This window comes from Euprymna scolopes, chromosome 28 (genome assembly GCF_053919585.1).
Source record: "Euprymna scolopes isolate OS-2025 chromosome 28, ASM5391958v1, whole genome shotgun sequence".
In the NCBI taxonomy this organism is placed as follows: Eukaryota; Metazoa; Mollusca; class Cephalopoda; order Sepiida; family Sepiolidae; genus Euprymna; species Euprymna scolopes.
Window position 1 is genome coordinate 67,921,148 of NC_136509.1, and position 72,089 is coordinate 67,993,236.

The window sequence follows — 72,089 nt, forward strand, 5'->3', positions numbered from 1 at the left end:
TTATTATTATTATTATTATTATTATTAGTAGTAGTAGTAGTAGTAGTAGTAGTAGTAGTAGTATTTCTTCTCCAATTATTCATATTTTATATATGGCTTTCCTTCCAGACTTTCTTCTTCTTCTTCTTCTTCTTCTTCTTCTTCTTCTTCTTCTTCTTCTTCATTTCAATCATGAACGATCTTTCGCTCATTGTGACAAACACTAAGGCTCTTGCATCATTAATTCACACATTATCCCATAATGGTAATGATGAAGATTCCTGCATCGGCCTTGTCCTGGAAAACCGCATCCTAATTTTACTACCTTTCTTTCTTTTGTGCTACTAAATCTCCACTAAACGAATGTCGCCCTTTCATCTTTCTCTTGTTCTTCGTCGTTACCCTTTTCCTCATCTCATCATAAACAAACTCTTCCAAGATGGCTGACCCCCCACACACACACACATACACACTTTTTGTAATTTCCCCCACGATAACAACTGTCATCAACAATACATGGCATGGCGTCTCCCATCAAACCTGACTATAAAAAACTTCCGTCAATCAATTCCCACGTCTACTAAGTCATTAATTACTCATTTCCAGTCAAGAATAGTTGATTCGCTGGCCATCCTGGAAGTGGTCAGTCTAAAGGGGAGACAGGCATTGCCTTCAAGTGAGCCGGCAAAAGGAAGAAAACGGGTTTTATCAGGAGATACGCAACAGCAATGACCAAATTAGAGCCGCCAAAAAATGTGTTGCTTATTTTTATATGAAAAAAAAAACACATATTAATACGGTAACACAGAAAAAAAAATAGAAGGGCATTTCAGGACGCCGTTTTCTCTATTTACTTGCTTCCCAATGATGGGTGCAGTTATAAATAGGAGGGGTTTTTTTTTTTTTTAAGACATGAGTTGTTTTTAATAAGAGGAAAATTCAGCCCCCACCCCAAATTGAACATTCTAGGTTGGAACTGAAATAAACATCGTCTCAGACTAGATTGATTCTTCATTCACTGATCAAAACCAGAATAACCGAAGTATAGTATCAGAACAGATACTACACTTTGAGATATTTATTTGAACAAAATAATAAAATTTACATATGTGACAAATTCTGCACAAGGCCATCAAAAGTGTGGGATAAATGGGGGTCATTGGTCATGAATGATTAAAGATATCTATCCTAGGCTTAACAATACCACATTTCTTTAAGGAGCCATCCTACTTGCGATATTTATTAATTGGTTTGAAATTTTCATGTCATAAATATGGTTATATATACAGAAAATTATTGGAGTATAATGGGGAGTGAGAGAAAAAAAGCGAAAAATGTTTGTAAAACATTCCCTATGATTTATAAATAATAAACCGTCCACTGTTTTCTGATTTAGAACTGAAAACAAACAGATCAATCTCTAAATGGGAGTAGGGTCTAAGTGTAGGAAAAAAGAAAACATGGGACGGAGTTTGGAAATTGGATGGCGTCTTTTTAAAAAAGTGCAATTCGGGAAAAGCCAAGGAGAAAATATATTAAGAAACCTAAATTAATTCGTTCTTGTGATTAAATATATTTTTATTGGATCGAATTATCACAATTGCTTATTTTTTAATCAATTTTGGATTACTGCTATTTAATGCCATGTTTAAATTGGATTTTTAAAATATGCATCGATACAAGATTTTTCTGTGCATTACTGAAACTTTCTTAAACATTTAAGCATATATTGACTTTTTTGGTTGCAAATTTTCAAATTAATGCTTATAAATTATTAACGGTATATTATGTTGTAAATGAAATATATAAACACCAGGAAAACTTGGCGCGCACTTATCTGCGTTTCGACAATGTTAATCGTCTAGTAAGGTTTCAATATAATTTTTCGAATCCCTAAGGAGACGATTAAAATTAATTTACGTAGGTTTTTTTTCTGATGTTTGTACTATTTAAATTATAATAAATCTAAATATGTGTTGAGCACGTTTACAAATATATCAATTTTAGTTCGATACATTTTAAATAATTTAATTAACATATATATATATATATATATATATGTGTGTGTGTGTGTGTGTGTGTGTGTGTGTGTGTTAATTAAATTATGGAATAAATGAACCATTCTATATTTACCAATATATAGTTTTTGCGACTTCATTTTCCATTCTTATTGTTTATATATATATATATATATATATATATATATATATATATATATATATATATATATATATATATATACACACACAAGAAAACACAGAGGTAAAAGTCATTAATCCGTGGAGTTTCGAAGAAATACTTTCTTTCTCGTTAGAGGGCAGAAGTTAGCAAAATGTATAAAGAAATTTTGCTTGTAAAGTATTTAAGGAAACTAAGTATGAAAAGGATCATACTAACGTGATAATTAAATATAGAACAATGGAACAGATAGAGTGGGTTAAAAAGGAAAAATGGTTTCACGTGAGAGGGTGCTCCCTTACTTGTTGAGACCAAAATGCATTGAATCCAAGAAAGTGGCGAAAGCAGCTGCTAGAAAAGACTTGTCTTGCCTTGATAGGGTTCAAAATAGACTTCGTGGCCTGGTGGGAGATGTCCTTTTCTCTTCGCTGCAACCTCTGTCTCACAGAAGAGATGTTGCGAGTTTGTCTCTACTTTATCGTTATTTTCATGGAAAGTGTTCAACTGAGCTTCAATCTATGGTCCCCCCTCGCCAAACTTTCACAAGAAACACTAGACTAGCTGAAAACATTATCAATAATTTTCCCCACTCTTTATCTGTACCTAAACCTAAACATAGATTCCATGATCAAACTTCTTTCTTAGAACTGCACGCCTGTGGAATTGTCTTCCGTTTTCCTGCTTTCCAGCTTTCTATAATATGGTTGTCTTTAAGTCCAACGTGAACAAGTTTCTGATGAGCCGTTCCACTTAAGTTAACAAATTTACCGAACTTCCATTACTATCGATTACTATGACTACTGTACACTCTTTAACCTTTATCCTTATCGGCCTTGATAAGTGGTGACGTCTATGTAAAAAAAAAAAAAGTAAAATATCCATGTTTGTGGTAGTCCGAGTGCATGTTGTTGGAGTTTATAAATGGTCCAAAAAGTACATTTCTGTGTGAATAGGCACAGATGAAAAAGTCCAGTCTGTGAGTTTAGCCAAAGAGAAAGCGATTTGAAGAATAAGTAGAAATTGATTGCACGCCGTGGTCTGAATTAATTCAAGGGTGACGGAGGGTATTGACTCCAAATCAAGGTAGTTCAACGCTGTGGGATAAGAGAGGATGATGATCTGCTTGGTAATTACAACCTATCGTTGTAAAAATAGTAATTAGGAAGTGGGGGACGAGGTGAAACAGGTCAGTGGATACGTTCTGGTGGAATTATTGGCAGAGTTAATGAGATTGAATAAGTATTTTTTTATAAGTATTTTTTTTTTTAAATTCGCGGTTGTAATCTTATTGCGAGAAAGAATTTATGTGGAAAATTTGAGAGTTTTATTGAGAGTTTTAGTAAGTTGTAATAGTTGAGGAAAGAGTAAAGAATAATTAAAGGAAGAAGAAGGCGGTTGCTGCCCACGGACTCTGTCATAGTGCAACCAATAAAAATAAAACAAAAATAAAAAAAGAATTATGCTTGAACTACCTTATAAATGTATATATATATATATATATATATATATATATATATATATATATATATATATATATATATATATATATATATAAACACGCCCAAATGCCCACATGAATACAAGCATTAGAGCGCATACACATGTCAGAGCATATATGCCCAGATCTTCATATACACAGAAGAGAAATACATGTACATGCGCATAAGCATTCTAGTGGAGTCCGCGAGAGGGGGGGGCATAACCACTCGATCATTGGGGAGAAAAGGATAGGGAATTTAAAAATTAATGGGGCAACATAAAGTGCTGAGGAAGTGAAAGGAAGAAATCTGTAATTGATGGAAATGAGATTTTAAGAGGATTGTTTAAAGTTAATGTCAAATTGACCATATTTAAATTTAGTCTTATATCCACAAAAGGAGACTAGTTCGCTTTTAGAATTTATTATATTATTGTTTTTTTTTTTATAGTTTCAGATGTGCAGAGGTGACAAGACCAAGAGCCTGAAGTGTAAGACTTAACTTTTCTTTTTAGGATCGTTCATTTAATCGAAAAAGAAGTTTTATTAGGTTTAAGGTTTTTAATTAAAGTAGTTTCCTTGCTTATTATTAAGGTTTTGGTTGTTAAATGAAGAATTTTGGTTAAATATTATGGTCTTAATAAGGGTTGAGGTGGCGCCAATATAAGTGTGTATTTTATGAGATGCTCGGGGCCTATTATTGGTTTATTGATTTGTATTTGGGTTTGGGGTAGGGGATAGTTTAAATTTTGTTCATTGAGGTGAGTATGTGTTGGATTAATACGTGTAAGAATGTTGCTTGGAGGATTATCAGTGTTATTAGTGTTAGGATGTTTATAAGGTGAATCATTATCATTATTATTATTATTATTATTATTAGTAGTAGTAGTAGTAGTAGTAGTAGTAGTAGTAGTAGTAGTAGTAGTAGTAGTAATGTGATAGTTAATCAGCTGATTGTTTAGCTCGTTTATTGGATTAGTGATTCTATCAGATGGAAGATGGAGAGGGAGAGAAGATTTTGACAGAATATTAAAGTCTGTTTGGGGGGAATTACGGGTAGCTCTGTTATTGTGCAAGAATGTATAACATCCTTATGGATACAATCATTGTTCAGTGGGCAATTAAGCTTGTCATTACAATTGCAACTGTTTTTAGGCTTTATTGAGAAAGGGATTTTTGGGTCCGATTGATTTTTTATTGTTGGATGTTAAGACTTTTGTTCTAAATTATACATAGTTGAGTAGGACATCCTTATTGAGTTTTTCTTAAAGATATAATTATATCGATATGGGTACTTAAAGAATTTTGTACAATGTTTAAAAAAATCTTTAGGTATATTAATTTTAACATTTAAGCTAAATGGAGGATTAAGCCCGATGTTTTTCTTTCTCCTGATTGGATGGATTAGGAGTATTAGGATTATGGTGGTTGTGTCGTTCGTTGTTATTAATTGTTGTATATCTTGTAGTTGTAGGTGGTTTATTGCAGGTCATGTTGTGAGTGATCACGGATCTCACGCGGCCTACAGATGAAACAAGACGGTTATATTTAATTTTTTCTTTGTATCCAGAATTCCTTAGGGTAATGTTGGAGAAGGTGGCATTTTTGTTAAAGGTTTTTAGTTGGCAGAAAGAGTAGAAATTCTTCTCGAAACGCATGGTATTGTAGACTTTATAATTGAATTAGAGTAGTTAGAGGACTTATGAACGTATAAGAATGTAAGGTTGGGTTCATGTTATGGGCTATATGTTTCAGTGTTAAGGTTTAATGCAATGTCTAGAAAATTGGAATTTTTTTATAGGTTCGATAGTTATGGAGAGGCCGAAGTTATAAAAGAAATCATGTAATTTCTTAATGTATTATTAGATTTTCTTGTCTTGGCTTTCGTGCTAAATAGAGCGTCATCTTTATATAGGTCCCTTTGGATGTTTAAATTGGTATTGGAAAATAAGACAAGGGGGCGGCATGTTTCACCCTTGTAAACCTTTCTGCAACTGCATGGGATTGAGTATATGCAGTTCTTGGTCATGTTCTCCTCCATGCGAGGCTTCACTCGTACCAGGTGTCATCTGAGTGTTGACTCGCTTTTGAATACCGTCCTGATGTTGTAGGGGGCACATATTCTCTGAATCTTTTCGGAGATGCCCCGTATGTATGGTAGGCAGACCGTTGGAGGTTTTTGGGTTTCATTCTCCTCTCTTATACTATTAACACGTCTGGTGGATAGTATGCTATCGGGGTAGTTGTTACGACGGAGGGTATTCTTCAACCTGACCATTTCTTGGTGGTATGTAATAGTGTCGCTACTTATTGTCTCTACTCGATGTTGTAAGCAGCGTGCGATTCCATGTTTGATACTGTATGGGTGATGGGAGTTGAAGTTAAGGTATTGTCCGGTGAAGGTAGGCTTGCGATATACGGATGTCTTAAACCCATGCTCTGTGCGTGATATGAGTATATCAAGGAAGGCCAGTTGGTTATCTTTTTCTTTCTCCATTGTGAACTGTATCGATGGTCTTATTGAGTTCACCTGGTCTAGGAGAGCCCGGATGTCTTCCTGATGGGGCCAGAGTATGAAGGTGTCATCAATGTATCTTAGCCACATGGTCGGCTTTAAGGGAGCTGGACCTAAGGCCATGTCTTCGAAGTATTCCATGTACATGTTCGCCATCACTGGTGATAATGGCGAGCCCATAACTAGTCCCTCCTCTTGTCGATATAGGTCAGTACCCATTCTGAAGTAGGTTGTTTCTATGCAGAATGTCAGCATTTCCATTAAGTTTGGCAATGGTACACATGTGCGCTCTTCTATGGAGAGGTCCGCAGCTAGTTTGTCTTGAATTACTGCTAGTGCCTCACTAGTTGGGACTTTAGTGAACAGGCTAACCACATCTAGGCTTACCATTTGGTTTGTACTGATGAGTGCTCCCTTGATCAGTTCCGTGAAGTGGGCAGAATTCTTTACATGTGTTGCTGACTTGCCTGTGAATGGGTTTATTATATCCACAAGGTACCTGCTCAGTGGGTGGCATGCTGAACCTCGGCAGCTCACTATGGGTCTGAGTGGAATACCGTCTTTGTGTATCTTGGGGAGACCGTACATATGTGGTAGCTTACTGTGATGCTGGACCAGCTGTCTATATCTTATCGGAGCGATGTGTTCCTTGTTTTTGGTAAGGATTTGTAACAGCTTTCTTTCGGTTTTCAAAGTTGGGTCCTTCTTTATTTTACCATAGCTACCATCTGTGATTAGGCCTGCCATTTTTTCAGAGTACTCCGACATGTCCATCACCACGGTAGCATTGCCTTTGTCTGCTGGCAGAATTATTATACTGCTGTCACTCTGTAGGGTTCTTATAGCCAGCCTATCTTCCCGAGAGATGTTTGATTTAGGAGGTTTGGCTTTCTTGAGTACTTGTCTCACTTTCCATCTTATTTCATCACCTTGGGTTGATGGGATTCTCAAGGCTATATCTTCCATGTGTGTTATGATATCTAAGAATGGAACGCGTTTGGTTGTTGTTGCGAAGTTGAGACCTTTACTTAGTACTGCTTCCTCTGAGTGACTCAGTTGGCGGCTGCTGAGGTTGATGACCGCTTTCACAGGTGAGCGGTGTTTTGATATTACATTCCTCTGGTCTTTGAGCTTTGTGAGCTTCTTGATTTGGCGTTCTTTGACCTTCTCATATTCTTTTCTGTACGATTTATCCAGATCTGATTGGATTCTCACCCTTTCTTCCTCTTGAGTCACTTTGACAAGGAACCATGTTAAGGTGCCGAAGATTTTGTTCCTTAGTTTTTGTTTATTCCAGCGGGTGTGTTGGATCCTTTCTCGAACGAGGGCATGCCCTGCCCTTTCCACGACTCTACGTGCCTTCCTGGAATCCACTGTTGTTTGTAATGTCAACCCTGCTGGTATGAGTTTTAAGTCTCTACATCTGTACAAGAAGGTTAGATGGTTAGCGAGTCTTGCCAGTTTCACGTGACGCTTATCTAGGTGTCGCCATTCAATCCTAATGTCAGATCCATACCGATTGGATAGTAATTGTCTGTATTTTTGAGATGAGGTGTTTTCATTGATTGAGATTTTTGGACTGACTTCCTCATCTTGGTTGTTTGAGTCACAACGTTTCGGCCGTTTTGCCCTCCGGCCTTCATCAGGTGTTTTGTATCGAACTGGGGAACCGTTTGTTAGGAGTCTCAAACCCAACCCTTTATCATTATTACGGGGGTACTGTGTTCGGACTCCAGCTAGGCTCTGGGACATAGTTGCTGGTTCTCTGTTTTGAATGTTACTTTTGACTGCCTTTGTTCAGGATTGAACTCAGCACCTTTGGGTAACTGTAAACTTTGATACAATGGGCGAAACGTTGTAACTCAAACAACCAAGATGAGGAAGTCAGTCCGACAATCTCAATCAATAATTGATGATATTGAAAGATATGTTTTGTTTTTAAGGGAAATTAATTACGGAGTCAGAGTTTTGCCAGAGAGTGAGGTTAACTTTTTCTCTTTTGGAGGGGATGATTCTATCTAGGATTTTTTGCTTACAACGCCCAGACCTGAGCTAAATGGACATGTTAATCCAATGGAACGGTCGTCATGAAAGTTAGGTTTATGGTTCATGAGGGTGAATCTAAGGATGCCTGGAGTAATTATTTTAGTGAAGTTATGAATGTTCATTAGGGTAAGTTTTTGGCCTCCGCATTGATGGAATCTAATGTACTGGGGGAACTATTTTGAAAGATTTATTGAGTTCTTTATAGATTAGTTTTTTATATGTAGGGTGGTCTACTTTATAGTATTTTTTGGTTTTGTCAGCATGTTTATTTTTTGTAACTTTGCCGGCAAAATGATTAACTTGTGGTATTTATGTTTCTTAAATTACAATTTCTTTACTAAGTTTCAAACTCGTCATGGTGGGGACTCTAATAGGGGTGAGCAGTGGATTTTAATCCGTAGAATTGGGCAGCAGATCTTTCAATCTTCTATTGTTCTCTATGAGAGTTGACTTAGAGTTCACTTTTTTAAGTTCTGGGTGAAGTGTAGCATCAACTGAGACAGACGTTCTGGACTTGTTATTGATGTTCAAGTTATAGTGGTAAGCTTTACATCTTATATTTTTTAGGAAAGTATTTGCAGCTTGAATAAATTTATGGATGTATTCTTGTTGAGTAGGGATGGATATGTTTTTAGAAGACAGGGGAATGTGTTCCTTTTCGAACATATGTGGGTAAGATAAAAAAAATGCTCAACAAGGAGGGAGCTAAAAATTTAAAAGGTGGTAGTACAATTACGTTAAAGTGAACTAAAAAATGATATAGATATTAGGTTTCTGATATCCATAAAATAATTTTAACCAGTTGTAAACGCTCTATAAAACTCAAATATAAGTAGAAAAATTTAATAAAACAATTCAGCAAGAGTTAAACACATATTTATTATTCCGAAAGGAAAGACAAATAGATGTGAAAGTCCTTAATTATTGGACTTTCCAAGAAATACTTTCCTTCTCATCAGAGGGCAGAAGTTAGCAAAATATATAAAGAAATTTTGCTTGTAAAGTATTTAAGGAAACTAAGTATGAAAAGGATCATACTACCGTGGTAATTAAATATAGAACAATGAAACAGATAGAGTGGGGGAAAAAGGAAAAATGGTTTCACGTGAGAGAGTGCTCCCTTACTTGTTGAGACCAAAATGCATTGAATCCAAGAAAGTGGCGGAAGTAAAATATCCATGTTTGTGGTAGTGCGAGTGCATGTTGTTGGACTGAATTAATACATAGGTGAGGGAGGGAATTGATCCAAAATCAAGGCAGTTCAACGCTGTGGGGTAAGAGAGGATGATGATCTAGTAATCGTGAGAACCTATCGTTGTAAAAATAGTAATTAAGCAGTGAGGCTGTTGCGAAATGGAATAGGTCAGTGGATACGGTTTGATGGAATTATTAGCAGAATTAGCGAGGTTGAATCAAAAGTATTTTGAAAAAAAAAAAAAAATGGTGGCTTAAGTTTATTGCGAGAAAGAATTTGTGGAAGATTTAAAAGTTTTATTGAGAGTTTTAGAAGTTGAGGAAAGAGTAAGGAAGAATTAGAGAAGTATATATGTGTAGAAAATAATTATGTCAGCCCCTTTTAGAAAACTCATTTCTTATCATTGAGCACTTTCAGTTGAATTAAAAAGTCGGTACATTTAGCTCTTATGCATAGATCATCATATAATGATTAGATCACTCTGACTGACGTCAATAAAACATTTAATAGAATAAATGTTTAAAATTCAACGGCCTTTCTCGCGGTTAACGGTAGCCGAATGGATATGGTCCTTGCAGCCGGAGATGACTTCTGTCGCTGGGTTCGAATTTATCGACTGGTGTTAATCGTGAAGATTCTCAAAAGGATGAAACATTAATGTCTGTAGGTATTTTACTTATATATATATATATATATATATATATTCGAGTTTCAGTATTCTTAAGCAACAATACATTAATACGTTTTGGAATAGATGACTTCTTTACCTGTCTGCGCCAAAGACTCAGAGACACCTTGCTACGTAGCAGGGCATGATCTGATAGGTAACAGCTTGTATGGAAGGAGCGCGTTATTTTGAAGTCACGAAAATCACGTTTCTTAGTGATGACATAGTCAATCATATGCCAGCTATTTGAACGAGGGTGCATCCATGTGGTTTTGCGACAATTTTTCTGTTGAAAAACTGTGTTAGTGATGGTCATATTGAATTCTCTGCAGAGGGAGAGCAAATGAAGACCGTTTTCATTCATTTTACCAATGCCATGATGCCCCAGAACCCCTTTCCATGATTGGAAGTCAGAACCGACCCGAGCATTAAAGTCGCCCATCAAAATGAGTTTGTCCTTATGGCGAATACCACCGATTACTTCTCGTAGTTGTTAGTAGAATTCATCTCTCTCCTCATCCGGTCTGCTCATTGTTGGTGCATAGCATATTACAAGTGTAACCCGAGTTTCAAGTTCCAACTCAAGGGTCAAAGTCATAATGTGGTCCGATAGACCTTTGGGAAGAGATTTCAGTGATTTGGCTAGTTCTGATTTTACGGCAAATCCCACACCAGAGAGGCGAGACTCATCAGGCCCTCTACCCTTGGAGAAAAAGACATAGCCACCCTTTTCCTCCTTAAATTGAGAGACACCAGCAAGGCGTGTTTCACTGAGTGCCACAATATCGAGCTTATATTTCTTAAGTTCACGAGATATCAACGCTGTTTTACGTTCTGGTGCATTAGGATTGTCCTGGAGGGTGCGAATATTCCACAATCCAATATTAAATTTCTTACTTAATTTATAATTATTTCGACTGCACACTGGATACCCAGACAGCTGCAGTTCACTGTCAAGGTGAATGTGTATGAGCAATGTTTAGGGCTCCTTTTATCGCCCCTTCCCCATACATGGGTAAAGCAGTGCTATCCCTAAATAGGGCTGCTTTGCCACCAATGGAGGACACGAGCTGCGCAATTGCACACATATTTGCACAGAACGGCCATCACCCATTGGCCGCCACAGTAAAGACATTCGGCTAAGGACTTCCAGTGATACCCTTCACCTATCCCCGTCACCTTCAACCTTACGCCCATGGACTTTGTTGGTGCAGGACCATGTAAAACGTAGACCCCATCAAAGTTGTCAGAGAACCCACACATAGGCCTTGATTATAGTGGTGAAAGCCCATGTACAACTATCCACACTTTTTGGTGCTGCTTATAGCACTAAATCGGTGCAAAGATTTGCCACAGAGGAAGCGAACAACAGACCTCAGGTTTTATATCAGAGTTTCCCTCTCCTAGATACATGTCTTAACAAAGACTAAGGGTGCATCTCTCCTTGTGGTCAGGTATAATCCCACCAGTTTTCTGGATCACTCTTCGTCTGGACTCTACCCTTTGACCTGTCCGGCTTGGGTGGCCCTACCAGAAGTACATGACTCCCGCCGGCATAGCTCTAGGGGTCATAGAGACTCGCAAAATGCCTCACCATGGTAAGGTGGTGATCCACGGGGGACTTTCTGACAAGTTGGATGAAAATTTAGATGGTGTAGAAATAACTGACAATATAGAAGCGTCCTGGGAAGCGCTACGAAATATCACCCATTCCACTGCCCTGGAAGTGCTGGGCTTACCCATACGGAAGCACCAGGATTGGTTTGATGACCAGGATATAGAAGCCCAGGATCAAATTCAGAAAATGCATCAAGCTCACAAAGCATGGATTGACGACCAAAACTCTACTGAAAAAAGATTGGCATACAAAACCTGCAAAGGGAAAGTGCAGAGGACACTACAACAGATGAAGGAGAAATGGTGGACCGCACACGCAGAAGCTGTTCAGTCAGCATTCAACAGAAAGGACACAAAAGCCTTTTATGAAGGTATAAGGAAGGTTTTCGGTCCTCAAGAATCAGGAGTTTCGCTAATTTTAGCAGAAGACGGGACATTACTGACAGACAAGGACGGTATCTTGAGACGCTGGAAGGAACATTTTGAAACAGTGTTAAATTCTTCTTCGGTAACAGACGATGAGATTATAAACTTAATTGAGCAGGTTCCCGAGAGATCAGAACTATCCGTGTTACCAACTCTCCCAGAAGTCCTTGCAGCAGTTGAACAGATATCATTGGGTAAAGCACCAGGAAATGACGGTATACCACCGGAAGTCTACAGATATGGTGGCCATAAACTGGCCAGAAAGCTACATGCACTTTTCGTGTCCATTTGAACATCTGGAAAAGTCCCACAGGACTTTAAAGATGCATCAATTTACCATCTTTATAAAAATAAAGGCTTGAGGAATTCCTGTAACAATCATCGTGGCATATCTCTGCTCTCAATTGCTGGAAAAATCATGGCCAGACGAATAATCAACAGATTAATCAGACATCTTGTAAATGAGATATATCCCGAATTGCAGTGTGGTTTCCGCTCTCTTCGGGGTACAATAGATATGATCTTTTCTCTGCGACAGGTCTCTGAGAAAGTTCGAGAAAAGAACCAAGAGCTATACATAGTGTTCATTGATCTTACTAAAGCCTTTGACACTGTCAACCGAACTGCCCTATAGAAAATCCTTAAGAAAATTGGTATACCTGACAATATGCTCAAAGTTATAACATCCTTTCATGATGGCATGAAGGTTTCAGTGATGTCCAATGGGGACTCTTCTGAGCCTTTCAATGTGACCAATGGAACAAAACAAGGTTGTGTAATGGCTCCAGTACTATTCGCCCTTTACTTCTCTGTTATGCTGAAATATGCATTTGCAGATGTTGACACTGGCGTTCATTTCCAATTCCGTACAGATGGTGGGATTTTTAATCAACAACGCTTCAAAGCGAAAACACTTCTCCGAAGAACCATTATAAGAGATTTGCTGTTTGCAGATGATGCTGCCCTTGTCTCGACTTCTCGGGAGGAGGCTCAACATCTTGTAAATCGGTTTTCTACTGCATGTAAAGCCTTTGGCTTGACAATCAGTATAAAGAAAACGGAAGTCATCTACCAGCCACCACCTACACCAAAACAAGTACAGGGTGTTAAACAGAAACAAACCGTGCACAATTTTCCCCAGATGTCGATTCAGGTAGATGGGAAAAACCTGAAGTATGTTAACAAGTTTACATACTTGGGAAGTGTGGTTGATTCAAGTGCATCTGTTGACCATGAAGTTATCAACTGTATCTCCCGAGCAAGCAGCGCCTTTGGCAAGCTGCACACAAGATTATGGAATGTTCGGGGTTTAAGCTTGAAGACAAAAATTCATGTATAAAAGGATGTGGTACTGTCCACACTTTTGTATGCCTCAGAGACGTGGACCCCGTACTGAAAACAAATTTCGCAACTTGACGTTTTCCATAAGAGATGTCTACGTGACATTTGCGGTTTTACTTTGAAAGACAAAATATCAAATGCGAAATTATTCACACTTTGTAAAATCAGCAACATCGAAAGCTTCTTAATCCAGTCGCAGCTTCGATGGGCGGGTCGAATGGATGATGATAGGATACCGAAGCAACTCCTATATGGCCAATTAGACAGAGGCCGTCGAAACGTGGGACGACCATGGTTGCGTTACAAAGACAAAATAAAGTCTAATTTGCAGGTTCTAAATATTGAATATAACAACATTGAGCAAAAGACAGAAGGAAGTGGATAGAAATGTGTGACAGAAAAATCAAGGAGTTCTCGGCGTTTTGCATCGAAAAACTAAAAGAAGCGAGAGTCAAGTCAAAAAATAATACTGAGCAGTGTGGAGCTAAATTCTCGCATTTATATGTCTGTCACCACTGCGGTCGCCATTGCAAGTCTCTAGCAGGACTAAAGTGCCACATACGTCCAAGTGAATGTCGACACGCTGAGTTCTAGACCTTCAGGTCAATTGTCGGAGTCTCATACGTCGAAAATCGACGGAGAGTCCATTATATATATATATATATATATATATATATATATATATATATATATATATATATATATATATATATATATATATATATATATATATATATATATATATATATATATATATATATATATATATATACTAAAAGTACATACCTGGCATCTCTAGATACGGTATTTACTAGCAATTTGTTTTGCGTTTTTTTTTATTTTTTATTTTTTTTTTAACTATGACATGTTCTTTTTCTTAAATCTCATTTTAATTTTTCGAAGCAAAAAGTTTTCTATGGATAAAGATATAATTAACATCCTTTCTTAAAAATGGCGTCATAGCAAAAATAATCCTGACTCGGTACATTTTTTACGGACAGAATTAATTTGAATTACATTGCATTGTTCTTAACAAGCTACAACGACAGCCTGACATTCACCCCTCCCCCTCGCCAGCAAATAAAATACCAGATTTAAATATTTATTTTTGCCTTCGATGACAAACATCGGCAAAGGTGCCCTTTTTACTTCATTATATAGAAAGAAGAAGAAGAAGAAGAAGAAGAAGGAGAAGAAGAAGAAGAAGAAGAAGAAGAAGAAGAAGATATGTGTGTACGTGTGTACACTTGTGTTATGGTGTAAGCTACCCGCCACAGCGAGACACACCAAGACGCATTTCGATAGACAATCGTTCATTCCGAGCTGTTGCATAGCAAACTTATTTGCGGTGTGTAATTTTGTCTTGTGTTATGCCTTTCTTCTCGACCGCGAAACAATGGCGTCCCAACCGGAAATTCCAACCGGAAGCGACGCTTGCGAAACATTTTACTATTCATCTTTTTCAAATGTGACAAAAGAAGAATAAAATATAAGAATAGAGTCATGCCTGCTTAAACATGTTCGTTCAAATGCACCCTCACTACCGAAATAATCAGCAGATGTACAGCATATGGTCCGTATAGTTACCGCTTGCATCTCCTTTATATATATATATATATATATATATATATATATATATATATATATATATATATATATATATATATATATATATAACTACTTCATTTATTCACATAAATTTAATATACGAAAGTATAGATTTATGCGTAAACTTTAAGTATTTACTTCAAAAGTGCTCAATACGTAGGTAGAGCTAGTTAGTAATTTATAAAATATATATGGCGATTAAGCTACGCTGAATATTCTGCGTTTCATCCAACTATAGGATTCGTCAGGCTTAACCATACCATAAATAAAAATACTAATAACTAACAAGATAAATGCAATTGTAGACACCGCACACTTTGCCCAGTCCAAAATAAATGTCTAACAAAAAGCGTAGTTTATCAAGCAACAATATTTGCGAAAGAAAACCCGAATAACAAGAAATATTACATGTCCTTAGATTTCAAAACCCGATACTATGACCACAAAAGCACATTCAAAAATAAAAAACACCGTACAAAAACAACACTAGCGAATAAATACTGGGAACTCGAAAGAAAGCGGACATTCGCCGGTAGTCGAATGGAAAATAATGAGACAAGCTACCACATGCAGACATTTAGACGACCCATGTAAATCATGCCTCCATGAAAAATTTTCTATCCTGTACTTTAAAGAACCTCAAAAGCTATTAAACTGTAGGCGGGAAATAGCAAACAACTGTGTTCACAAAATAAAACTTACTCTAAGATAGCGATACAAAATAGCTCTAAAACTAACAATAACAATAGGAAACAAACAAATAAATAAAGTAAATAAACATAAATATACATAAACGATCACACACACATATATGTATATATATATGTATATATGTATATATATATGTGCATTATTGTGTACACATAGGTATATTTATATGTATAAAAAAAGGAGAACGGTCACCTAAAACCACTAACCTAGTTCTAAAACAGATCCTTTGTTTGATAAAATGCATGCCCATTGGCTGATAGGAAGGGGCGCGGTGGAGACTAGAAAGCCGATTGGCCAACTAGAAATCCTCAACATATATAAAAACAAGAAGCAACGACAGAATTCGCGCATAAGCCTGACGAATCCTATAGTTGGATGAAACGCAGAATATTCAGTGTAGCTTAATCGCCATATATATTTTATAAATTACTATATATATATATATATATATATATATATATATATATATATATATATATATATATAAAGAGAGAGATGTTATTTGTTTTTGCGATATGTTTGGAATGGATTCAATTATTTACGAAAGTGCGTTTTTACCTAAATGCGAGTTAACCAATTTGGTACCCCCATATAGGGATCGGCATATATATTGCTTTTAAATTATAATTCTCCACTGACACATGTTTCGTCATCTACAACTCACCAGAGTAGCTTAATCTAGCGATATTCGAAAAAAATTTTTTTATCTTGTTGAGTTTGTAAACAGTTGCCATATTAGTCGCTTTCCGGAACCTAAAGACTTCTAACCTCAAGACTTCTAAACTAAAGACTTCTAACCTAAAGACTTCTAAACTAAAGACTTCTAAACTAAAGACTTCTAAACTAAAGACTTCTAAACTAAAGACTTCTAACTTAAATACTTCTAACCTAAAGACTTCTAAACTAAAGACTTCTAACCTAAAGACTTCAGTGGAACCTGTGTCATTATATTTTTATTTTATTTTATTTTTGAATTTTCTTTTAGAACGTATGTTAAACACTTTTTAAACATTTTTCATTCCCCATTTTTCTCCACTTTAAGATTGTTTTATTTTTATATATATATTTTCTATTTTTATTTATTTATATATATATTTTCTATTTTTATCTATTTATATATATATATTTTTTTTATTTATTTATATATGTATTTCCGTATCTCCTGTTTACTGTTTCTGTCCCTTCTCTTTTTTCTCCACTTTCTCTTCTAAATTCCTAATTTTTTCCTTTCTTCTTTAATTGTTGGCTATTCTTTAGTCTTCCCCATTATTTCATAGTGGCTAATAAATATTGTACTAATACCTACATATATACTACGTCTTCTGTTTGCCCATATATGTTGTACCTACTTTTAATTACTATTTACCATTTTTATCCAATTCGTTCATTCTCATTTCATATCGAAATGTCATTAAGCCAGTTTTTTTTTAAATATTTTTTAATTTTGTTTAATTTTGGCGTTTCACCTATTCTGATGAGAAGCATTTAGTTAGGAAATGTCGTAACCTAAAAAGATTTTATCTAAATTTTCTCCTGAACTTTTCCTTATTGTTCTGATAATATATATATATATATATATATATATATATATATATATATATATATATATATATATATATATACACACACACTCTTCTATAAATTTGGATTGTTTTGTTTATTGATATTCGTATTAAAACCCCTTTTTTCTATTTATTTAAAAAGAAAATGCAACATTGTCGAGGAATTGCAAAAGATCTAGCTAATTTGCATATTCTATTAAAAATTCATTTTAATCAATTCCCTATTATTTTTTTTTTCGGTTTTCTTATGGGATGATTATCGTTAGTTAACTATTACGTGTAATTATATTCATGCAGCTATTCTACATGATTTATACTTGCATAATATTTGCGTTAAAAAGTTATAGTAAACACAAACCTCTTTCTATATATATTTATGTATGCGTATATATATATATATATATATATATATATATATATATATATATATATATATATATATATCGTTTTGAAAATTTTTGCCTAACAAACTCCTGTGTCAGTTTTTGATCTACAAACATGAAACTTAATATATAATTCATGTAAAACTTTATATTTGGATTTTAGCAAGGGAAAATCGGTAAAAAAATAATATGAAGATTAAAAAAAATGAAATTTGCAATATGAATTTTGCAATATGGAACTTGCAATGAAAAATTTTTTAAAAAATGGAATTTGCCAAATGGAATACGCATATTCGTAATGCCGAACGACGGCATTACGAATGTGCATGCGTAACGTAATAGCTATTGGCTCATGTTTTAATTTTTAGCCTTGCAACAAACATGTCTGCATAGCTCAGGTATTAAAGTCAAAGGAAAACGTAAATCCTAAACTAAACGTTTTGGTTTCGATTCTCAGTGGTGGCACACAAGTAATTCTTTTTTAACTTTAAATCATTACTATACATTGGGTCCAATATAATATTTATATATAAAAGCGAAAATGTGTGTATGTATGTTTGTATGTATGTGTGTTTGTGTGTCCGCTAAAAACGTTCGACAGACACGACGAAAATTCACAAACTCGATATCATATTGAAGCTCCATCCTTCGCTCAAAAAATATCGAAAAATTGGCAAAAAACGTTCATTTTTTCACCCCGAAATCGACAAGTTTCGACAGGGAGGGTAAAAAAACAGTTCTCTCGTGACGACGACCGGTTCTACGCATGCGTCAGATGACGTCATGACCTGATTTACTTTAAATACTTGAAAAACTGACTAAATTTTATGTACGTCGTGTTAGCTTAGTTGGTTAGCGCGTTGGTTCGTTATCTAAACGTTTTTGGGTTCGAATCGTGGTGTGAGATGTCTTTTTTTTCGATTTTTTAAATTTAAATATTGAACCAGTGTTATTTAAGCCAATTTTCACGTAACGTTCGTTTTTCTGTTTTTTTTTTTACTTCGCTTATCCACCCCCTACCACACACCCAAAAACACCCGGGTACCCACCGATTTTTTTTTTAATTTTAATATCGAAACAGGCTTATTTAAGCCATTTTTCACGTGTTCGTTTTTGTGTTTTCTTTTTTGTTTTTTCGATTTTTACATTTAACATCGTTCGTTTGCCTTACGTTAGTTTTTTTGTGTTTTTTTTTCGATGTTTTGATTACCCCCGCCGCTTAAGTTTTAACGTTGTTTTCTCTTTTTACTTCGCTTATAACAAACAAACCTGGTCATTGACCTCATTTGCTGAATAGCCGTGCGCGCACCCGTCAATTTAGTTCTTACTTAAATAAATTCAAACATCTTTCAGTAACTCATTCTGACTGGCCGATTTTATTTTCAAACTTCGCTTCAGGGATTCGGGTTCGATCCTATCAACTTTTACCCCCCCCTCCGGTTTCTTTTTTATTTAACAGCACACACACCTCCAAACACCCGCTAGTCTATAGTATAAAGGGCAAAACTCTATTTAAATGTATGTATGTATGTATGTATGTACATATGTATGTATGTATGTATGTTTGTTTGTCTCTCAAAAACTTTCGTCAGCGATGACGGACTTCCACGAGATTGGTATTATTTTGAAGCTCGACCCCTTGGACGACAAATATTTAAAAATTGGCTGAAAACATCAATTCCTTCACCCTCAACGCGGCACTTTTATACAGTGAAGGGTAGCAAAAAATCGTTCCTTAATTAAAATTTAGCCATACACGCATACGCAAAAAACGTTTGGTTTTAATATAAAAAAAACACCAACTTCCGCTCACGCGGTCATAGCCCAGTCGGTATGATAGCAGTATCTTAAAATTGCACATTCGAGCCGAAATGTCAGATTTTTAAAGTTTTAATATTGAAACGGGGTTATTTGTGCCATTTTTTTTCGTTCGTATTTTTTCCATCACGTTCGCTGTTTTGTTTTGTTTCTTTTGTTTTCCGATTTTTTAAGAAATTTTAACATCGTTCGCTTATTTTTTATTTTGCATTTCGTTCGTTTTTTGTTTTTTCCCATCACGTTCGCTGTTTTTTTTGTTGTTTTTCCGATTTTTTTTAAGAAGTTTTAACATCGTTCGCTTATCCTTTATTTTGCATCACGTTCGTTGTTGCTTTGTTTTTTTTTTGTAATGATACTTAAACAGGGTTAATACGTTAGCTTATTCTTTATTTTCCATTTTGTTCTGATTTAACCCCCCTACACACACACACACACACACACACACACACACACACCTCACCACACCTGCATTCATCAAAATATCATATATAAGCGTATTTCATGATTTCATGATCGGGCAATGCCGGACAGCCTGCTAGTATATATATATATATATATATATATATATATATATATATATATATATATATATATATATATATATAAATATATAAGACCCCCGAGATACGGCATTTAAAATTAGTATATACTACATCTTATTTACTATAATACTTATTAAATACCTACAGACATTTGTGTTTTATCCTTTCGGGAATCATCAGTGCAGGGTGTCACATTAATAGATTCGAAGCCATTTCTGATTCCATTAGCCAGGAACAAACCCATTCGGCTACCGTTAACGGCGAGAAATAATGTTGAAATTTAAACATTTATTTTTAAAAGTTTTTTAACGTCTGTAAGAGTGATCTAATCATTATATGATGATCTGCCCATACGAGCTAAATTGACCGACTTTATTTCAACTGAAAGTGCTCAACGATATGGAACAATTTTCTCAAAGGGGCTGACATAATTAATTACTGTAATAATTATTATATACCTACAAACACTAATGTTTCATCCCTTTGGGAATCTTCAGTGCAGGATGTCATGATTAACATTAGTCGATAGATTCGAACTCGGCAGCATTAGCCATCTCTGACTCCATTAGCATTCACCGTTAACCGCGAGAAATACTGTTGAAATTTAAACATTCATTTTCATATGTTTTTACGTCTTTCAGAGTGATATAATCATCATATGATGATCTACACATATGAGCTACATTTATCGACTTTAATTGAACTGAAAGTGCTCAACAATAAGAACGAGTTTTGTAAGAGGCTGAAATAATTATTTACTATAATATGTATGTGTGTGTGTGTGCGTGTGCGCGCGTGCGTTTGTGCGTGCGTGTGTGTGTGTGCGCGCGCGCGTTTGTGTGTGTGTGTGTGCGTGAACAAACATTGTAAGATACATTTTCAAACTAAACGGACGAAAGGAATCCACACAAGAAAAATGCAGAACAGTTAAAACGGTTAAAAACAATTTTCAAACAAATGCAACGCCATTTTTGCTTCTGCTAAAATAACCACATTACTCTAGTCATTTTCATCTCTTCATATGATAAAATCATTGTTTAATAATTTTTATATGATATTATTTTACATGCAATAAATTATAATAGGCGTGCATACATATACTTGGGGAAAATTTTTACAAAATTTAAATTTCCAAATTTGCCAAATCGATTTCATTGCAACGCTGATTTTTTAAATTCCATATATTTCTTCATTGAAGAGTCGTTTCTAACGTGTAAAATTTTATGAGAAATTAATTGAAAGAACGTGAAAGACTGAAAAGGGGTAAATAAATGAGACACAAAAAAATTAAAGTAAAACGATTCCCGGGCATCGCTGGATATATACAAAGAATTAATAAAACAGAACTGTGTTGTATCTCCTTGGAGCTAACGACAAGTCATGCTGCGAATTCCACAGACAGATTATGCCACTCACCTTTTCAACTAGATTAGTCTGAATCTTGGCATCTTCACAAAACAGTTAGGGCGGAGATCTGTGCCTTTTAAGATTTTAAACAAAACTTGTCGTCTTTATGGCCGGAAGTGTATGCCCGGCAGTATTCATTGGCCGACCCAACACTTTCATTCGTAGATATACTCGGACACTTATTACATATCCTAGTTAATTGCTTCTCCCTGCTGCAAAATATGGCTCAAGGCTGAAAGGTGGGGAGTAATCTAGCTCAACCGAGAGGTAAATTCTGGTCGGGTACAAAAATAGTGTGGACGAATTTATTGGCAATTTCATGTAGGAATGCCTCATGCGACCTGCAATCAACCCTCCTGAAAGAGATAATGCCTTGGAGGGTGCACCCTCTAGGACCCAATTGAACCCAACCATATTTTGACAAAAAAGATCCAGTGAATCTGACCAGACACTAGGCGCCAGAATTGTGTCAAGAGAAATCTTGGACCGCAAAGGCCAAAACAAAAATTATTGTCTTTAAAATCGTTATATTTATGCTAGGGACTCGACTGGGCCCCTAATCTCTGTAAGTCTCTGTAAAAAATCAGCTACGTCCATCTACAACCACAGTAAGAAAATCTCTCTCTCTCTCTCTCTCTCTCTCTCTCTCTCTCTCTCTCTCTCTCTCTCTCTCTCTCTCTATTTCTTTACCACAAATCAAACAAAATCACAATGAACTAAGATTCCTTCCTAGAACATCTCATCTGTGGATGAAAATATTACATGTCGTCTTCCCACATCTTCAAGTTTAATGTGAACAAACATATGTTGCGCCATCCTCTTAAATAGTCCATTCCTCTTAAATTATCTTCTGACCATCATGCCACTCATTGATTCCAACCCTCTCGTGGTGACGTTCTTCGTCCATCTTACGGTCTCCTTATACCTTATTCTTGTGGGGTCTCGATAATACGATCACAATAATACCCTCAAATACCCAGGAAAAAGATTTAGTACTTCTTCAGCATCTAAAATATGGACACTAAATTAGTCTAATATTCCCTATGAAATGTAATGGAAGGTTATTGATATACTTTCTATATTTTGGTACGACCTTACTTTTAGGACTTCCCCTTATGCCCCACTGAAAAATCAGAATCCTACATCATCTATTACATCAAACCTCCATTATATAGTAACATATCTTACAACTATACCCCCATAATACCACCTATCATAAATAACATATATTATGAACCACCTCTTAAACATGAATATTAATATATTAAACCTATTAGATTAAACTTAATTGAATATGTGTGCCGAGCACTTTTAAATAAAAGAATAAATATGAATGCAACCAAATTAAATCTCTAACCACTTCAAAGAGACTCATCCATAGACTCATATAAGGAGTATAAGTTTAAGACTTGCATACTTAATACAAATAAGCCATCCGAACCTATACAGACACCAGAAATATCACGTTGATAGCACACCTATATTAACCAATTCGCTTGATTTGATAACACTCGAAAGTGTCCTCTATTGATATAGATACACATTTTTAGATAAACTCTCCACATAGGTAATAAATATAATCATGACAATACGTTAACACTTAAATTACCCCAGAATTTAAATAATTAAAATTATTTTTAAACTCATAGCCTTTAACAACAGGAATACGCCCCCACTCAATATCTAACCGACTCAGCATCCAATAAACCTCACAACACACAATAACCAGGAAATTTGAATACATCCTTTAAATAAAAAAAAACTCATTTAATATTCGTTATCAGCAACATTATTACTGTCAAGTTTACTTAGTTATGATTGAAACATATGCATTGAAACAGCACCTTCTTCAAAAGGAATACCAGTAAATCGTTTTGAACTCATTATTCGATTTGTTTTGATTTCGTGAGTCGCTGCTGATTAGTTTGTATTTTTAACGGCCTGTGTGTGTGTGTGTGTGTGTGTGTGTGTGTGTGTGTGTGTGTGTGTGTGTGTGTTCAATGTTCTTCACACAATGTTATTCGCACAACGTTTTGGTTGATGTAATCCCCGACCTTCTTCAGCTCTAATTGTCGAACTTGGGAAACTGTCTGTCGATTGCACGGAGTTTCGAACAGAATCCTTTATTCAATTCACAGAGATAATGTGTTATCTTTCCGTCAACCATGACTGAGTAGAAGTCCTAAGTAATTCGCAATCGTATTTTTAGTGTCGCCCGCACTAAGGATTGAACTTTCAATGGATAAAAAGTAGTTGTTGATGTTCAGTTCTAAGTCATTCGCTCCTGGAAGTTGAAGGTTCAATACTCAGTTCGCGGGATACTGGTTCCGTTCGAAATTCCGTGCTGGTTCTCAAGTTCGACGGAAAGATTCTCGAGTTCGACAAGATACACTTGATGAAAGTCAGAACTTACATTGACCAAAACGTAGTGAAAATGACAATCAAGATGAGAACAGTAGTTCGAAGAATCCAAATAATACTCTTTTCACCTCTCTCTTTATATTCTCCAATGAACACCTGTGACTTTTCCTTCTATCCTTCCGTTATGACATTCTTTAATTCCGTCGATCTCCCCTTTTCCTTTCTTTCTTTCTTTCTTTCTTTCTTTTTATTTTCATCCCTGTCTATCTGACTTTTCCTCGGTTAATCATTTTTATATGGTTGAGAATTTTGGTATTTTTTAATGCTCATACCAGATATTTGAAGTTTTACAATTTTTTTATTTTAAAAAAATTATAATTTGTTTCATGTTTTTGAATATTTTTTATTAATTTTCAGATTTACATTAAAATTATTTAAACTAATTACTCCATTAAACAACAAGGGATCTTTCCATTTAGATTCGGTTTGGTTTTTGTTATTAAAATTCTTATGTTTTTTAGAATTAATTTTTTAACCTGTTTTAATCTCAAACGAGCTGAAAGTAATAATAATTTTTAATGACAAACTAATTTTACATTTAATTAATAAAGTACATTCGTGACGAGACAACCAAGCAAAAAACAAGCAAAAAAACCGTAAGCAAAATTCATTCCAAAGCAGAAAACTGAGGCTGACCTACAAGGATACTAACTATATAAATATAGGCAAATTTAAGCATATTTTATTGGTTTTAAATTATAAGTTTTTTTACCAATTGTCATAAAAGTTTAATCATAGAATAATATCATAATATTCAAAAAGCCTGCAAATTTTCATGTAGTTTCGTCGCATAGAAATAAAGATATGAGCATTTCAATTGGTTATCAGTATAGATATATCCATATATATATATATATATATATATATATATATATATATATATATATATATATATATATATATATATATATATATATATATATATATATATATACCTTTTTGGCAGTTTTTGAAGTTCTTCATCTGAGCTACTATTGATAAGTATTTACCGAATGAAGGCTCGTTGGAAAGGTAATGACCTGAATTGTGTAGTGGGCAATGTAAGATTTTCCCTTAAGATCGCATATTAATGGGATCATCCATCATCCAGAGCTTATTTTTGGCACTTCTTTACAACCATAAAATGCTTCAATCACAGTCATTTGTTTTCCTAGTTTTTGCATATGAATATCTGATATTTTCCCAAAACCTCTGGCCTTGATGGAGGGGAGAAAAAACTTGCTGCTATGGTTTCAAATGATCTGAAATAACAACAAGGGAAGACTTGATACCAAATATTTCTAACATGTTATATCTCCCCTCTTTTGGAAATACGATATGATTATGAATATCTCCAGTATCAAACAATCTTTTATACACTGTGAAATTTACTTTATGTATGCAAACCAAACACACACACACACACACACACACACACACACACACACACACACACACACACACATATGGGAGTGTAAACACACACACAAACATATATATATATATATATATATATATATATATATATACATGAGAGTGTACTTATATAAATACTTAATTTGGCTTACACAATTACAGTCGCGTTTTAGTAATAAACGTTGTCTCAGAGCTCGAAAAGTGAAACGCGACTACAGTTCCGTCAGTTTATTTTCTAAATACATTTTAATATCCATTTGAACAGAGGTATGGGAAGGTCTTGCTGATTTACAGCATTGATTAAAACATATCTGGAAATGTGTGCCATGACATGTTTGTATTAAAAAAAAAAATCCCAAAAAACTTCAAGATAAATTACTCTCCCTCATAAACGGCTTCATTCATTATTGGGCACTTTTCTATAGACACAGTAAGAATTCATTATGCTGGAGACATAAACTTACCCGGATTACTCGTGTCCGGGGTTAAAATTTTGTGGACAGCTGAATACTTATCTTCTACACTAATGATTCCAATAGGATGAAACGTATGGGGATAATAATTAGATATGTATCTTAAATAATTACTTGTAGTCTATTTTTAAAGAAATCTTAAATAAAATAAAATAAACTGTCTAATCTAAGTTAAAATGCGACGTTTCTGTTCACGTGACCACAGTCAAAATGGCTAATTATATTGCTCGCGTTATAACATAAATAACATCTATTTATCAGATTCTCGCTGTTGAATCAGCCGTTTGATTAAAGCGCCGGAAATTGAGTCAAAGATTATCGTGTAAGAGGTTCGAATCATGTGGCAGGCTGAACAGTTATCTTCCGCACTGACGATTCCATTAGAATGAAACGTATATTTATGTGAATAATTATTACTCATTATTGAACCATTATATATATATATATATATATATATATATATATATATATATATATATAGAGAGAGAGAGAGAGAGAGAGAGAGAGAGAGAGAGAGAAAGTGACACGCATAAGTATTGGATAGATGTTTTTTCTCTAGTTTATGTTTGCCATTTAGTCTGATATTTGGTAAAGAATATTTCGTAAAATTGTTTTTTTTTTTTAATGTGGAAAGAAAAATTAAAACTGAATCCATTTTTTTCTAAAAGTTCCAAATTATCATATGCAAAACTTTTGGCTACTTGACACTTTTTAAAAATTTTAAATCGAAATTTTGTATTTTTTTTTCTTTTTCGATAGTATTGGAACATTATCTCTGATCAATTAGAGAAGCAAATAATTATTTACAAGATATTAATCATCTGACTTTTTGGCGTAGATTCTGCAAGACAATGATAAAAAAAGGCAAAAAATAAGAAGTAATTATCCAGAGAAATGCGAGATAGAATCAGTGAACGTCATAAAAGAGGACATAGTTACCGAAACATTAACAAAGAAATGAATCTAACACTAAGTACAATAAGAAATATCATCAGAAAGTTTAAGATATATGGTACAGAACACCTTCAGCAGAAATAGAAGATCGAGAAAAATAAATTAGATGACTTTAAGGTGGATCAGAAGAAATGTTCATATCTTTATTGCTTGTTCTGAAATTATGTAAAACTGATCTTGAGAGTGCTGGAATAGCTGTAAATAAGGACAGCATTAGCAGAGTTCTATATCGTGAATGGTTTTCATTCAAGATCACCAAACAGTGTTTATTTACTGAAAACCAAGCATGTAAAAGACTGATTAAAGTTTGTCGAAACCTATGAAAAGAAAGGGATTTGGGGAAAAGGTAATCTGATCAGATAAAACAAAAATGGTACTGCCGTCAAGAAACATAATATTATCAGCACATTTAAATTTGAGAGATCGTAAAATTGTTCGTTTTTCAGCCAAATCGATTGATTTCCTGCTCTAGTCGAAGACCCACCAGAGTGCACCGGAAGTAATCTTTACATTTCTACTCAAAGTGACTTAGTCCACATTACATTGTAGTCTACATTGCACTGCAGCGTAATTAGTGTTTATTTTATTAAGTTAAATAATAAATAATAGCTTCAATTAAAGTTAAAAATGCAAAAGTTATGTATCATGGTTAAATTGTGTTCTAAGCAGAAACATTCATTTTGAACGCGCCCCCGTCTTATCAAAGAACCCACTGTTGATTTTATACGCCGGGCCAAGCAGATTTCTAAAATGAACTTGTGATGTTAGGCTGTATAAGATAGTTAACTTTGTTCCTTCTTTAATCCAATTTTGTTGATAGTCGATTTTGATACTTATCAGAAGCATTCCGATACAAAACCTATATAAGAACACTTCTATATGCGAAAAGTGTATTCCTGAGAATATATATATATATATATATATATATATATATGATGATTGCAACGTCTTGTCAGACGAGTGCCACTCCCTCAGACATTTAAAATCCATGAGCCCAAATGCCTGAGGGAGTATCTATACAAAGATGATGTTACAGAGTCTTAGCTTTGTACGACAGCTAAGTCTCTCTCTCGGTTCAAAATGTTGAGATCCAGCAACAAGCAAGAGCAAGATAGCCATCAACAAATTAAACTGCAGACCAGCTTAATGCGGGTACTGGTCTCCCGCTTTATGGTTTTTTAAATCAGAGAATTGCTTCTCCTAGAAAGGTTGCCTTCACCACGGCTTACGGGAGCCCTCTCCACCCCAATACACATATATACACACACAAATATACACGGTGCTAGTTGGCCGTTGACCCAGAAAAAGAGTTCATTCGCCCTTTGGAAGGTCTTGTTTTTAATCCTTCAGGGAGACTAGCCGCCCTCCTCACCAAACAAGTCTGGTGGGGGAACCAGTTTAGTCGCCGGTGACCCGACCATGAGGCAGGTAGTACTGAGTTACATGGTACCAGTAGCATATGACATGACCTTACACATATATACATACATACATACATACATACATACATATATATATATATATATATATATATATATATATACATACATACATATATATATATATATATATATATATATATATATATATATATATATATATATATATATATATATATATAATTAAGTTCATAACACGTGGATCAGCGATTCCAATCGTTCGAATTAAATTTAATTTTCAACTGTTAATTTATAAAAATGCAAGAAAATGGACACAACATAAAATAAATTGAAGATAATTTTAAATGTAATTTCAATTAGGTTTAACCATTTTCCTGCCTTTCAAAAGATGCTTTACTATCTTGTATCTCATTTGTTAAGATTATATTTTACTTCACTTTTTAATCTGATTTTTAAAAATGAATGTGCTTTTGCATGCATGTAGCAAATTGTAATTATTTTTGTTTCAATATTCTATTTCGTGGTTCTTGATGAATTTGGTAACATCCCGTACAGTCATTCGGATGTCGCCTAGAGTTTTTACAGTCATAGGAATGGATTTTGGGATGAATGGAAGTTAGGTGTCCTGATCGCAAAAGGTGGAATTTAGTGCAAAGATTTCAGCGGAAACTTTGGCCTTTGCGGATACAGATAAGAGATCATCACAAGTTCATTAATGCTGCTCCTTTATATAAAATTAGCCCAGCCATTGGGAGGTGTGTGTTAAGCAAAAACAAAAAAAAAACAGCATTTTTTTAAATGGTAGTAGGCAGGCAGGTAGGCCCGAACCCGTGACGCGCAGGCGGAAAAGAAAGTGGAAAAAAAAAAAAAATGAAAAGTGAAAAAAGACGTCTTACTGCTACTCAATGACACGACCGGAAGTTTGGAACGTTAAAATTAGGCAAGGTCAATTCAACCGATATGATGACTTGCAAAAATGGCTCGCAAAAAGTTGACCTTTCCGTGTAGAAAAGTGCCCAGTTAAGGGTGAAGAAAGTAATGTTTTTAGCTATTTTTCAATATTTAGCGTCCGAAGGGTCGAGCTTTAAAACAATACCGATCTTGTGAAAATACGTCGCCTCTGTCGAAAGTTTTAGGCATACATACATACATACATACATACATACATACATACATATATTTCAACAGACAGGTGAGATTTATATTATAGACTAGCTTGGGTGCCCGGCGTTGCCCGGGTGTTTGGAGGTGTGTGTTGAGTACAAAAAAAAGTAGTAGGCAAGCAGGCTCGAATCCGTACTGCGAAGACGAAAAGAACGTGAGAGAAAAAACTTTACGTCTTTGCTGTTGCGTCCATCGCCAAACCGGAAGTGACGAATGTTTAAATTAAGGCTAGTCAACCGAAAAGAGGGGATGTTTTCGAAAATATCGACGAAAAAAGTGATCCCCTCCCTGTAGGAAAGTGCTCAGTTGAGGGTGAAGGAATTTATGTTTTTTGCCAATTTTTTAATATTTGTCGTCCGAAGGGTCGATCTTCAAAATGATACCGATCTCGTGAAAATACGTTGCCTCTGTCGAAAGTTGTAGACAGCCCTATAAACATACATACATACATACATACATACATACATTTAAATAGACAGGTGAGATTTATATTATAGATAAAGTCTCAATCGATGAAGTTAACGGAGAAACAAGAAAGAATGGAAACGTCTTATATTGGAAAATTTATACACAGAAAAAAGAAAAAGACGCATCAATCGGTATGGAATGAAGAAAGAAGGAAAACGTCTTATTACGAAAATATCTTTCCAAATTTATTTCAGATTGCTGTATGGGGTGTCAGACTTACTATTTGCTTTCTTTCTTCCCTATAACACTTGAAATGGGTTAGTCCAACAGTTTTTTTTACATGATAATTTTTGCGTGACGAGACGGATATGTAGTTATATATTTATACTCCTATATTTGTGTGTGTGTGTGTGTGTGTTTGTGTGTATTGATATTCATAGTAAAAAGCCTTTTTCTATTTATTTAAAAAGAATATGTATTTATGTGTGCGTATATATTTGTTTAAAAATTTTGCCTACCAAACTCCTCTGCCAGTTTTTTATCTACACACATGAAACTTAATATTTATGGTCTTCGAACCCATGCGAAACTTTATATTTGTGTTTTATCCAGGGAAAATCGGTGCAAAAGTGTGAAAGTAAAAAAATGAGACGGTATTAGGAATATGCATGCGTAACGTAATAGATATTGGTTCATGTTTTAATTTTTAGTTTTGCGGCAAACATGTTTTCGTAGCTCAGGCATTACCGTCAAAGAAAAAGTAAATCGTAAGCTAAACGTTTTAGTTTCGATTCCCAGTGGTGGCGACGAGTCATGTTTTTTTGTTTGTTTGTTTTTTTTTACTTTTTAAATCATTACTATATATTGTGTCCAATAAAATATAATAATAAATACGAAATCTGCATTAGTCAAAATATATTTAAGAGTATTTTACTACCGGGCAATGCCAGGCGGCCTGCTATAATATATTTAAATACAAATTAGTCTGTATTATAGAGTAAAGTATATAAAGGGGGAGACGTCACAGAAAAAAATTGTTTACTTTCTTTTTCAATTTCTCCTTTATCTCCCTTCTATTTTCCACTTCCATTTTTCCATTTCTCTCTTTCTTTTCCCCGTCTCTCTTTCTTGTCTCTCTCTAAACTGTTAACGTTGATTACGACTTCAACAGAGGCAGACCGTGTGTGCCACTGAAATCCTCGCCGTTCCATTGACTCGTGCGTCCTTCCTTTGATCTTTCAATAAATTCCAACACAATTATTTCATCTCCGACTCGCCCCCCTCCCCTCCTCCTGCAGTCCGCCATTTCTGCATTCTTTAAAGACCGATCGTTAAGATGCTCCACGTATTCTTTCAATTCCCTTTGCTCTCTTACTTTTTTGTTTACTTGTATTATTACATTTCCCGCATCTCCTTCCTCCTCTTCCTCTCCTTCCTCCTCTTCCTCTCCTTCCTCCTCTTCCTCTCCTCATTTCAATTCTCACATCTTCAACTTCTTCCATATCCGCTTCTCATTCAACATGTTTCTTTCTTTCTTTAGTAATATTTTTAACATTACCCCACCTCTCTCTCCCTCCCCCCTCTCTCTCTCTCTCTCTCTCTCTCTCTCTATCTATCTATCTATCTATCTCTCGCTCTCAATTCGGCCTCCGCTCCATCTCTTCATCCCCCAACTCTTCTTTCTCTTCTTAGTTATTTCATCTTCAACTTTTTCCATATCCAGGCAACGTCTAATTTTTTCTTTTTTAGTTATATTTTTAACATGCCCCCGTCTCTATCTCTTCTGCCTCGTCTTCCCACCCTCCTCATGCTTCAACTCTTCCTTCTCTTTTTAGTTCCGCCATTTTCAACTCCTACCACATCCGCTCATTCATTTATTTTTTCACTTCTTACTTTTTTTTTTATTTTACTATCTTCTCAATGCTCAGCTGGGATGATGACTCCTTGGTCGCATGACCCTCTCATCCACCTATCCTTCCATTACCCATCGACCACATGTCCCAAGTCTGCCGCTTTGGGGCTCCGTGCCAAGAGTGTAAAGACCGCTGTCTTGAAGCGCGCCCTGTCCCAGAATTTTTGGCACGACGTCAAAAAAACCCAAAGAACTGAAATTTGAAGTGCATTTTCAAGAGTTTTGGCCTGGTGCCAACTTTACACGAATAAAAATCATTCAGTTTTTAGAACTAGGGCGGAGGAGGTAAACGATAAGGAGGAGGAGGGGCGACACGAAGTGGGTAGAGTCGAATGTGTGGAGGAGTAAACGAAAGATGGGAGGGGGAAAGATATTTTTTGTTCTTTTTTTCTCTCGAAACAAACGAAGAAAGAAAGCAGTACAATTTGCGTCTTCAAGTGATTCTAATTTCGGCCTCGATTCCAGGTCAAAGATCATAACGAGGTAACACAAAGAAAAAAGAATCTGCCGCAGAAATTCAGGAAAGCGTCATTCTTCCAAATGAATTTTGGATTTTTATTCAACAGTTTTTTTTTTCACATTCAGTATTATTATAAGCAAAAATACTACCCGTCACCCGACTGCTATCAATTAGGTTCTATGTATTCCTTTTTAAATGCATTATATATAAATATAAATATTTTGTAATTATTAAAACTACTAGTATTCATTTAAATTACCTCCCTTGAAAATAAATAAACAAGATCTTTGCATAGAAATGTCAATAATTTGTCCTTTTTATGGAAGCGTGTTAATTGATGCTATTAAGACTGAAATATATTTTTTAATCTATGCAGATTTCGTATTTCGTTGACACACCGGTTCCCGTCAGGTCACCGGAGTTAAGCAAAGTTGAGCCTGGTCGTTACTAAAATGGTTGAACAATTTGAGAATTCCTGGCGCTGCATGTAGAAGGACGTCGAAACTTCCCTGCAAGAGTTGCAAAAACCTAACGTCGTCATCTTCTCTGACAGGGATATACATGCGACTGGGACCGCTTGTGAATTTCATACTCCCATGGAACTTTCTCCTTTGGAGGAAGCCGATTAAACTCACGTAGGGTTAGTGCCCACACACACAGATTTCATATTTATTATTATAAAGCTAATACTTTATTAATTGTTTTATTGTATTCAGTAGATCATAATGATTTCAAGAGTGCGTATATATATATATATATATATATATATATATATATATATATATATATATATATATATATAGTCATTCTCATACAGCTCAACCCGAGATGGGGAGCATTATAGTCATCCACATACAGTTCTGTTTCGCTGTTTTACAACTCATCAGTGTGGCTAGACAAGCAACTACCTCAAGCCAGGATCGAAACCTAACCGCCCAAACGATGGTCAAAGCTTCTAACCGTTGCGTTATTTGGATGCTGCTATGCGGATAGTGAATTAACAATGTTTTGACATTGTCCAAATACCTAAGCTTTATTTGTTTACAGAAAGAGCATCGCTTAATGTGCCAATGGTAATTTGTATATCACTTCCCAATATGCTCAACCCGAAATATATATTAGCTGCAATCAGATAGAATCGAAACCAAAACATACAAGTTTCCAACCTTATAGGTTAGTGTATGACTTAAACTCATACGTATACAAAGCGGCAAAAAAGCACTTGTTTAACTTATAACTGTTAATTTGCAATTGAATATAATTTAAACGATTAAGTAGAGCAAAAATACTGTTTAAAATGATATATACAGTAAAGGTATTATAACGAAAATTGTTTGAAAATACATTATTTGAAATCAAAATTATGTCCCGTAAGAACTTTCCTCTCAACCATATATATATATATATATATATATATATATATATATATATATATATATATATATATATATATACTATAAAAATCAAATTTCAAGTCTAGAGACCAAAGGTTTGTCAGAACCACCGTTTAATCCTAAATGCTACACAATTACGCATGATATAGAAAATATGGATAAATAGAACCGAGCGTAATAAATCATCCATAAAAATGAATAAATAATTAATAAATCTTTTTTTTCGTACATTAATTAACCTTTATTTAATATCTCGCATAGACATGACTGAGTATATTAAGAGTTCGTTTTAAGTATTTTTAAATAGAAAAGTAGGCTTTTGTTATTAATGTAACAGAGTAAAAAACTCATATACATATATATATATATATATATATATATATATATATATATATATATATATATATATATATATATATATATATATATATATATATGGTTGAGAGGAAAGTTCTTACGGGACATAATTTTGATTTCAAATAATGTATTTTCAAACAATTTTCGTTATAATACCTTTACTGTATATATCATTTTAAACAGTATTTTTGCTCTACTTAATCGTTTAAATTATATTCGTTTTAAAACAATTATGTCTTTTTTTTTCAGAACGTTGACTACAAGATGGAAAAAGAGCAAATTTACACAATTTTCTTACTTCAATTTAAGCTAGTCCGAAAAGTAGCTGAAACAGCTCGCGATATCAACGAAGCGTTTGGCTCAGGAACCATTACTGAACGCACTGCACAATGGTAGTTTAAGAAATTTCGTGACGGCGACGAGAGTCTTGAAGATGATGAGCGTAGTGGTCGGCCATCGGATGTTGACAACGATCAGTTAAGAACCATAGTTGAAACCAATCCACGCACAACTGTTTTGCGAATTTGCTTTCGGAATTAGACGTAACGTATACGACGATTTCCAACCACTTTAAAGATATTAGAAAAATAAAAAAAAACTTGACAAATAGGTGCCTCACGAATTGATCGACAACCAAAAGAACGCCGTTATGAAGTGTCATCTTCTCTTCTTTTATGCAACAAGAACGACTTGTTTCTCGACCGGGTTGTGACTTACGATGGAAATTGGGTTCTTTACGACAACCGACGACGCTTAGTTCGGTAGTTAGATTCCGAGGAAGCTCCACAACACTTCCCAAAGCCAGAGTTACACCAAAATTAGGCTATGCTGACAGTTTGGTGGTCTGCGATATACAGTACAGATTTTTGGATGCAGGCGAAACCATTACGGCAGAGAAGTACTGTCGATAAATGGATGAAATGCATCAAATACTTCGACAATAACACCGAGCATAAGTCAACAGAAAAGCCCCAATTTTCCTCCACGACAATGCCCAACCGCACGTTGTTAATCTAATCCTGCAGAAGTTGAACGAATTGGTCTACGAAACTCTGCCTCATCTGCCATACTCTCCAGACCTCTCATCTATCACTTTTGCAAGCATATATATATATATATATATATATATATATATATATATATATATATATATATATATATATATATATATATATATAGAGAGAGAGAGAGAGAGAGAGAGAGAGAGAGAGAGAGAGAGAGAGAGGGAGAGATTGACAAGAAAGTTTCTGCGATTTTTAACTTTTAAATACAGATGAAAATACTTTATAGATCGAAATAAGCACCATGGGAATCAACACACTTTTGCCAACGCAAAACTAGTGTATTTATGCCAGTAACGTAAAAAAAGAACTTGCGTTCTAGTGCATGCAAGTATTATGTTTTTCTAAAAAAATCACTTCTTTTAAATAAAAAAATACTCGAGCTGAGATCAAAACAAAAACCTAAAGACCATGAGTCAAGTACGATAACCATTAGACCAGCTTGACACGATCTTTAAAAAGTATTTTCAAACCAACTTATATTTAACATAAGGAAGCTGTCATCTTTCATGACCACGCATGCGCATTCGTGAAACTGTTGAAATCAGATAAAAATCCGACCACCCTCACGTACAAAATCATCAATTTTGACTCCTCAGCAACCTGTTTTTCCGGAAGAAAACCGATTAAAAAGTTTTCTACATGATTGGATACTCTATATACACAATTGCAAGTCTGTAGATCAAAAATTTGTTGAGTATATAGGTTGAGAAGTGTCCTCACACACTAACACACATTCTCACTTTTATAGATATATAGATAGATAAATACGAGGTGCCTTCAATAAGTTTCCAGACTTTTTAAACAGGCATTTAAAATTGTCATAGACTCTTGAAAATTCAGTATGTTATTATTATATATCTTATGAGATGACTAACCAATTTTTATGATTTCAGGTTCAAAGGAACGGTTACAGCAGGAATTGGAATACATTCTACTAAAGCCTGATTATCGCAGCTGGCAAATTTCAAAACTGCAAACTGGACGATGTGTAATAAACTGCAGCAGAACGATGTGTAATGAAATTCTGTTTTAAACTTGAAAAAAAAAATACCACAGAAGCGAATGGAATGCTTCAGTGTTTTTGAACCATCTTGCATGAATCGAGCATCAGTTTTTGAGTGGCATAAGAGATTCATGAAAGGCAGAGAGTTTGTGAGAGATGACGAGAGGTGTGGGAGGAATAAAGAAAGTCAGAACACCAGAATTGGTGGGCCAAAAAAAGAATTTCGTTGATAAGAATCGGCGTGTATCTATAGACAATAATTGCACAGTTTGATACCAATGTGGGGACTGTACACACAATTATTCTTCATTAACTGATGATGCGGAAGATTTGCCGGAAGTTTTCCCAAGGATGCACAGAGAAGATTAGAAAGAAAGATGTTGCCATGACAGCAGAGGGATGGTCGAGCCGATCCATTTAGATCACGCAGACCAAACCTTGCTCCCTGTGACTTTTTGTTATTCCCTAAGCTCAAGGAAATATTTAAAGGCTTATGAGACAATTGAAGATATAAAAAAAAGCTGTGATGAGGTCCATTGACACGGCCACACCCTGGGTCTTTCAGAAATTGTTGAAATGGTACAGTAAGTGCATTGCATCCAGAGGAGATTACTTTGAAGGGGACTAGAGTTTCATGTGTGTATTATCAATAAAAGTGCTCATACGAAAAAATGTCTGGAAACTTATTTAAGGCACTTCATATATATATATATATATATATATATATATATATATATATATATATATCAGTGAAAGTGTCTGTGTCTGTCTGTGTGTGTCTGTCTGTGTACATTTCCCTACACAATATCTATGTCAATTTTCAGTCTACAGACTCGAAATTTGATATATAGGGTACTTAGATTTGGGGAAATCTTTGTAATCCTTTTTCGGCCAAAAATTTTACCAAACACCTTTTTGGACTAAACACTTGAAATTTTAGATATAGGTTCCTTGGACATGGATTTAACTTAATAACTCGATTTGAGCCCAAAACAATAAATGTTAAGGGGTCTTAATAGGGGTCAAAGTTAAAAATAAATTGACCGCTGCGATCTCTACCAAATTACTAAAGACCATTTCTGGTCTAAAGATTTGAAATTTTACATAAAGGGTATTCAGATATAGGGCAAGTTTTTTAATCGGTTTGTGTCGAAAATTTGAGCTACCACTATATAAATGTATGTCTGTATGTTTGCATGTCTGCCTAAAACTTTCGACAGAGACGACGGATTTTCACAAGATCAGTATAGTTTGTAAGCTCGAAATTTCAAACGATGAATATCGAAAAATTGGCTAAAAACATTAATTGCTTCACCTTCAACTGCGCACTTTTCTACAGGGAGGGGTCGCTTTTTTCGCCGATATTTTCGAAAGTCATCCCCTCTTTTCGATTGTCTAGCCTTAATTTAAACCTACGTCATTTTCGGTTTGGCGATGGTCGTAACAGCAAACACGTCACGTTTCTTTCCCATTCTTTTCCTCCTTCGCGGTACGAGTTCGAGCCTGCCTTCCCACTACCACTTTTTTTTTTGCTCAACATACACCTCCAAACATCCGGGCAACGCCGGGCTGAAATGTTAGTATATATATATATATATATATATATATATATATATATATATATATATATATATATATATATATATATATATATATGTTAGCAAAAGTACCCGTCGTTGACTGGGTTCAAAAACAGCCTACAGAAAATGGACTCTGATTTATGAAAGTATGATAGGTTATGAAAAGGAAGGATTGCAAATTTGGGTTCAATTTGGGGGTATCAAAACCAAAGCAAAATATGATGAAAGTAAAAATAAAATAGATAAGCCCCATAATTTATTATACCATACCTGTTCACACTGAAACACATATCACAATATTCTGTGGATCTATATTTAAAAACCTTGTAAAACTTTGTGACATATTTTCATTCTATGGAGGTCAGGTGCGAACGAACACCCCATGATTTTATTATACCATATTTCTTCAAACTGAAACATAATTATCAAAGTATACTTACGCAGATAGATATGAAAAGTCTTTATTAAAGTTTGTGCCTATTTCCATTCTATGGGTGCCAGTCGCGAACATCCAGACCCCACAATTTTATTATACCATCCCTATTTAAGTTAAAACATACTTATCAAAGTATTATTATGTACATCTATATCAAAAACACTTGTAAACGTTTTTTTTTTAAATTTTGAAATTTTTTATTTCTATACTTTGTGGACCGTGCGCGAACGCAGACCCCACAATTTTAATGAACCACCTTTCTGCCAGATCAAACATACCCATTCCTTTGTCTCGATATATCTTCTATCGTTATATGTAATCAGTTTTTTTAAAATAGTCAAATATATAGGAGCCTATTCGTGACCACACACACACACACACACACACACACACACACACATTCAGCTTTATATATATATATATATATATATATATATATATGTGTGTGTGTGTGTGTGTGCGTGTGTGTGTGTGTGTTTGCTGACGTCATATAGTCATTGATAGAAGGGATTACCATCGAACCACAGAACTTGTGAGACTTTATCCCGTAACCACGTGGCTATCTTTGAAGCGAACTGACGTCTCTCGCCAGGGTGCGGAGGCATTTAGGAAGCGGGTGTAATGGGATACCCGTGGGAAATGAAAACAACATTCCTCCGTGATCAAGTTATTTTTGGTCTACCTACGTAAAAAGCGAAGGTACATCTTCGTACAACAGGGGGACTACTCTCACTTGATAACAGAGTTCCGCGGGTGGACATGGGTGGGCGTGATTTTACAAACACTCGCACGAGGCCTCTCCTCCCGCACCCCCACCAGTTAACCTCTTCTCCCCACACTCTATACATATGAATTCATGCATTTATTTATGAATAGAATCTACGTCGGCAGTCTGAGTTTATATCTACGTGTATTCAGCCTGAAATCGAGTCAGGAATTAATACAGGAATGGCACACGAATGGACACGCACCCCGACTATACACACGCGTCAGCACACGTCACTAATCTCCAAACCCCTTCTCTTTACCTTTCTATATATATGATACAAGGTTAATATTTTCAAGAGGTAAAGTAACCAGTGAAGTTTAACGAGGTTTATACAAGAGTGCTCAATATTTTATATATATATATATATATATATATATATATATATATATATATATATATATATATACGTATACCTAGATCTTCTTTACCCGTCTTTTATTATTTTTATCTCTGATTTCTTACTCCGTCCTCCTTATTCCTATATACAGATCAATACAGACTATAATCCACAATCCTATTTTTTTCCTTTGCATACACCTAAATTTTATTCCTTATTCCTATTTTAACAACATTTTACGGAACCTCCTGATGATAATTTCCTGTGATGCTGAAGATCTGATAATTTTTTTACAAACTTTGCTTTCGTATAAGCTTTATCGCCTGAAGATCTCTATAGTTGCTAGTAACTAGCTGACCGAAACATTCTTATGAATGTGTAGCGACATATTATTCTTATGTAAAAACAAATATATATATATATATATATATATATATATATATATATATATTCGCCCTTTGGCGAATGAACTCTTTTTCTGGGTCAACGGCCAACTAGCACCGTGTATATTTGAGTGTATGTATATATGTGTTGGGGTGGAGAGGGCTCCCGTAAGCCGTGGTGAAGGCAACCTTTCTAGGAGAAGCAAATCTCTGATTTAAAAAACCATAAAGCGGAATACCAGTACCCGCATTAAGCTGGTCTGCAGTTTAATTTGTTGCTGGCTATCTTGCTCTTGCTTGTTGCTGCATCTCAACATTTTGAACCGAGAGAGAGGTTTAGTTGTCGTACAAAGCTAAGACTCTGTAACATCATATTTGTATAGATACTCCCTCAGGCATTTGGGCTCATGGATTTTAAATGTCTGAGGGAGTGGCACTCGTCTGACAAGACGTTGCAACCATCATATATATATATATATATATATATATATATATATATGTGTGTGTATGTGTGTGTGTGTGTGTCTGTGTCTGTGACTTTCTCTTTCATTCTATATTTCACGTTTTTTGCCTTTTCTATATTTTGTATTTCAATAATCCTAACCCATCCGCTTCCTTTCTTCTCTCTTTCCCTTTTTTCTTTCTTCTTATTTTATTTTATTTCTCTCTTCATCTTTCCATTTTTTCTTCTCTCGCATCCCCCCCCTCTCTCTCTCTCTCTCTCTCTCTCTCTCTCTCTCTCTCTCTCTCTCTCTCTCTCTCTCTTATACACTAAAGTTCTCTCAGACTTATATACTAAAGTTCTGTAAATTTTAAAGAAAATCTGTTCAGCCGTTTCGGAGTCTATAAGGAACGAACTCACACACACATACACAGACAAAGTTGCATTTGTATAATTGTAGAGATAATAAAAATAATACTGTTACTCTATGAGATGACGACGACGACGACGACGACGATGATGATGATGATGATGACGCCGTAAAAGTAAATATATTTATTTATTTGTAATCATGCCTATGAGAAGCGTATTTATCTGATAGCCCTCTCGGTTTGGCAGTAAAATAATAACTTGTGTTCAATGTATCATATACAATCCATCGTTTACAATAGATATTTACCATTACGTAATCCAAATAAATTGATAAACGCTAAACAGATCAAACCAAACGACATAATTTTTCTTTCTCCTATAACCTCCCCCTCCCCTCTCTCACTCTCTACTACTACTACTACTACTACTACTCTCTTTTTATTTTTTGTTTTTAGATTCTCTTTCTCTTTCTCCTACGCATTCATCGCGGTACACCATATGCGTCATATGCCTCCCCACAGTGACTTAGTTCTTAACACATTGTAGTTTTCATTGCACTGTAGAGAACCTACTGTTTATTTTATAAAATTATTTTTATGCATAATGGCTTCAATAAAATCGTAAAATACGGTGATAATGGCTTGAATTTAAGTTTAGAATGAAAAAGTCAAGTATTATGGTGCAATTGTGCTTACAGAAACATTTTCTTCGAACGCGCCACTTTAATATCAAAGAACTTGCTGTTTATCTTATATGCTTGACATTTCGGCTTGTGTAGTAATACAAAAATCTCAAATGCACTTGTAATGTTAGATATTAATATTTGTCAAAAATACATGTTTCTTCTTTCATCGAATTATTTCGATTATCGATACTTATCGATTATCGATTATCGATACTTATCGAGCACATTCCTATACAAAACCTATCTAGGAACACTGCCAAGCGCATAACATATCTTCGGGTGAAATTTCATAAAAATCGGACCAACCGTTTTCGAGTCCATGGGGAACAAATTCATACACACACAGACACACGCATACAAATTTCCTTTTATGTCATAGTAGAGATAGAGATATATGGTGAGATGAAAAGGAAAACAAACCAAACAATACGGTCATCAACGTTTCGTCTTTATTTTAAGTCTTCACTCGCATTGCATGAAAACGAAACGTTGATGAGCGTATTGTTTGATTTGTTCATTTTTGCATCTCTCCATCACTCGGAATAATATTGCCATAATTTTCATTATGTGTGCGCGCGGGGAGGGGGGGGGCTTTAAAATGGACATTTTTCTTCGAAAGCATCCTTCCAGAATTTAAATTTTAAAAATAGGCAAAACATATCGAGAGAAACAAAGTAAATTTAATATTTTTCATTCATCAAAATATCACAACTTTCCATCGAAATATTTAAACAAATCAGTGTGTTTTTTTTTGTTTTTTTTTTTAAATTTTATTGCACTTAGTGCTTCTGCCATCTTGGATGTTTAAGAACATTCAAGATGGCGGACACAATCAAGAAAAGAACAGCCACTACGAAATAAGTGATGAGTAACGAAAGTTTGCAAAGTTTAATTCCAAAAATATCTTTCTATTTACTCGTTGCTTAGGAATGCAATTATGATATAAACTATGATTTATGCAGTCATTTTATGTTTCTAAACTCAAAATTAACGTTGTTAGCTTCCCGCTGTGATGCACAACTATAAAAAATTGCCAACAAGGTATGCAATGTTAATATGGTTTTATATAAATAACAGCACTTGAAATCCTTTCATGGAAACATTAGGACCATTTTTTAAGTAAATTTGAAAACATTGCATCAGTTTTGAATCTCCACTGAAAAAATCGAGTTGTCTACCAAACGAAATCTTCGACTTTATCCTCATACTTGCTTGTCAGAAATTGTTCATTCTTTGATAACTAGTTCATATACAAGAAAAAAAAATCAGACGCAACCACCAATAAAAGACTTTATACATCTATTAGTAATACTAAGTTTGTTTCCTTATGCTTTAATAATACAAAATGCATGCTAAAATATACCGTAGTTCTGGGATTGAACAAATTCCATTTCAATCCGCCATATCAAATGAACTGAAATTAATAACTTTTTAATTAATTTAAATGGAATTTTTAATTAATTAACTAAACAAGTAATCCATATGTATTTCTCTCTCGCTCTGTTGATTCAACCACTCTTATATTTCTTAATTTCTCTGTGAGTGTTAAAAACAAGTGACACATTTAACATCTTATAATTATATCTGTTGCACCACATGAATTAAATGCCAAAATAATCAATGTTTTTACTTTTATGAAAGAACTAGCAGAGAGACTCGACGTTGCCCGGGATTGAATAATGATCAACGAGTATTTCACACTCCTATATTGTTATTGTCATCGAAATCCGTGACATCGCCTGGGAGGAAGCTTCACATGCCTCCATTCAGTATTTCTTAGTCCAAAATATATGTTATTCTACATTGTACTCTAGAGAACCTACTGTTTCTTTTATAAAATTATTTTATATAAACTTCTTTCCAGTTAACGAAAAAAAAAACATTAAGAAATTTACATGCGGGGTTTGAACATACAGACTACGTCATGCAAATAAATAAAACAAAAAAAAACACAAAAAACACGTGAATGTTCAAGTTTTATAAAATTCTTTGTAGTTAATGAAAAGAAAAAGAAATTTACGTGCGGAGTTTGAACCTACAGACCACATCATGCGAAAAAAAAAACAACAACAAAAACACGCTATCAACTTATCCACAATAGAATTTTCACGGCCCGTTGTTCTATCATTGTTGCTAAGCGACGACATGGAAAAAATGGCTTTACCGATGATAGATAAATTAAAATAACAGTTTCCATTATCGATTATCAGTAATCATCGGGGGTATTCTGAGACAAAACTTAACTAGTATCACTCCAAGACTTATATACTAAAGTTCTGTAAATTTTACAGAAAATCTGTTCAGCCATTTAGGAGTGTATAAGGAACGAACTCTCACACACAGAGACAAATTTGCAATTTTATAATTGTAGAGATAATAAACAATAATACTATTACTCTATGATGATGATGATGATGATGATGATGATGATGATGATGATGATGATGGTGGTGGTGGTGGTGGTGGTGGTGGTGAAAGTAAAAAGATTTAATTATTTGTATTCATGCATTGATTTAAAATTTTCTTATTTTATTCTAGATAGGGATGTTGCAACCTACTAGACACCACATATTCATCCGAGAGATCTTTTTAATATTCTGGCCGCCGTTAAGTACAGTTGATCGACTGAGTATATTTGTCAGATAGTTTTAAAATTTTTTTTTTTCGTGTGTCTGGTTACTCCTATAACTATTGGAAGATCTTCCTAAGATTACAGTTTGTTTTGATATCGTACATAAGACTTTGGTATTTCATTATCTTTAATTTTGTTGTTACATAGGCATCACCACTTATCAAGGCCAAAAGGCAACTCGAGGATAAGGGTTAAAGAGTGTACAGTAGAAATTGGACAATATAGTCATCGTTAGTAATGGAAATTCGGTAAGTTTGCTAACTTATATGGAACGGCTCATCAAAAACTTGTTTACGTTAGACTTGAAAACAAACATATTGTAGTCAGCTGGAACGGAGGAAAATGGAAGACAATTCCATAAACGTGCAGTTCTAAGAAAGAAGCTTTGCTCATGGAATCTACGTTTAAGTTTAGGCACAGATAAAGAGTGGGGGAATTATTGATAGTGTTTTCTTCTAGACGGGCGTTTCTTGTGAAAGTTTGGTGAGGGGGGACCATAGATTGGAGCTCAACCGAGCACTTGCCATGAAAATAACGATAAAGCAGAAACAAACTCGCAACATCTCTTCTGTGAGAAAGAGGTTGCAGGGAAGAGAAAAGGACATCTCCTACTCGGCTACAAAGTCTATTTTAAACTCTATCAAGGCAAGATAAGTCCTTTCTAGCATTTCCTGCCCAAATGTGGCAATAGTATTCCATCCTTGGACGTACCTGGCTCTTATATAGATAGAGAATTGCATCAGAAGTGAGATATTTACTGGATCGATAGAAGGATCCCACCATTTTGCCAGCGGCGTGTACTATGGATTTAATGTATGTGTTTCATTTGAGATCAGGAGTAAAGGTCAAGCCTAGAAGCTTGTCAAAACATGAGGCCTCCCCAAGACGAGAGCCATTCATTTCAATTGATGTCAGATGGGATCAGAGCGTTAATGATGTAAAGATAAAAGCCTGGTTTTAGATGCATTAAAAGTAACAAGCCACCTCTTTCCTCATTGTACCACTTGCTCAAGATCAGAGGAGAGAGAATCAGAGAGAACTTGGTCGTTTACGGTCTTAGATGTGCTACCATAGATAGTAGTGCCATCAGCATAAATGTCTATGAATTATGTAAGTATGTGATTTGGAAGATCATTAATGTAGATCAGGAAGAGAGTTGGGTCCAGGATCGACCCTTGATGGACTCCAGCATTAATACTGTGAGCTTCTGATGTCTGCCCATCAACCACTACTCTTCTGGACCTATCAGAGAGAAATGATCTAATAATTGAGAAGACATTTCCAGCTATACGGTATAGCTGGAGATCTTGTGAAGTAAACCTTTATGCAATACTCTATTAAAGGCCTTTGATATGTCAAGAGCAATTACCCTAGAAAGGTTGTCTCCGTCGAGAGATTCGCTAATCCTATAAGATATAACTGTAAACAAATCTGCTGTAGATCTAGCTGAAGGGAAACCATAGTGTGTGTCATTAATAAGGTTATTTTTGCTGAGATGGTTGATTACTTCTCTATTTAACACAGATTCCAGCAACTTACTCATGACGCACAGGAGACTTATTGGCCTGTACTGAGAGGAAGATGTGCGATCACCTGAATTCTTAAATACAGGGCATACTGATGAGATTTTCCAGGGTGATGGGAAGCAATTTTCCTTGAGACAACGTTTAAACAGTTTTGTAAGCATGGGCGCTAGTTCTGGTTGAAGTTTTTGAGTACTATAATTGGAATACCGTCAGGGCCGGTTGCTTTACTGGAATCAAGGTTTTTGATTAGCTTGGCAACATCACGAACAGATATTTGTATATCACATAGCATGTTTTCTGATACAGAAGGACATATTGGAGGTTGGCGGCCTTGGTCGCAAAGGGTAGAATTAGTTGCAAAGTTCTTGGCAAAGAGTTTGGCTTTTTCTGATGCTGACGAGATTACCTCAGGTCTATTTATGATAGTTGGGATAGAACATACGCTTCTGTTCAGGATTCTGTTTGCTATTTGCCAAAACTGGTGGGTACCAAGCCGCTGCTCAGGTACTTTGGACTTGACAGACTGATCATACAACTCTTTTGCGTTCTTTATTACTTTTCTACAGTGGTTGCTGGTAGTCCTGAAAGCGGTTTTAGTCTCAGTACATATATTATGTTGTTACAGTTTATTAATTTTCAAATGAAATCACACCTACATCGACCAATTTGTAGGAGACTCTGGATGCTTTCTGGAGAACCTGTTGAGAGCGATGTTTGATAGAAGTGGACGAGTCGCGAGAATGTGAGAAGGATTTTTTACCTGATTAATTTATTAACTCTTTATAGTTCAGATTGATTGATGTTTTACTGAGTTAATCAGAGAGAAAGAGATAGAGATAGATAGATAGATAGATAGATAGATAGATAGATAGATAGATAGAGATAGAGAGAGACAGAGAGACAGAGAGAGAAAAGGGGGACAAATATTTAGTTACTTTTATTTGGTTCATCTTGAATGTTATTTTCACAACATTCTGGCCGTTTTCAGGTGTATATTATACGTCTTAATTCCCTACCTAGGGCGTAACGGATAAAATACTAGGTAAAATTTAGTTTTAAGTGAAACTCTTCTAGAGATTGAAGGTTCAATCCTCAGTTCAGGCGGTACTAAGAGTAGAGTTACTTAAGACTTCTATCCGATCATAGCTGACAGAACAAAAGTATGCTTGTTCCATGGATTAAATAAACGACACTGTCCGAAATTCCGTGTAGATTTCCTAATTCGTCGGAAACATTTTCAAGTTCCACAAGATACACCTGAAGAAGGCCGGGGGGTAGACAGATCTAAACGTTCATGAAAACAAAATACGAATAGTTGTTCGAATAATCCAAAAAATACAAGTAATAAACAGGGTGCCTCCCCCCCCCCAAAAAAAAACAAAAACAAAAGCTAAATGGAGGTCATCTAGAACATATGCTGTAGAACGGAGAAAAAATGCCAAAGACCGTAGTGTTTTGGTGTGATGTTTTGAATATAATAAACTAGTTATGACTAAAGTTTCATTTCATTCAACAAAACACTAAGAAACGGAGCCTAATAAGAGTTGGGGGCCGTTTTTTTGTCCCTGTGTTTGTTTTATAAAAAAAAAAAACGATGTTAAAACCATGTTTAAAACGCAGTTACATTGTCATCACAAAGATATCTCATTTTGATACACAGAAAAAAAAAAGACAGTTGTGTTTTTTTTTCAAACTTTTTATATATATTTTAATTGCAATACAAATGTTTTTTTTTCAAACTTTTTATATATTTTTTAATTGCGAGACAAATGTGGTTTTTTTTTTCAAACTTTTTATATATTTTTTATTGCGATACAAATGTCTTTTTAAAACTTTTTATATATTTTTTAATTGCGATACAAATGTTCTTTTCAGACTTTTTATATATATTTTTATTGCAATACAAATGTGCTTTTATTCAAACTTTTATATATTTTTTTATTGCGATACAAATGTCTTTTTGTCAAATTTTTATATATTTTTTAATTGCAACACAAATGTTTTTTCTCAAACTTTTCATGTATTTTTATTGCGATACAAATGTTTTTATTTCAAACCTTTTATATATTTTTTAATTGCGATACAAATTTTTTTTTCAAACTTTATATATATTTTTTAATTACGATACAACTGTTTTTTCAAACTTTTTATATATGTTTTTAATTGCGATACAAATGTCTTTTTTAACTTAATATATAGTTTTTAATTGCGATACAAATGTGTTTTTTAAAACTTTTTATATATTTTTTTATTGCGACACACATGTTTTTTCAAAATTTTTATACATCTTTTAATTTCAATACAAATGTGTTTTTCTTTTAAACCTTTTATATATTTTTTAATTGCGATACAAATGTCTTTTTTTTCAAACTTTTTATATATTTTTAATTGCGATACAAATTTATTTTTCAAACTTTTTATATATTTTTTAATTGCAATACAAATGTTTTTTTTTCAAACTTTTTATGTATTTTATAATTGCGATACAAATGTTTTTCTCAACCTTTTTATATATTTTGTAATTGTGATACAAATGTTTTTTCAAACATTTTATATATTTTTTTAATTGCAATACAAATGTTTTTTTTCAAACTTTTTAAATATTTTTAATTGCGATGAAAAAAATTTTTTTTCAAACTTTTTTATATTTTTAATTGCGATACAATTATTTTTCAAACATTTTATATATTTTCTCAGTGCGAAACAAATGTCTCTTTCAAACTTTTTAAATATTTTTTAATTGCGATACAAATGAATTTTTTTCAAAATGTTTATATATACTTTTAATTGCGATACAAATGTTTTTTTCAACTTTATATATATTTTTTACTTGCGATACAAATGTTTTTTTCAAACTTGTTATATATTTTTTAATTGCGATACAAATGTTCTTTCCTAACTTTATATATATATATATTTTTAATGGCGATACAAATGTTGTTTTCAAACTTTTTATATATTTTTTAATTGCGATTAAAATGTTTTTTACAAATTTTTTACATATTTTTAATTGCGATAAAAATGTTTTTTTCAAAATTTTCATATATATTTTAATTGCGATACAAATGTTTTTCTTTCAAACTTTTTATATATTTTAAAATTCCGCTACAAATTTTTTTTCAAACCTTTTTATATATTTTTTAATTTCGGTACAATCGTTTTTTTTCCGACATTTTACATATTTTTAATTGTGATAAAAATGTCTTTTTTCAAACTTTTCATATATTTTTTAATTGCGATACAAATGTTTTTTTTATTATAACTTTTTATATATATTTTTAATTGCGATACAAATGTTTTTTATTATAACTTTTTATATATATTTTTAATTGCAGAACAAATGTTTTTTTCAAACTTTTTATATATTTTTAATTGCGATACATATGTTCTTTCCTAACTTTTTATATATTTTTTTAATTGCGATACAAATGTTGTTTTCAAACTTTGTATATATTTTTTTAATTGCGATGCAAATGTTTATTTCAAACCTATTATATATTTTTTAATTGCGATACAAATGTTTTTTTTCAAACATTTTTTTACATATTAATTGCTATCAAAAATTCTTTTTTCAAACTTTTTATATATTTTTTAAGTGTTGTACAAACGTGTTTTCCGACATTTTATATATTATTTAATTGCGATACAAATGTCATTTTTCAAACTTTTTATATATTTTTTAATTGCGGTACAAATGTTTTGTTTTTATTCAAACTGTTTATATATATATATTTAATTGCGATACAAATGTTGTTTTCAAACTTTGTATATATTTTAATTGCGTGTGCATGTTATTTTCAAACTTTTTATATATTTTTTAATTGCGATACAAATATTTTTTTCAAATTTTTATATATTTTTTAATTGTGATACAAATGTTTTTTTCAAACTTTTTATATATTTTTAATTGCGATAGAAATGTTTTTTCAAACTTTTTATATATTTTTTTAATTGCAACACAAATGTTTTTTTTTCAAACTTTTAAATATTTTTTACTTGCGATGAAAATTTTTTTTCAAACTTTTTATATATTTTTTAATTGCGATACAAATGTGTTTTTTTTTTAAATTTTAATATATTTATTAAGTGCGATACATTTTTTTTCAAACTTTTTATATATTTTTTAATTGCAATACAAATGTTTTTTTTCAAACGTTTTATATATTTTTAATTGCGATACAAATGTCCTTTTTTCAAACTTTTTATGTATTTTTAATTGCGATACAAATGTGTTATTTTTCAAACATTTCATATATTTTTTAATTGCGATACAAAAATGTTTTTTTCAAACATTTAATACATTTTTAATTGCGATACAAATGTTTTTTCAACCTTTTTATATATTTTTTACTTGCGATACAAATGTTTTTTCCAAACTTTTTATATGTTTTTTTAATTGCGATACAAATGTTTTTGACACATTTTATATATTTCTTAATTGCGATGCAAATTTTTTTTTCAAACTTTTATATATTTTTGATTGCGATTAAAATGTTTTTTTTAACTTTATATATATTTTTTATTGCGACACAGATGTTTTATTTTTCAAACATTTTATATGTTTTTTAATTGCGATGCAAAAATGTTGTTTCTCAAACTTTTTATATATTTTTTAATTGCGCTACAAATATTTTTTTCAAAATTTTATATATTTTTAAGTGTCATACAATTTTTTAAAAAACTTTTTATATATTTTTTAATTGCGATACAAATGTCTTTCTTTTCAAACTATTTATATATTTTTTTAATTGCGACACAAATGTTTGTTTCAACCTTTTTATATATTTTTTACTTGCCATACAAATGTTTTTTTTTTCAAACTTTTTATATATTTTTTAATTGCGATACAAATGTTCTTTCCTAACTTTATATATATTTTTTAATTGCGATACAAATGTTGTTTTCAAACTTTGTATATATTTTTTAATTGCGATGCAAATGGTTTTTTTCAAACTTTTTATTTATTTTTTAATTGCGATACAAAGTTTTGTTTTTAATTTTCATATATTTTTTAATTTAGATACAAATGTTTTTCTTTCAAACTTTTTATATATTTTAAAATTCCGCTACAAATCTTTTTTTTCAAACTTTTTATATATTTTTAATTGCTATCAAAAATGTTTTTTTTTTAAACTTTTTATATATTTTTTAATTGCGGTACAAACGTTTTTTCCGACATTTTATATATCTTTTAATTGCGATACAAATGTTTTAAATATTTTTTATTGCGATACAAATGGTTTTTTTTCTCAATTTTTTTATATATATTTTTAATTGCGATACAAATGGTTTTTTTTTCAAAATTTTTATATATTTTTTAATTGCGATACATATGTTCTTTCCTAACTTTTTATATATATATTTAATTGCGTTACAAATTTTGTTTTCGAACTTTGTATATATTTTTTAATTGCGACGCAAATGTTTTTTTCAAATTTTTATATATTTTTTAATTGCGATACAAATCTTTTTTTTTTCAAACGTTTTATATATTCTTTAATTCCGCTACAAATATTTTTTCAAACTTTTTAAATATTTTTAATTGCGATACAAATGTTTTGTTTTTTTAACTTTTTTATATATTTTTAATTGCGATACGAATGTTTTTTTCAAACTTTTTATATATTTTTTAATTGCGATGCAAATGTGTTTTTATTTCAAACTTTGTTAATATATTTTTAATTGCGATACAAATGTGTTTTTTTTTTCAAACTTTTTATATATTTTTTAATTGCGATACAAACGTTTTTTCCGACTTTTTATATATTTTAATTGCGATACAAATGTTTTTTTTCAAAATTTTTATATATTTTTTAATTGCGATACAAATGTTTGTTTTTTTCAAACTTTTTTTTACATATTTTTAATTGCGATACAAATCTTTTTTTTCAAATTAGTTTTTTTACTCAATGTAAACGCTATTACATTTGAATTGAAATACATATGTTTTAAAAGCCAGTACTGTTATATAATCGGATAACAGTTGTCTAGTGTCTTTCAAACGTCTATATAATTTTCTAGTTCCACTTTTGTCAAATGCGCACAAAATCATATATGTGCTGTTAGTTCAGTATTACAACAGACAGCGAATAACAAAAACAAACTTAACTTTATTTACAAAATCGACGGACAGCAATAAAGTGACGAAGTGGTCAGCATGGAAGGTTGCGGACGGTGCAGAAATGTCTTCACTGTTCTACTGTTTCAACTCTCTCTGTCTGTCTCTGTCTGTCTCTGTCTGCCTTTCTGTCTGTCTGTCTGTCTCTCTCTCTCTCTCTCACTCTCTCTCTCTCTCTCTTTCCGTTGCTCTTATAGTGACATTCTTATAAATCAGCATTCGATTGTGCTATTGTATTGATCACTGAAGCAATTTCAATCCAGGTTAAAATATAGGACGTCCCATTTTTTCCGTTTTTACGTTATTTTCCATTACTCCAACTTTCGATCGGAATGTAGGTGGCATCATTGCTCAGCAATCGGCGATCTTTAGTATTGCATTACATCCAATATTTTTCGACGTTTCCCATCACGTATCCAACACAACAATGTAAATAAAAAAATAAACATTTATTTGTTTTAAAATCAACTAAATCATTTATTTGTCTAAAATCAACTAAATCATTTATTTGTTTTAAAATCAACTAAATCATTTATTTGTCTAAAATCAACTAAATCATTTATTTGTTTAAAATCAACTAAATTATCTATTTGTTTTAACATCAACTAAATCATTTATTTGTCTAAAATCAACTAAATCATTTATTTGTTCTAAAATCAACTAAATCATTTATTTATTTATTTTTTAATTCCGCTACAAATATTTTTTCAAACTTTTTAAATATTTTTAATTGCGATACAAATGTTTTGTTTTTTTAACTTTTTTATATATTTTTAATTGCGATACGAATGTTTTTTTTAAACTTTTTATATATTTTTTAATTGCGATGCAAATGTGTTTTTAGAAAATCAACTAAATCATTTATTTGTTTTAAAATGAACTAAATCATTCATTTGTCTAAAATCAACTAAATCATTTATTTGTTTTAAAATCAACTAAATCATTTATTTGTTTTAAAATCAACTAAATCATTTATTTGTTTTAAAATCAACTAAATCATTTATTTGTCTAAAATCAACTAAATCATTTATTTGTCTAAAATCAACTAAATCATTTATTTGTCTAAAATCAACTATATCATTTATTTGTTTTAAAATCAACTAAATCATTTATTTGTCTAAAATCAACTAAATAATGTATTTGTTTTAAAATCAACTGAATCATGTATTTGTCTAAAATCAACTAAATCATTTATTTGTTTTAAAATTAGCTAAATCATTTATTTGTCTAAAATTACGTAAACCATTTATTTGTCTAAAATCAACTGAATCATTTATTTGTCTAAAATCAACTAAATCATTTATTTGTTTTAAAATCATTAAATTATTTATTTGTCTAAACTCAACTAAATCATTTATTTATTTTAAAATCAACTGAATCATTTATTTGTCTAAAATCAACTAAATCATTTATTTGTTTTAAAATCAACTAAATCCATTTATTTGTCTAAAATCAACTAAATCATTTATTTGTCTAAAATCAACGACACCATCAGAAATAGAATAAGTTTGTCTTTTCTTTCTTTTCTCGCCGCATGATGTCATGAGAAAAGTAAAGTCTTCTCGATCTTCTTATATGACGATCACAGGTACTTTACTTTGAAATAATTTATTTGAAACAAATAACTGTTTTTATTACCGGCTTTCTAAACTTACGAATTTCAATTTAAAAAAAGTTATTTAAAGAATACGTAGATAGAAATAGCGAGTGATATGATTATAACGACCTTCTTACCTGGCACAGACGGTGCCTTTTTTTCTTATTGAAATAAAGCAGTAAATAAAAGTAAACAATTATTTGTTCACGTGGGAGCTTTTATAGCGATTGTTGGATTATTAAGGTTAACTTCCAAGATGGCTACCGTTAGCGTAATGCCAAGTAACGTAGAATTTCGAAATGAAGTGGGCGGGAACAGACGATCAAGAACGACAAAAAGACAAAGACTGGGAATACTTGTCTGGATGTAAAGAGAATGGAGCGTGTGAGGCGAGGGCAGAAGGAGCATTGTATTCTGCGGAAGAATCCGAATCATTATAAGGATGTTTCCCTGTCGGAATCATTTTCATCGGACTATTAATTAACAATGTCCGCGAGTGTTTGCTGGGTGGCAAAAGGGAATAACTTGTTTTGGCATTTGGGTCAAAGAATTACGAAAGAAACCTAATTAGAGCGAATGAAGTAAAAAAAAAAAAAAAGAGGGAAATATGTAAATATGTCCAGTATCACATCTTTATATATATATATATATATATATATATATATATATATATATATATATATATATATATATATATATATATATATATATATACACACACACACACACACACATATATATATATATACATGAGGCTCAATAAGAAAAACACATTACACGCATGAACACACATTTATATGAGCTTAGACATACGCATATATATGTGTACATGTATACACTTTAATATAATCTTATATATATTTATACGTCTGTGTGTATGAGAGTGAGAGAGAGAGATATAGAGAAAGAGAGACTATATTATATCTAATAAAAGTTTTGATCAATAAAGTCAAACTTTACAAACCTTTAAGATAGCTTAGTTTAGAATATATATATATATATATATATACATATTCTATTTCCATGTTTAATTATATATATATATACATACATACATATATGTATATATACATATATATATATATATATATATATATATATATATATATATATATATAATTAAGCATGGAAATAGAATATACATTGGCAAATGAATGTTTTATTTCGATCTCTCTGTTCTCTGTTTTTCTTGATTTCAAATCTTTCTTTTCTCATCTTTTTGTGTTAGCACTTCCCTTCACTTAGGGGTTCTCATCATACTACCCTCCTCCTTAGTTTTCTCGTAATTTTCATCCTTGAGTTTTCCAGGCACGAACTGACGAATCTACTAATATTAAAACTAAAAGTAAAAAAAAATAAAATAAATAAAAACAAGAAACATAAAAGAAATCCTCATTTCTGTTCAGTTTGTTAGTGTTGGCAACTTTCACTTTCACTATTGAATCGTCAATGTCTCACGGCAGAGATCTTTATCGGTGAACTGTAAAACAAGAAGAAAAATAAAAACAGAAAAAAGAAAACTTTTCTTGTCTTTCTCTCTTCTTCTTAACGTCACGTCTTCGAGGAAAACAGTGGACAATTAGCGAGGAACCGATTGGGCAGTTTGGGAATAAAACGAAAAATCCGTTTTTTTTCTTCTTGTCTTTGTGGAGGCCTATAGATAGTGAGAGTGCAGACTGCTTAACAAGTTTCTTGCCCACCCCCGCTGCCATCTTACCTTCCTCGATATGTTTGTGGTGCATCGACAAAAATGCGGTTAGTTGGTTGGACGAGGGCGTTGGGTTGACGTAAATATCGTTTGTGATCATTTACAGATGTTTTCCCCTCGACAATGATTGGACATGGTATCACCAGTCACTCCCAGGAGTATCTAGACAGCACCTGGCTTTCAAAAATACATGACATACACGTCGCTATCTTTTTCTATATTTCTCTCTTTCCCTTTCTCTCTCTCTCTCTCTCTCTCTCTCTCTCTCTCTCTCTCTCTCTCTCTCTCCCTTTATATATATATAAAGAAAAACTCAAACCAACACATTTCTGTTACTTGCACAATATTTTACTTTGCCCTTGGACTAGTAAGGTTCTTAGTGATAGCTTACTGATTATAAACTTTAGAATATGAGAATATATACACCAAGAAAGGAGGAATATATATATATATATATATATATATATATATATATATATATATATATGTGTGTGTGTGTGTGTGTGTGTGTGTGTGTGTGTGTGTGTGTGTGTGTGTGTGTGTGTTGTAATATTTTGGGAAGTTTCTCATCTACTTTTTCATGAATCGAAATGTCTTTTCTACATTTTTATTCGTATGTCTGCTAAAATATATTGTCAGTCGAATCCGACTGGGTCGAACCAGTACCATCTGAAAGAGCAATGCCCGGATGCATAATATGTGAAAATTAGAAAAAAAGAATTATTCTATGGTGATCAAGTTGACCAGTGTTTGGAAGGGGATTCATTTTCGTGTCACTGTTTTTTTTTTTTTTTTTTTCGGTCGTACGGACACTCCCTGCTATTTTGATTGAAAGAAAAGTTGTTTTGATCCATTTATTGGGGGGGGGGGCAACCGAGCAACAATATTGCTCAATATTCGAAGAATTGTTTCTTCTCTTTATATCCCTTCTACTAAAATATCTGGTGGAGATGTTGTCACGCATTCCTTTTTTTTTTGGGGGGGGGGAATTACATTTCGTATTTTTATCCGTTCTTTTATTTTTGAAATTGTTGTGGAGGTATCGATGAAAGTGCCTAATATCCTTAGTATAGTAGGTGTATACAAACTGAACTTCATGTCGACCTGGGAAATGCCGTGTATCTATGCTAGACTCTGATAAAAGAAAAGTCATGAGTTTTCATTCCCATACTCAGGTGTACAACCACTGGAATCCACGTAAACTGGGAAGACATTTAGTACAACACATACTTGTATAACATCTTTATTATTATTTCATCTTTCAATCATTTAATTGTAAGTTAACTATTCTGGAGTTTCATTCGTACTATCTATCGTCACGTCTTCGAGTTTTTTTTACGCGATTTGATTTGATGATACAAATGTTATTTTTACATTTAACTAATGTCTGCCTTTGATCGTTCTCGATTACCAGATTATAAGATGAACAGAATTATATTTATCGAATATAATTTGCCTCTAATCAATCTTTACAATATTCGGCAATTTCGAAAACAAAGGTAAACCATTCATCTATTACTTATTTATTATATAATTGCATCTTAATTATATTGTTTGTTATTATTTTACATGGTAAAATGCAACGGGAGACATATAATCCTCCATGTTCTGACGCATAAATTGTAACTCGAAATTTCAAAGTCAAATCCAAATATCAATTCAAGTAAGATGTTTTTATTTGATTTAGTTTCGTTTAGTTTTCGTTAACATTTCTTCCTCTGTTATCAGCATAAGTATGGTTTATTTTCATTCAGTTTTTGTCACAGTCACAACCTAATGTTTGGAAAAATATACCATAATTTTAGGATGATATTCCAGGTGTGTAAAATGTCTCTTTTTTGCGCGCGTGTGTGTGTGGGGGGGGGTATAATATCACTCCATTATTATTTCCTTTGTGAACCATTTCTTCCTATGCGTGGTCTTTGACTTGTTTCAATCATATGTAATATTTGTTTTTGCTTATTTTGTTTTTTTCCATTCTTCTACTTGGAATAAGAAGAGCTAACGTTCACAGGATGCCGATCAGATCTACGTTGGTTGTCAAATTATCCACTACCAATAAAAACGCTAAAATCATTCTCATGAGTCCCACAGTTTTTACATTTCTTTGGTGTCATTTTTTCCATAGTTTTGTTATTATGCCTAGGCTTGTTTTACCCGTGATTCTGTCACAGGGGTAGTGTCATCTTCTATGTAGAAATAGCAATGTGCTATCACACACATTGTTTGATACTTACGATAAAGAATGTTGATCAATACTTATGTCGATTGCTATAACCTTCCAGGAATTTAAAACTAAAACTTTTATTTCATCCACTGAAAATACTATGCTACCATCCTGTATTCCGTTTCTTGTGTATATTTGATATCACATACGGTATAATCACGTTGGGACATCGGTTTCCGTTAAATCACCAAATCGTCAATTGTGGTCAATTCCAAAATGGTTGACCATTTCGGAATTCCAGGTGCTGTATGTGTTCTCCACTTATTTAAGCATTGTTTCCATTCGTCCTGGACTTCTCCTTGTCACTAGAATCAAGCGGTATCGATTCAGAAGGGGAGTGATTAGTGATTCCGCAACACTTGCTTCATAATTCAATGTGTGTAATCCATCATCCTACCAAGATGACGAATATTTACAGTTGATATCAGATTCTTTTCTGCAGATTAATCAACACGAATTGAACCTACCTGTACAAGAACCAAATATGTTCTCATATGGGGTACTGTTGCCACATCTAGGGAGGAACTCTTAAGAATGCCCTTTCCTGTCTTGACAGAGTGCAAAACCATCTTCAGAATCTAATGGCCGAGGACATTTTCCTCTCCCTACTTTCTTTTTCTCACAGAAGAGACGTTGTGAGTCTATATATGCGCTATCGTTACTTTTATAGCAGGTGCTCGACTGAGTTTCAATCTACGCTCTCCCTCTGTAAAACTTTTGTGACAAATATTCATCTAACTATAACAATCGGCAACAATTTCCCTCACTTTTTGTATGTGTTTAAAACTAAACGAAAATTCCATGATCAGAGTTTCTTTCATAGAACATAACACCGTTGGACTACTTCCCAGCTGACTATAACACGGTCGTTTTCAAGTTTAATGTAAATAAGTTCTTGTTGAGTCGTCCTCTTATATAATTAAACCCTACCCAAGTCCCAGCATTACTGGTCACCACGGTGTTGTCTTCTAACTCTCTTAGCCTTGATAAGCGTTGACGCCCAAGTAAAAACAAAAAATATGGTCCCCCTCGCCAATCTTTCACGAAAAACACCCGTCTAGCTGAATCCACTGTGAAAAATTTCCCCCACTCTATATCTGTGCCTAAATCAAAACGCGGATTCCATGAACAAAGCTTCTTTCTTAGAACTGCACGCCTGTAGAACTCTGTTCCGTCTGCCTGCTTCTCACCTGACTACAACTTGGATGTGTTCAAGTCCAACGTTAACAAATTCCTAATGAACCGCCCCCTTAAGTAAATACTTCATCAACTCTCCACACTAACGTACTGTACTTGCAATAACCCTTATCCCTGAGTGGCTTCCGGGCCTTGATAAGTGGTGACCACCGTGTAAAAAAAAAAATGTAAAATTGACTCGAGAATATTTTTTAACGAACCTCTTTACCCAGTAGTTTGTGTGTTCTTGTGTGGAAATTTTAACAAAGATTATTATTGTAAAGTGCGGATTGAATTGGAAGTTATTAGATAAACACTAATTAGTTCCGTGTATCTCCTTTTTATTACTTTTTTAGTAGTCTTTTATTTTTGTTAACCTATTGAGTTAACTAATGTTGACTATATGTTATGAAAGAAATATTAATAACATATTCTTTTAATATTTAACATTTCCTCATCTGAAAATTTTAGAAAATCAAATGTTATAAAATATTTTATTAAATGATTAATTTTTTTCTTACACTTTCGTGTAAGACACATTTTTCAAAGAAGACCTTTGTTTTTAGAATTTTTCCTTTTAATTATTCTGGTGGTATTAACCCTGAACGGTCAACCCCTCGTAGTGAGAGAAAAGGATACGCCCGGTGTTATTGGCGGTTGGTGTAGGTGCGTAGTTAGCGTGTATTTTTAAAAGTTTGGTCACATCCTTGAAAACATTATTTCTAAAGGTTAATTTGAAAATATTAGAAATCAAAAAATGTTAATATCTTATTAAATAATTAAAATACTTTTTTTTAGATTCTCGGTATAAGACATTATTTTTTTAATGAAGACTGTGGGTTATATATATATATATATATATATATATATATATATATATATATATATATATATATATATATACGACAAAACACGTGTCACTGGATAATTATATTTTAAAAACAATATATACGCCGTTCTCCATTTGGGGGTACCAAATTAGTAAAAGGGAAAATTATTCCCAGCTCACATTTAGATAAAAATGCACTTACGTATAAATAATTGCATTTTGTCAAAAAGTATCGCGGACAAAATCAAATAAATAACACACACACACACACACACACACACACACACACACACACACATACATACATATATATATATATATATATATATATATATATATATATATATATATATATATATATATATATTGATAGATACATAGATACATAGATTCAAGCAAAGGCGCTAGGTCCCCAGAGTTTTATAATTATATAGATAGATGAAATACTTTATAACATTATTTGGTTTTCTTAAATTTTCAACTGAACCTTACAAAATAATGTTTGCAATGTTGTGACCAAACTCCTCCTATCCAATATCCCACTAGATTTTCTAACCAAAATAAATCACATAAAGCACACATTACTTTTCTAATGGATGAATTAAATGATTCGAAATGAATTTCCTGCGTTGCTCTTGTAGTACCTAAGATTTCTCTGCTCCTTCAATCGACGTTCGTAGACAACATTACGCATTTTCATAAGAGATCCGCAAAGAAGCTTAATACATAAACGTATTAAAGAGCGAAGAGTGCTTGTGCATTAGACCACTTTTTCGAACAAATTCATTTCAGGTAAAAACGTAGCATATCGAAATTAGTATAAATTTCTAAAAATAACGAAAAATTATTCAGTAGAAAATAATTACAAGTAAAAACGAAATATATTGAATTATAGAGTTTTATCGTATGTTTTAATGTGGAAGAGTTGTGCGACAAATTCTGTATGACACACTAACCTATCGCTCTTGTTTTCTTCGAAATCCGCCATTGAAAAAAAATAGGAATGTCTGATCGCTAGTCTCTGCGATTTTTTTTCCGAAAAAATAGATCCTAGCACACTTTCTACTCGATTATTTTATTGTAATTTTTGGAATTTATACTAATTTCGACACGTTAGTACATAGTGGTGTTTATATTTGAAATGCCTTTATTCGAAAACTCGGTATATTGCACAAGCATCAAACATATAAATAACTTTGGTAACGATTTCTGAATGCTACAATTACCAATACAAAAAGAAACAAGAAACAGAAATTTTTTCTGTTGTTTTAATTATTTATTCTTAATCTGATTGATAAAATATCAACTAGACGTTTTTTTAAATTGATTTCCATATAAATATTTTCATTTGGTCAACAATAATACAAGGAAACAACTTAATGCTATAAAAACGGTGCGATATTTATTCTTGCGCTTAATGAAAATGGACCCAAAAGGTAAGACAATGTCACTACAGCATCTAAATTAATCATAATAATAAATTAATCATAATAATAACTTAATCCTAATAATAAATTAATCATAATAATAACTTAATCATAATAATAACTTAATCCTAATAATAAATTAATCATAATAATAAATTAATCATAATAATAACTTAATCATAATAATAAATTAATCATAATAATAACTTAATCCTAATAATAAATTAATCATAATAATAACTTAATCATAATAATAACTTAATCCTAATAATATATTAATCATAATAATAAATTAATCATAATAATAACTTAATCATAATAATAAATTAATCATAATAATAACTTAATCATAATAATAAATTAATCATAATAATAACTTAATCATAATAATAAATTAATCATAATAATAAATTAATCATAATAATAAATTAATCATAATAATAACTTAATCATAATAATAAATTAATCATAATAATAAATTAATCATAATAATAACTTAATCATAATAATAAATTAATCATAATAATAAATTAATCATAATAATAACTTAATCATAATAATAAATTAATCATAATAATAAATTAATCATAATAATAACTTAATCATAATAATAAATTAATCATAATAATAAATTAATCATGAACTAATTAAGAAAGACATTACTCATAGACTAACTCAGAAAGAAATTAATATTTTTCCATTTTTGAATTTTGGAGATAATAATTAATTATTCATATTATTTGAATTCTTTGGACTACTATTCTCATCTTGAGTGTCATTTTCAAAACGTTTCAACCGATGTGCCCTCCGACGTTCTCCAGTTGTATCCCGCGAATCTTTCTGTAGAACTTTGGAATCTTTCAGTCAAACTCGGAAATCTGCACAAAATTTCGAACGGAACCCTTTATTCAATTCACGGAGGTGGCATGTTCTCATTTCGTTAGCATGAACTTGCGAATCGGTTACGTAGTCGATAAAGTACTTGGTAAAATTCAGTTGTAAAGTACACTCTTCTGGAGGTTTAAGGTACAATTCTCAGTGCAGGCGACACTCGAAATACAATTGCAAATTACTTGAGACATGGCTGACGGAATAAGAGCATGCTACTTTCGTGGATTAAATTAAGGGTTCCGTCCGAAATTTCGTACAGATTTCAAAATTCGACAGAAAGATTCGTGAGTTCAGCAAGACACACCTGATGAAGGTCGGAGGTTCCATCGATCGAAATGTGAAAATAACACTCATGATGAGAACAGTAGTCTGAAGAATCCAAATAATGCGGATTATATTATTTGTGTGTATTTTATCTTCAGATTGCAGTAGTTTGAACGCATAACAAAGAGATGACAAAATAGTTGTTTAGTAATAGAGAGCACCAACTGATTCAATAGTAATACGTTTACCAAAATTACTAGAACTATTCAAATACGGATGAATGACTGAGTACTACGATAATTCGAGAAAGAAAAAAAGATAAAAAAACAATTTTTTGGCACTTAAAGCAGAATGCATGCTGTTTTTTTTATTATTTATTATTATTTTTTGTTTTAATGATTTTTTTTATTTAACCAAATTTTTTACTTTTAATCCATTTTTTTTTTAAATGTTATTCAAGTTTATTTTTAAATACGAAGTTATTGTTTTTTATTTTAATCATTTTTTTTTTTTCAATTTTAATTAAGTTTTATTTTTTAATTTTGATCCAGTTTTTTTCTTTTTAATTTAATCCAGCTGAATAAGTTTTTGGGAAATTTTATTTATTTATTTTTTTTTTTTTTTTGCCTCTCTACTTTTTTTTTGTTGCTGTTGTTTATTTGTCATATTTTCTTTTTTTATATAAAAGAATTTAATATAAAATACGAGATCAAAAGATGAAATGGTTATAAAAGGGAAAATAAATTTAATGGAATCTGCATTCCGATACAGTTTGTGAAATAAAAACGTCCGGGGTAATTATATTTATAATATGCAACTAATAATAGAAAAATGATATTAAATGTTTACATTTATTGCATTCTACATTAAATTATAGACAATTTGTTTTATTTTTAAATTAGATATTAATATTCAAACTAAATTTGGCCCAAAAAAGTCCTGGAGTCGATTTCATCATTATATATATATATTGACACTGTACATTATTTTTGCCACATTTATTGCTTATTATTATTATCTCATATATATATATATATATATATATATATATATATATATATATATATATATATATATATGTATATGTATATATGTATGTATATATATTATATATATATGTATATATATATATTATACATGCATATATTATATATATATATATATATATATATATATATATATATATATATATATATATATATATATATATATATATATATATAAATATTCAAATGATTAAAAGTTCATTCAAACTTTTATGATGGGAATATTTCTTTTTCTATTTAAAATACAGTAGAACCCCGATATACGATATGCTAGGATACGGTTTTTTCATATTACGATGGGGAATATAATGTTTTTCCGGTCCCTAGTTATGGCATTTGCACCGTCTTATGGCGTTATTTATAATGTTATTTGATTATATACATGTGTATAATCTAATGTACTGTATTTTGTTACTAATTGTTTCTATATCGTATCCCGGGGTTCTACTGTGTATGAAATAATAACAAGCAATTCGTTTTCACACGCGTTTTTCTATCAACAATTGATTGGTTAAAAAGATGCTTCGTTCTTTCTATTTGTAACTATTTCAGTTTTCATATATTGTTAGACTCGTGGCCGGCCAAAGATGGTCGAAAGTGACCAAGTGAAAGTTGAACAAGATTCCCGTTTAGCGACCAGACAAATCCTATGCATTCTCAAGATTTTCCCATTTAGTTTGCAAAATGAAAGGCATAAACTCGATTATGTTTCTAAACGTGATGTTTGGTTTCCACTTTCCTAACAGAAACTAACATTTTGGCCAATTAAATATATATATTAAATATATATATTAAATATATATATTAAAGATAAATATAATGCTCCCTATCTTAGGTTGAGAATATAGGGAAGTGATATATAAATTACCATTAGCGTATGAAGCGATGTTTTTTTTTTTGTAAACAAATTGAGCTTAGGCATTTGGACAATGTCAAAACATTGTTAATTAACTGCCCGCATAGCAGCAGCCGTATAGCGCACGGTTAGAAGCTCTGGCTGTCGTTTAGCCGATCGTGGTTCGATCCTGGCTTGAGGTAGTTGCTTGTCTAGCCGCACTAATGAGCTGTGAAACAGCGAAACAGTACTGTATGTGGATTACTATATATATATATATATATATATATATATATATATATATATATATATATATATAGTTATCCATATTACAGTACTGTTTCGCTGTATCACAGCTCACTAGTGCGGCTAGACAGGCAATCAAGCCTGGATCGAAACCTGACCGCCCGTACGACAGTCAGGGTTTTGAACCATTACGCCAATCAGCAGCTGTGCGGACAGTGAATTAACGATGTTTTGACATCGTCCGAATACCTTAGCTCGATTTGTTTGCACAAAGAGCATAATACGCCAAGAGAATAATGAGATGAATTAATTACAGAATAATGAATCTTGTGGTATCAAGTCTTACAAAATAATTTAAGTAGGTAACATTTTCAATATAAGAAAATCACAGCAAAATAAAATTGCTTAATATACTAGATATGCCTTATTTTCTTTCTATATGTCCCTTAAAAAGATATAATCTTTCATATATTTTCTATGTATCTGCTGAATAGCAAAATTATATTTAATATTTTGCTCTGAGGAGATGTGCCTACAGCGAAGATCCATGGATTAGGGAAATTATTTTGAATATTGTATTCTTTGGTCAAATAATAAAATGTTGTTTTGAAAAACTATATTTTTCTGAATGAAATATGAATAATTTAAATATAAGAGACTATATATATATATATATATATATATATATATATATATATATATATATATATATATATATATACATCACTTTGGAGTATTCTGCCGAATAATAAAAATTTTTGTATAATTCTACATTACAACTCTGTTCTTATTATTATTTATCCTAAGCTCTACCACCCTCAGTGAATGTATTGAGTTTTTTTTATTTGGTTGGGATTCAAATAAAATAACTATATTTATATTTGTTTTTGGAGTTTGTTTCTCCTTGATTTGTAAACTCCTCCTCAAATGCTTTTCTGATATATATATATATATATATATATATATATATATATATATATATATATATATATAGAGAGAGAGAGAGAGAGAGAGAGAGAGAGACAAACAGACAGACAGACAGATATTGTTAATAGCACGGAGTGTTTTTGGTTAATGTTTTTTTTGTTTTTTTTTTGTAATATTTCCATTTTTCGAATGAACGCTTTTTTTTTGTAAGAAAATTCCGTAGGAGTTTTCGTCCATCTGTTTTTTTCTTTTTTGCAAGTACTTTCAACTGATTTTCTTCAGTCATCTTCAGACAGTTTTGATTGCTGTTTCATTTAAAATATGGATGCTTTTATATGCTTCAGTTCAAATTTCATTTAAATTGTTTGAAATAGTGATGTGTCTCGTATGTAAAAAATACGTTTTAACGTGTTTAGAACGTCGCTAAAATAAATGTATAATGGTTTGGATGTGTGATTTACAAAATGGTATCGAATTTATAGTTTTTTATATATAATGTTTTCATTAATTTATAAATTTACATTAAACATATATATAGAGCCTGGGTACGTTACCATCCGATATATATATATATATATATATATATATATATATATATATATATATATATATATATATATATATATATATAAAGCTGAACATCTGTGTGTGTGTCTGGTCACGAATAGGTTCCTATATGGTTGACTATTATAGAAAACTGGTCACATATAATGATAGAAGATGTATCGAGACACAGGAATGGGTATGTTTGATCTGGCATAATGATGATTCATTAAAATTGTGGGGTCTGCGTACGCGCCTGGTCCACAAAGTATGGAAATAAAAAATTAAAAAATTAAAAAAAAGTTTGCAGGTGTTTTTTATATAGATGTACACAATAATACTTTGATAAGTATGTTTTAACTTAAATAGGGATGGTATGATAAAATGTGGGGTCTGCGTCCACGCCTGGCCTCCATAGAATGGAAATAGGCACACACTTTAATAAAGACTTTTCATCTCTATCTGCGTAAGTATACTTTGATAATTATGTTTCAGTTTGAAGAAATATGGTATAATAAAATTATGGGGTGTTCGTTCGCGCCTAACCTCCATAGAATGGAAAGATGTCACAAAGTTTTACAAGGTTTTTTAATATAGATCAACAGAATATTGTGATAAGTGTTTCAGTGTGAACAGGTATGGTATAATAAATTATGCGGTTTATCTATTTTATTTTTACTTTCATCATATTTTGCTTTTGTTTTGATACCCCCAAATTGGAAGCTATCTCTTTACAACCCTTCCTTTTCATAACGTATCATACTTTGAATGTGAGAGATTTTATAATTATTTCCACAGTCAAATAGCGTTGCAGCTCACAAGAGCCATGGCAGCCAGTTGTTACAAGAAACGGTCCCCTTTTCTTGTAAGTAAGAAAAACATTAGATAAGTAAAAATGAGATTAGGATAGACCGAGATTCGAACTTTGTAAGCAAGGTTCAGAAATAGGGTCAGAAATGGAATGTAGAATTTCGATTGTTCAGTTTTCACATACAATAGTTTAGATATTTTGATTGTTCAATTCTTTTATGAAAACGGAATTAAAATAAGGTCAGTTAGAAGAACGAACAATAGAAAACTGAAAACATATTGAAAAAAGTGTTAGGTCGAAAAATAGGTTAGTAAGAATTCTTGTCTGCAGACATGTGCGAACCATACATGTTCAAAAGCGTTGATCGAGCACGTTTTTGAACATGCGTATGACGTCATGGCAGAAATGAATTCTCAATATAGGAGCTAGAGTCGAAGATGAGAGACGGACGGGTAGACAGAGTTTGAGACAGAGAGAGACGGAGTCCAGAGTCGAGTCCGGATCGAATCAGAGGAGGGTCTCCCTTTGGAAGCGAGGGAGGAAGTTTTAATCATGTAGTCGACTTTGAATTCCTGGATGTCATCATCATTGCAACCGGTCGAATGTAATAAAAGAACACATCATATTTTGTAATTGCGGTCTTCGTGTCTTCATTCTACAACAGAAGGTAATGTTAAATAATCGTTAATATGAACTTTGTGACCTCTCATCCTAATGAACTTTGTTCCTACTAATCGTTATTAATGAACTTTGTGTATAACTCATCTAAGTAATGTGTCCCCCTCCATCTAAGTAATGACTGTCCCCTCCTGTGGCATAAGAACTGATAACCCTCCTCTCTACAATATATGTAATAAGAAACCACATACAGTAAAATGTATAAATGTCGTTCTCCTCTCTCTTCTTCCCCTCTCACTGTATTACATGTCACCGTCTCTCCACAATATGAACACCCGGCTATACAACACCAATAAACCGGAAGTCCAAAAACTCGAATTTAACTCTCATCAGTTTGAGACTTCCTGTTTGTTGGCTGCCATGGCTCTTGTGAGCTGCGACGTTGTTTGATTGTGGAAATAATTATATTGCGTTATTTTTCAGGCGTACAAAGCTTTATTATAGCTGTTAAAAAAGGAAGACTAAGTTTTCTGTATCCATGGTAAAAAGAAGGACGGAGGGAAAACATTTAATAGGGATTGAAGAAAAAATTAAATAAATAAGGGGGTTGAGTCAGCCGGCCGGGTTTCGTCTTCACTTTTCGAAACCGAATCGACGGTTTTTTTTGGGGGGGGGGGTTGTATAGGGAAACGAATTCTAACGACGGAACGGCTAAAATAAAATCAAACTATCAGAAAGAAAAATAAATGGGGGAACGACTAAAATATTTTGTTTATTATATAATGCAGAGGAAACGATTAATCACTTTACTGTTTAAATTTATAATGTACTTGGTGGTTGTGAGAGGTTGAAACTAGTCAGAGTTTAGGAATGGCGATTTAAAAGTTATGGTTAAGAGTGCTTTAATATAGTGGAGAAAACTATTGGTTTCAATTAGAACAAAAAGTTAAAATGAAAGTTTAAGTTTAGGCCGATTATTTATTCTGTTTTATTTGTTTGGCTTAAGTCGTATCAAAAGATGATAGCATTTCGTAGTGTAAGAGTTCCGGCAAGGATAACAACACAACACATACAGATAATCTTGATATTTCTATTCAGAAAAAAACATCATTAAAGAGTTGGGGGGGGGGGACTTGATATGGACTATAACATACATGTATATGTTAAGTGCCAAAATTTCAGTGAATGAATTGAGGGAGACAGAAAAATATTTTGAGTATGCAGAGTAATTTCTAGGAAGTAAAGAGTATAGTTATATGGAATGATTTTCCCGGGCAGTGCCGATAAAGATGGTGTAGTGATGAAATTAGCTAATATTAAATTTTGTGGATATTTAAGTGAAAAGGTGCATTTTTGTGGGGTCTTAAACTTTAAGTAAAAAATAAAGCTATGATGAAAATGAGAGTGAGCGTGGCGGGGGGGGCGAGTAGAAAAGAGAAAGGAAAGAGACCTGCTTTAAAATCACAACCAATAAAATATTTATGGCATCCACCTTTTCATTCTTCCTCTTTCCCTTCTCTCTTCCTTATTTCTTTTCTACCATTCTGTCTTTTCCTTTTCTTCCTTGTCTCTTAACCTCTTCACTCGTGTGGGTAGGGATGATGTAGTAGGACGGGGATATACAAGAAGGCAACGTAAGTTGTACGTTTTTTGACAACGTAAAAATTATAGTCAAATTAAAAGCATTTTTATAACTGAATAACCCCGATTAAATTCGAAACCCCTTTAGCATATCTAACTTTCAAAGTTTCGTGTAGTAAATTTAAAAAAAGCTATGATGATAGATATGAGTAAAGGTGGGGAGTGGACGGGATGGGGGGGCAGATAGAAAGAAGAAAGACATGCCTTAGAATCATAACACAAAAAATCATTTATGGTTTCTCTTTCTCCTTTTTCTTTTTATTTATTCTTTTTTTCTCCTGCGCTTTTCCTTTTCTTTTTTATCTCTTAGCCTCCTCACTGATGTGTATTTGGATGATAGTGATGAGGCGAAAATATACAAGAGAGCAAAGTAAGTCGTACATTTTCTGACCACATAAAACTTCTAGTCAAATTAAAAGCATTTTTATAACTGAATAACCCTGATTAAATTCGAAACCCCTTTTAGCATAGATATGTCAAATTCATATTCTCCCACTAATATACATATAGTATGTTTGAGATTTGGATCAGCCATCACACATTCATATAAATACCATTCTTTAACCCCCTCACCCTTTTCCATGTCTCAACACAGACTCAAATCCACACATCTAATGGCTTTCATTGACATACAACCAAATCTTATTTTTCACAGCATCTGATGGAACATCCTGATTTTAACTCCCTGTGAGGAAGAAGACCTGATATTTTTCATTGCAAACTTGAAACAGTCTCTGATTACTAGTAGTTAACTGACCGAAACATACTCATGACTGTGTAGCAACATATTATTGCTTATGAACAAAACAAATAAAGAGTATACCCTACAGTATTTCGGTATTAAACGCTCTTGTATTAACCGGGTATCACTTCATTTGTTACTTAACCTCTGAAAAACAATAACCTCAGATTATATATATATATATATATATATATATATATATATATATACTAGCATGGGTGCCCGGCGTTGCCCGAGTATTTGAAGATGTATGATGAGCAAAGAAAAAAAAAAAAATAGCGGTCAATTTTTTTTAAAACTTTGACCCCTATTATGACCCCTTAAAATTTATTGCTTTGGGCTCAAATCAAGTTATTAAATTAGATCCATGTCCAAGGAACCTATATCTAAAATTTCAAGTGTTTAGACCCAAAATTGTCGGAGGAGTTTGGTAGAGTTCTCAAAGGTCAAATCGTTGAACTTTGTCCCCTTTATCGCCAAATTTCTGGCCGATAACCAATCACGTAGATTTTCCCAAATCTCAGTACCATGTATGTCAAATTTCGAGCCTGTAAACTGAAAATTAACAGTTATTGCGAAGGAAAATTTACACAGACAGACACACAGACACACAGACATGTTCACTTTTATAGATATACTAGCATGGGCGCCCGGCGTTGCCCAGGTGTTTGGATGCGTATGTTGAGCAAAAAAAAAAACAAGTGTTAGTAGGAAGGCAGGCTTGAACCTGTACCGCAAAGGAGGAAAAGAACGGGGTAAAACCTAACGTTTATGCTGTTACGACCACCGCCAAACCGGAAGCGACATTTTTTTAAATTAAGGCTAGACAATCTAAAGGAGAGGATAACTTTCAAAAATATCGGCGAAAAAAGTGATCCCTCCCCCCTGTAGAAAATGACTAGTTGAAGGGGAAGGTATTAATGTTTTTAGCCGCTTTTTCGATATTTGTCGTATGAAAGATCGAACTTTAAAACGATACTGATCTTGGTAAAATCTGTTGCCTCTATTGAAAGTTTAAGGCAGACATTCAAACAGACATGCATACATACATTTATATATTGGTAACTAAAAATTTTTGACCCAAACTGATGAAAAGGTTTGCCATATCTCTGAATACCCTTTATGTAAAATTTCAAATATTTAGACATAAAATTGTCTGAGTAATTTGGAAGAGACCGCAGAGGTCAATTTAAAAAAAATTTCGACCCTTATTATGACCCCTTAACATTTATTGTTTTGAGCTCAAATCAAGTTATTAAGTTGGATCCATGTCCAAGGAACCTATATCTAAAATTTCAAGTGTTTAGACCCAAAATTGTCGGAGGAGTTTGGTAGAGTTCTCAAAGGTCAATTCGTTGAACTTTGACCCCTTAATCGCCAAATTTCTGGCCAAAAACCGATCACATCGATTTTCCCAAATCTCAGTACCCTGTATATCAAATTTCGAGTCTGTAGACTGAAAATTGACAGAGTTATTACGTAGGGAAATGTACACAGACAAACACACAGACACAGACACGTTCACTTTTATATATATATATATATATATATATATATATATATATATATATATATATATATATATATATATAGTATGTGTGTGTATCAAGAACATGATCATTTCGGAGAGATGATCTTATAATACTAAATTTAAAAAAAAAAAACAAGTAAGTCTAATGATGCAAGCTGTCTTTTAGGAGACACAATCAAACAGGCAATAATTCTAGAAGTTCACAATCTGCGATACACAACTCCTAACCTTGAATTGTACGCAGGAGAAAAAGAAGAAAAAAAGTTTCAAAAAATGAACTTTGTTGTAATCATCCTTTGTGAAATTTAAGACTTAGCCATTCACGGCTGCATGGAACCGATTAGTTTACGAATGTAGGATGGCTGGACAAAAGGATTTTAAAAGTGACCTTCCACCAAATAAAACCTCTTACTCAAATGCCAAACCAATGTTCCTGCTTTTTGTACAGTGACATTCAGATGTCTGGTGATGCCTAAGAGAAACGTTCTGATTGTATACCCTGAAGACTCAAGTATAAGTCCTAGTACTGAGAAATGTCATACCGATGTATAGTTTAAATATTGTTGGTTGCTCCTCAGTGGTGTTCCGAAATCTGGTGTTCCTTTGATATTGTCCAGGGTCAAGACCTTGATTGCATGTCTAAAGTATAAGTCCCAGTACTGAGAAATATTATGAATATGATTGGATATCTTCACCATTCACTCCCATCGATTTTACATATACTGTTTTTTTACATTATTCATTGGTTATATACCTCAGAATTTTCTACTGAGAGATCTTTTTAAGATTGTAATCTTCCCTTTAAGTGTAATTGTTTGTATCTCTCTTGCACTTGGCTCACTGAGTATATTTGCCAGAAAGTTTTTGAAATTCTTTTCCAGTTGATCTTGGAATGATGGGAATTTTCATAAGATTCCCGTTTCTTTTTATGTTGTACATAAAATCTTTATAGTTCATGATCTTTTATGTCTCAGCTCTCTTAAAGCCAGCATCATTAGGGACACTGACTTCTACTAAGGTTGCTTCTTTTTCCTTCTTGTCCCATATTACTATAATAGGTTTAATAGCTCCGTTTTTTAGGTCCGTAGCTTTAGGAAATGCATAGTCATAGTGGGTTGTGTATGACTTATTTTCGATTATTCTTTCTGGTATTTGTTCCCAGGTCTTGCTGCTGCAATCGCTTAGAATGTCATCTTAATGAGAAATTATAGATAAAGTGGAAACAATTAAAATAGATTTCTGATTACTGACTGGAGCCAAATGCTGCAATCAGTCCAAATGTTAGATATCTCTGATATCAGTTATAAGGATAGTCATGGTTCACAAAGATAATAGAACATATAATTTAGCTAATGATTTTATCAACTTCAATATATAGCTTTTCGTCAGTATTTTATAAAATAAAATGAATTATCTCCCTTGATAATCTGATGTTAGACTATTTTTCTTATCAGATTTCAGATTCTAATGAGACGTATAAATTAATCTATTCCATTTTTTTTTCATGAAAAAATGAAACCGTTTCTTTTTTTATTGCTTATGTAAGCCTTCATTATAAATATAAAAGGAAAAAATAAGCAATACCAAGATAGTAATAAGATGTTTTAATATCAAAAACAAATGCATATTAAAAAAAAGAGCATTTAACAAGTGAACATGGTTGGACCAAGTTGGATTTAAATTTTGGGCCAATTCTTTCTTTCCATATTAAAAGTAATAAACAAATGAGTAAATAAAAGCAAAGGAAAATATTTTCTCATATCTATATGACAAGAACGCATGAATACACATATATATATATACATATATATATATATATACATATATATATATATATGTATATATATATGTATATATATATGCATATATATAT

The 72,089-nt window shown here is 32.7% G+C and overlaps 1 protein-coding gene across 1 annotated transcript; it reads right to left on the reverse strand.

The window, feature by feature from the left end:
• Positions 1-10,550: 10,550 nt before the first annotated feature.
• On the reverse strand, positions 10,551-57,258 carry LOC145249411 (uncharacterized). Its single transcript, XM_080110964.1, has 2 exons — positions 57,157-57,258; positions 10,551-10,910 (listed from the first exon to the last, which is right to left on the reverse strand). The coding sequence occupies exons 1-2, from the start codon at positions 57,256-57,258 to the stop codon at positions 10,551-10,553; spliced, it is 462 nt and encodes a 153-aa protein (XP_079967090.1).
• Positions 57,259-72,089: the final 14,831 nt, after the last annotated feature.

Coding starts and splice junctions, on each gene's coding strand:
- LOC145249411 (XM_080110964.1), bottom strand. CDS start 57,258: ATGGTTTTGCACTCTGTCAAGACAGGAAAGGGCATTCTTAAGAGTTCC. Junction 10,911..57,156: donor CATATTTGGTTCTTGTACAG/GTAGGTTCAATT, acceptor CGCACCCTCCAG/GACAATCCTAATGCACCAGA.